This window comes from Phocoena phocoena, chromosome 9 (assembly GCF_963924675.1).
Source record: "Phocoena phocoena chromosome 9, mPhoPho1.1, whole genome shotgun sequence".
Taxonomy (NCBI): Eukaryota; Metazoa; Chordata; class Mammalia; order Artiodactyla; family Phocoenidae; genus Phocoena; species Phocoena phocoena.
This window is the reverse complement of record NC_089227.1, coordinates 102,257,699-102,329,787: the sequence shown is the minus strand read 5'-3', so window position 1 is coordinate 102,329,787 and position 72,089 is coordinate 102,257,699.

Sequence of the window (72,089 nt, the reverse complement as noted above, 5' to 3'; positions counted from 1 at the left end):
AGGAGGCTCCCACCCCGAGGGAGCAAGGGAATCGGTCCCGCACTGACTCTTGGGCGAGGAGTTGAGAAGGAGACAGTCCATACCACAAACAGCATGGAAACCACATAGCACTTGGGTCCTCCCTGCCCTCTGAGGTCTGATTACGACAAGCTCCAACCTCCCCGTCTTTCCCGGAGGAAGCCCACAATCCTCACCAAGATTTCTTCGGACACCCAGGGAGGGTAAATGCACCCCTGCTGGCCATCTCCCCTTCCTACTCCTGTCTCTTTGCCCATCCACTCACTGCGATGCAAACGTGTGTCGGATCAGGTGTGAGATTCGGCATCTTCCTCAACCCTATGCTCCACACACACACAAAAGACAATACTCTTACAAGGCAACGGCTGTCTCCAAAAGGTGGCTTAAAATTGGAGGAGGGAGGGGTCATGGCAGGAAGTGACATACATCCTTCAATCACGTATCGGGCGATGCTGCAGGGTCTTTTCCCCACCTCATCACTAGGATTTTTTCCTGTAGCTTCTACTTTCACCCTGTGCTCACCATCTGTCTTTCCAGCTCTTCTCTCACACCGTCCCTTCTCTCTTGTTCTCATCTCTCTTTCCTTCTCAGAGGCAAATGCAAATGGTCCCCACTTTCCACTCAGCATGGCGTAACCAGCTCTGTGTTGCCTGGGTTCTCAGCGTCTTAGTTTCCGTGTTAAAGCAACTTTTCAAATTATGTTTTTGAAAGAAAGGTCATTCCCTTGCTAAGAAAAGGTCTGGTGGCAACTGTAATTATAATTGATTATGTTTGTTTCCATACAAAGACCATAAGTGGAATTAGCAGCATCATGAAGGCTCCTTCTACAACCATGCTTCAAGTTCACGCTCTTCCTACTCACTTGGTAAGAACAGCAACAGGAACTCCAGTGGCTCCAGCTTTCCTCCCACTGACAGGTCCCTTGCCTGAAATCTGACCTGGACTTAATGACGTACTAGATTGACAGAACACGGCCAATGCCATCCTGGGACTTCCAAGGCTAAACCAGCAGGAGCCTTGCAGCTTCAGCCTGAGACTCCAGGAAGACGGCATCAGGGAGCCCTCAGCCACCAGGGGTGCAGACCTGAGGCCGCTGTGCTCCGGAAATCGTACGAGCCCACCTTCCAGCCACCCCTGCCCAGGCACCAGATCTCTGAGAGAAGATACTTAGGATCCTACAGACCAGCACTACCAAGGGGCCTGAGGTACATGGAGCCTAAGAGTTGCCCAGCCAAGCCCTGTCTGAAATACACACCCCCCAAAATTATACATTTTTAAAAAGTTGGTTGAAACCACTATGTATGAGACATAGAAAACAAACTTATGGTTACCAAAGGGGAAAGGGGGATGAGGGATAAATAAGGAGTTTGGTATTAACATATACACACTACTATATATAAAATAGATAAGCAAAAAGGACCTACTGTATAGCACAGGGAACTCTACTCAATATTCTGGAATAACCTAAATGGGAAAAGAATTTTGAAAAAGAATAGATATATGTATAAGTGGAGCACTTTGCTGTACACCTGAAACTAACAAAACATTGTAAATCAATTACATTTCAATTAAAAAAAAATTTTAATCCACTATGTATGGAGATAGTGTGTTACGGAGCCACAAATAAATGGAATAGAGAAGCCTGCAGTCCATGACCTGGTCGGAGGAGGAGAAGGAAGCTGAAATACGGGTAGCATTTTACAGATGCACGTGCAAAGTCGAATTGCCCCGGTTAAAGAATGAGGCATGGAACTTCCCTCGTGGTCCAGTGGCTAAGACTTGCCTTCCAGTGCAGGGGGGTGTGGGTTCGATGCCTGGCTGGGGAGCTAAGATCCTACATGCCTCAGAGCCAAAAACACAAAATATAAAACAGAAGCAATATGGTAACAAATTCAATAAAGACTTTAAAAACGGCCCACATCAAAAAAAAAAAATCTTTAAAAAAAATGAGGCAGCACGACCTCAACGTTTCCCATCTTTACGTGAAGGTTTGAAGGCTGCAGAGGAATCTGGAAGCAGTCTCTGGGCCTCTCTCGATTGGAGGTGCTGCTGAGAAACAGGGTGGCACAAAGGCTTCTTCTCAGGCCACACTGCCGGGGAGGGGCTGGGCTCTGGGGTCAGGTGGCACCCACAAATGCCTTCGGAGTCCCAGCTCTGACCCCTCTGGGAGCACGGGTGGTGACCCAGTCAGAGGAGACGGCGGGGAGCTCACTGGTGCCTAAGTGACTCCTCCAACCCGAAGATCACACACTCCCTCTGTGACTCCCCCGCCTCAGCCACGTTAAATGGAGACGATGGCAACAGCTCAACGATCTACCTCACAGGGCTGTTGGGAGGCTCGTGGGTGATCCACAAAGAATAACAGCAGGAAAGATTCACGAAGCGTGGACTCTTCCCCGTGCGAGCAGGTGCAATGCAGTTGAGTGTCATCTCTGTTGGTGATGGGGTAGGGCTGGGAGTGGTACCCCCACGTGTTAGCTCTTACGCAAGTCCCCGTGGTCCTCTGTTGGGGAAATGATGCCATTTCCCGGCAGCTGTCTCTCTTCCTCTTTGCCTGGAGCCTTCCTATGTGGCCTAGTCATCTTTCGTGTGCAGCATGTGCTCCTCGCTGAGAGGGCTCAGTGCTCTTTCCATTCTGCACTCCCAACCGTGGGGGCACGCGTCACGTGCCTGCTTAGATGGTTAGCCGTGGACTTTTTTTTTCCAGCATTACCTCTGCACCTCTCCCTTCCTGAAAGCCTCGTCTTCCGTCGCCTGCCCCTTCCCCCAGACATTTCTAGATCTTCCTATGCTCTATTCACTTTTGCGCTTGCCCTCTGTGCAACGTGATGGTTCTAGGATCCATGCGTGGGCTGGAAGTTACCTCTACAGTGAGAAGTTGAGCTCACTGAGGTCAGAGAATATTTAAACTCTCCTGCAGTATTCAGAGGCTTGACCACCGTGGAGAAAAGTGGGCACTAAATGAATACGTGCTGATATACCTCGGACAATAAATGAAAGCCATGGAAGCAGTGGAAAAATGGAAGGGAAGGCACTGGATCAGAACTGAGAAGACCTGGTCCAACTCAGACTCCACTACCTGACAATTTCAGGCTGATCACTTCATGTTCTCAGACACCACGATCAAAGTGGGAGGTGTAGACTTTGTGATCTACAAGGGCCCCAGGTCACTGGTGAGCTTCCCTATCTATTATTTTTTGTTTTATTTTGTTTTTCCTTTTTTTTTAAATTGTATTGAAGTATAGTTGATTCACAATGTTGTGTTAATTTCTGCTGTACATCAAAGTGACTCAGTTATACATATATAGACCTTTTTTTTAATATTCTTTTCCATTACGTTTTAATCATAGGATATTGAATATAGTTCCCTGTGCTATAAGTAGGACCTTGTCGTTTATCCATTCTCCATATAATAGTTTGCATGTGCTAACCCCAAACTCCCAATCCTTCCCTCCCTTCTCCTCGGCAACCACAAGTCTGTTCCCTATGTCTGTGAGTCTGTTTGTTTCGTAGATATGTTTATTCTCTCCTTTCTTTCTACCTCTTTCTCCCCTTACTTCTCTCCTTCTGTCTCCTTCCTTGTGCCTCTGTGCTGTGCCACATTCAGCAGTAGAAGTTCTCACACTAATTGTCTATGGAGAAGCTCTACTATGTTTTGATCTGAAGGAAGAAATTAAAAACCTGTGGACAGAATTCACAATATAAACAAACCCTGCATCTTGACGAGACAGGAGAGCTGGTGTATGCGTGTGTACAGTTTGTGTGAGTGTGTGTGTGTGTGCGTGTAAAATGTCATGGAGCTTCATCTGGAACCTGAGGGTGTCAGGTCAGCTGCCCACCCAGGGTGTGATCAGCAAGAGATGCAAAGATGGACAATCCATGCGTTCTATGGACACACAGGCATGGGATTTCCCACGATCACCCAGACACCATAATGAAAGTGGTCCCTGCAGGAACCAAAACACATAAAGGCTCCCTGGACTCTTCTGTGAGTTCCCTGAATTGAATATAGCATTACCCATTAAGACTGAAATGGTAACAGGAGAAAACAATAAGCTCAGAAGAACTAATTTTTGGTTATTATTTGTAAGCTATTAGTAAATCAATTCAAACACCATCCTCAGAATGTAGAGACAGCTACACTATACAAGTATTTCTTCCTGATACATTTCTTTATTGACCACGTTCCCTGAAGAGGGAATTTGAAAAACAATGCAACTGCTTTGCACGCTCCTTTGTCTTGTAATTAACATCTCTGGAGGAAGAATGATTGGCTACTGAAGCTAGTTACACCTTGTGTGTTAAAAATGTAGACTGGTGTTGAAAATTAACTTAAAAAAAAAAAAAAGAGGGGCTTCCCTGGTGGCGCAGTGGTTGGGAGTCCGCCTGCCGATGCGGGGGATACGGGTTCGTGCCCCGGTCCGGGAGGATCCCACATGCCGCGGAGCGGCTGGGCCCGTGAGCCATGGCCGCTGAGCCCGCTCGTCCGGAGCCTGTGCTCCACAACGGGAGAGGCCACAACAGGGAGAGGCCCGCGTGCCACCAAAAAAAAAAAAAAAGAAAGAAAGAAAATGGCAGAGGCAGATAAATATTTGATAGAGGTGGGAGGGAATGAAGAAAGTCTGGCTTTAGACAGGATATTGGTTTTCCTCTGATAAACATCACATTACTCACAAAATTAAATTAAAAAAGTGATAAGAACCTCTTAATAAGATGGGGCATGCGAGGTGTGTAGCCAGAATGCAGTAGAGCTGTTAACAAATGGCGGCAGCCATTTTTCTTCGCAAATTATTAATACTGAATATTCGCATTCTACATGACAAACATGAGGGAGGTTTGCATTATTCATCTGTGTTAGAAATTTTTGAAATTGTTTTCTCTATTGATGGCATTTGTTTTGCATTTTGCTGTATTCTCCCCCCCCCCCCCTCCACACTTGCTTTAATGGCTCGATGTGAAGCCCTGAAGATATGGGGGACAGTGATACCTGAGAAGTTGCAAAACAGTGGCGGAGATGCAATTATGAACCCTTTCTTATCACCAAAGCCACCATCCTAATGCAGAACAAACAGGCAGAGTTGGAAGGGGTGTGCTCTGTGCCTGTCCTGCAGGAGAGGAGCCACAGGCGACATGCATTCTTCTCATGCAAATGTCTCCGCCTGCTTTTTTTTTTTTTTTTTTTGCGGTACGCGGGCCTCTCACTGGTGTGGCCTCTCCCGTTGCGGAGCACAGGCTCCGGACACGCAGGCTCAGCGGCCACGGCTCACGGGCCCAGCCGCTCCGCGGCATGTGGGATCTTCGCGGACCGGGGCACGAACCCGTGTCCCCTGCATTGGCAGGCGGACTCTCAACCACTGCGCCACCAGGGAAGCCCTCAGCCTGCTTTTAATAACTGTAGCTTCACCTTGATTTCCTCTGAGCATAAACAGCAACAAATACCTCTTGTAACATCACAGTCACCCTGTGCCCTTCGTCTGGGAACTGCCTGGAAGGTCCTCCTCGAGGGCCGGTTATGTAATGTCATGGCCTCCACTCTCCTGAAAAGCCCAAATGAGCCTGGTTGTGAGCTCAAAAAACTGGGGAACTGTTCTTTCTTCCCCAAGCACAGGGATGGTTGCCTCTTCCTAGACCCCACAAAGAGCTGGCTTCTGCCCATTCAGGAAGAAAATAAAGCTGGAACTTTGAGAGTCGTCACAGAGCGAAGGAAAGGCTGCCCAATGGGCAAACAATGGCCTGGAACTTTCGATTATTATTCCCTTTCAGTGCCCTTCTCCCATTTCTTACCCCAGCAGCCAGTGACCCTCCCTTATGGAATTTTATTTTTTTAAATAACGTATAGTTGATTTACAATGCTACGTTAATTTCTGCTGTACAGCAAAGTGATTCAGTTATACACATATTTATATATATACACACACATTCTTTTTTTTTAACGTGTTTATTGGACTATAATTGCTTTACAACGGTGTATTAGTTTCTGCTGTATAACAAAGTGAACAGCTATACGTATACATATATCCCCATATCCCCTTCCTCTTGCGTCTCCCTCCCACCCTCCCTATCCCACCCCTCTAAGTGGACACAAAGCACCGAGCTGATCTCCCTGTGCTATGCGGCTGCTTCCCACTAGCTATCTATTTTACATTTGGTAACGTATATATGTCCATGCCACTCTCTCACTTCGTCTCAGCTTACCCTTCCCTCTCCCGCGTCTTCATGTCCGTTCTCTATGTCTGCGTCTTTATTCCTGTCTTACCCCTAGGTTCTTCAGAACCTTTTTTTTTTTAGATTCCATATATACGTGTTAGCATATGGTATTTGTTTTTCTCTTTCTGACTTACTTCACTCTGTATGACAGACTCTAGTCCATCCACCTCACCATTTAAAGCTTGTGTTTCCTTATTTATTTTCATTTTGGATGATCTGTCCATTGGTGAAAGTGGGGAGTTGAAGTCCCCTACTATGAATGTGTTACTGTCGATTTCCCCTTTTATGGCTGTTAGCATTTGCCTTATGTATTGAGGTGCTCCTATGTTGGGTGCATAAATATTTACAATTGCTATATCTTCTTCTTGGATTGATCCCTTGATCATTATGTAGTGTCCTTCTTTGTCTCTTGTAATAGTCTTTGTTTTAAAGTCTATTTTGTCTGATATGAGAACTGCTACTCCAGCTTTCTTTTGATTTCCATTTGCATGGAAAATCTTTTTCCATCCCCTCACTTTCAGTCCGTATGTGTCCCTAGGGCTGCAGTGGGTCTCTTGTAGACAGCATATATACAGGTCTTGTTTTTGTGTCCGTTCAGCCAGTCTATGTCTTTTGGTTGGAGTATTTAATCCATGTACATTTAAGGTAATTATCGATATGTATGTTCCTATTCCCATTTTCTTAATTGTTTTGGGTTTGTTATTGTAGGTCTTTTCCTTCTCTTGTGTTTCCTGCCTAGAGAAGTTCCTTTAGCATTTGTTGTCAAGCTGGTTTTGTGGTGCTGAATCCTCTTAGCTTTTGCTTGTCTGTAAAGGTTTTAATTTCTCCGTCAAATCTGAATGAGATCCTTGCTGGGTAGAGTAATCTTGGTTGTAGGTTTTTCCCTTTCATCACTTTAAATACGTCCTGCCACTCCCTTCTGGCTTGCAGAGTTTCTGCTGAAAGGTCAGCTGTTAACCTTATGGGGATTCCCTTGTATGTTATTTGTTGTTTTTCCCTTGCTGCTTTTAATATTTTTTCTTTGTATTTAATTTTTGATAGTTTGATTAATATGTGTCTTGGCATGTTTGTCCTTGGATTTATCCTGTGTGGGACTCTCTGTGCTTCCTGGACTTGACTATTTCCTTTCCCATATTAGGGAAGTTTTCGACTATAATCTCTTCAAGTATTTTCTCAGTCCCTTTCTTTTTCTCTTCTTCTGGGTCCTATAATTCGACTGTTAGTGTGTTTAATGTTGTCCCAGAGGTCTCTGAGACTGTCCTCAATTCTTTTCATTCTTTTTTTTTTATTCTGCTCTGTGGTAGTAATTTCCACTATTTTATCTTCCAGGTCACTAATCCGGTTTTCTGCCTCAGTTATTCTGCTATTGATTGCTTCTAGGGAATTTATAATTTCATTTATCATGTTGTTCATCATTGTTTGTTTGCTCTTTAGTTCTTCTAGTTCTGTGTTAACTGTTTCTTGCATTTTGTCTATTCTATTTCCAAGATTTTGGATCATCTTTACTATCATTATTCTGAATTCTTTTTCAGGTAGACTGCCTATTTCCTCTTCATTTGTTTGGTCTGGTGGGTTTTTATCTTTTTATCTTGCTCCTTCATCTGCTGTGTGTTTTTCTGTCTTCTCATTTTGCTTAACTTACTGTGTTTGGGGTCTCCTTTTTGCAGACTGCAGGTTCGTAGTTCCTGTTGTTTTTGGTGTCTGCCCCCAGTGGCTAAGGTTGGTTCAGTGAGTGGTGTAGGCTTCCTGGTGGAGGGGACTGGTTCCCTGTTCTGGTGGATGAGGCTGGATCTTGTCTTTCTGGTGGGCAGGTCCACATCTGGTGGTGTGTTCTGGGGTGTCTGTGAACTTATTATGATTTTAGGCAGCCTCTCTGCTAATGGGTGGGGTTGTGTTCCTGTCTTGCTAGTTGTTTGGCATGGGGTGTCCAGCACTGTAGCTTGCTGGTCATTGAGTGGAGCTGGGTCTTAGCGTTGAGATGGAGATCTCTGGGAGAGTTTTCGCCATGTGATATCATGTGGGGCTGGGAGGTCTCTGGTTGACCAGTGTCCTGAACTCGGCTCTCGCACCTCAGAGGCTCAGGTCTGACACCTGGCTGGAGCACCAAGACCCTGTCAGCCACATGGCTCAGAAGAAAAGGGAGGGAAAAAAAAAAAAGGAGAAAAAAATAAAATTAAATTAAAAAGTTAATAAAATAAAAAATTATTATTAAAAATAAAAAAGAAAGAAAGAAGAGAGCAACCAAACCAAAACATCAATCCACCAATGGTAACAAGCACTAAAAAAGTAAAAACAAACAAACAAAAAAATGGACAGACATAACCCTAGGACAAATGGTAAAAGCAACACCATATAAACAGAATCACACAAAGAAGCACACGTATACACACTCACGAAAAGAGAAAAAGGAAAAAATATATATATAAAAAAAAGGAAGAGAGCAACCAAATCAATAAACAAATCTATCAATAATAATAAGCTCTAAAAAGGAAACTAAGATAAACATAAAACCAGAAAGAGATTAGATGCAGAAAGCTAACCCCAAGTGTACAGTTGCTCCCAAAGTCCACAGCCTCAGTTTTGGGATGATTCGTTGTCTACGCAGGTATGCCACAGATGCAGGTACATCAAGTTGACCGTGGAGATTTAATCCGCTGCTCCTGAGGCTGCCGGGAGAAATTTCCCTTTGTCTTCTTTGTTCGCACAGCTCCTGGGGTTCAGCTTTGGATTTGGCCCTGCCTCTGCATGTAGGTCGCCTGAAGGCGTCTGTTCCCCACCCAGACAGGAGGGGGTTAAAGTAGCAGCTGATTAGGGGGCTCTGGCTCACTCAGGACATGGGGGAGGGAGGGGTACGGAATGCGGGGTGAGCCTGTGGCAGCAGAGGCCGGCATGACGTTTCGTTGCGCCAGCCTGATGCGCGCCGTGTGTTCTCCCGGGGACACTGTCCCTGGATCACGGGACCCTGGCAGGGACGGGCTGCACAGGCTCCCGGGAGGGGAGGTGTGGGTAGTGACCTGTGCTTGCACACTGGCTTCTTGGTGGCGGCAGCAGCAGTCTTAGCATTTCATGTCCGTCGCTGTTGTCCGCACTGATAGCCGTGGCTCGCGCCTGTCTCTGGAGCTCGTTTAGGCAGTGCTCTGAATCCCCTGTCCTCACGCACCCCAAAACAATGGTCTCTTGTCTCTTAGCCAGGTGCAGACTTTTCCGCGGACTCCCTCCCAGCTAGCTGTGGTGCACTAACCCCCTTCAGGCTGTGTTCATGCAACCAACCCCAGTCCTCTTCCTGGGATCTGACCTCCGACACTCCCAGGCCCCACCAGCCCTGGCGGGGGAGCAGACAAGATCTCAGGCTGGTGAGTCAGCACCGATCCTCTGTGCGGGAACCTCTCCGCTTTGCCCTCTGCACCCCTGTTGCTGCGCTCTCCTCCGTGGCTCCGAAGCTCCCCGCTACCCCCGCTCACCCCCGTCTCCACCAGTGAAGGCGCTTCCCAGTGTGTGGAAACTTTTCCTCCTTCACAGTTCTCTCCCAGAGGGGCAGGTCCCATCCTTATCCTTTTGTCTCTGTTTTTCCTTTTTTCTTTTGCCCTACCCAGGTACGTGGGGAGATTCTTGCCTTTTGGGAGGTCTAAGGTCTCCTGCCAGCGTTCAGTAGGTGTTCTGCCGGAGTTGTTCCACATGTAGATGTATTTTTGATGTATTTGTGGGGAGGAAGGTGATCTCCATGTCTTATTCCTTCATAATCCTGAAGGTCCCCCTCTACATTCCTTTTTCGTATTCTTTTCCATGATGGTTTATCACAGGATACTGAATATAGTTCCCTGTGCTCTACAGTAGCACCTTGTTGTTTATCCATTCTCTATATAATAGTTTACATCCACTAATCCCAAACTCCCAATCCATCCCTCCCCCAGCCCTCTCTCCCTTGGCAATCACAAGTCTGTCCTCTATGTCTACAAGTCTGTTTCTGTTTCATAGATAGGTTCATTTGTATCATATTTTAGATTCCACAGATAAGTGATATCATATGATATTTGTCTTTCTCTGTCTGACTTACTTCACTCAGTATGACAATCTCTAGGTCCACCCATGTTGCTGCAAGCGGCATTATTTCATTCTTTTTATGGCTGAGTAGTATTCCATTGTATATATGTACCACATCTTCTTTATCCATTTGTCTGTTGATGGACATTCACTTTTTTTGTTTGCGGTACACAGGCCTCTCACTGTTGTGGCCTCTCCCGCTGCAGAGCACAGGCTCCAGACGCGCAGGCTCAGCGGCCATGGCTCATGAGCCTAGCAGCTCTGCGGCATGTGGGATCTTCCCGGACCGGGACACGAACCCATGTCCCCTGCATCGGCAGGTGGACTCTCAACCACTACGCCACCAGGGAAGCCCGACATTCACTTTTAATCACTGAGCATCTAGCTTGAGCCGGGCAGCGTTGGGCTCTGTGGTACTACAATGGATGGACGACATGGGTATTCATGATCAATGCCAAAAGGAAGTGATCTCTAGCAGGATGGGGCAGCCAGATAGGGAATATCTCAGTGGTGGCACCTTGATGGGTACAGGAGTGGTGCCCGCTCTGGCCACCACCTACAACACCGGCCGCCCAGCTGCTCCTGTGGGTGTAAGAATGCCAGTGCCTTGAAGATCAGGTGTGTCTGACCACAGTCTATTCACATGAATTCTTCCTTGTTCTACACACAGTCAAAGAAAACTTTCCAAGTGGCTATTTCAGTGTAACATAAACAAAAATCGAACATTTATGTGGTGCTTTATGATTCTCTTTGTATCTGTCAAGGTCTTAGGTCAGCTGATCTCCTCACTAACCCTATGAAGGAGACCCGGAAGGTATCAGAGTACCTAGCAGAGAATCAAATGGGAGCTCAGGGTCACCCCAGGGAATGTGAACGTTTTGGCTAGGTTTCAAGACTCCCAGCTCTGAACTCAGACGTCTTATGCACACCAGTTACGTGGCGTCGGTGAGAAAAACCCACTTTTAAAACTGAATGTTTCAATTTTTATAATTTCTACCTATTGATTTCATAAATATTTATTGAGCACATCAGAAACAAAACAAAGAAAAAACTTTAATAGGGAAAGTGTTATAGAATAATCTATAATTATTTTCCTGTTTAATGTCTAACGGTGATACGTGCGTAGGAGAAAATAAAATAGAATTTGGAAACGGTGTGACTGAGGGGTGGGGGAAAGATTTTAGGTAGAGTGGATGGTGAAAGCCTCTCTGAGGAGGTGATGTTCAGGTTGACTTGAACGATGAAGAGGACACAGCCACACAACTATCTGTGACAGAGGAAACGGCAGAGATAAGGGCTCTAATGCAGAAAGAACTTGGCATATTTGAGGAAGAGACAGTGGACCCATACGTCCAGAGCATGGGGAGTGCAGAGAAGAGGGGTCTTACGAGGCCAGGGAAACAGGATGTGTGCGCCTTGGATCTTGGTAAGGAGCTTCAGGTTATGATGTGCAGGAGGGTGAGCTGATCTGATGATCCTTTTTGCAGGATCACTCTGGCTTCCTCATGCAGAATGGCTTATAGGAGGGAAGAAAGTGAGCAGGGGGATCTTCTGGGAGGGACTTCAGTGATCCAGGCAAGAGATGATGGTGGCTAGGACTCATATGGTGGCAATGGGGGTGGAGTATAATGAATTGATTGGAGATAGATTCTGAATTTAGGATTGATGGGAGATGCCGAATGGGTGAGAACGGCCATGAGAAAAAAGAGGAATGAATTATAGCTTGAAGGTTTTTGATCTGAGCAACTGGGTGATTATTGGTACCCCTTACTGAGATGGGAAACTATGGTAAAGGAACAATTTTGGTAAGCTACGGGGATGAGGGGTCATATTTTGACTGAGTGAGGATTCTACGTGGACTGCTCAGATAGGCATCTTGAAAACTGAGTTTGGAGATCAAATGTGAGGTCAAGGCTAGAGACGGAAAATTGGAAATCATGACCATATACATAGTACCTAAGGCCATGGACTTGGATGAGCTCATCCAGAAGTTAGATATATCAGAAAAGAGAAGACAGACCAGACTTGGGCTCTAATGTATTTCAACATTAAGAGGTCAAGCTGAGGAGATGGAACCAATCAAGGAAATCAAAAAGGAGCAGCCACTGCCGTAAAAGTGAAAATCCCAAGAGAGTGTTTCAAGATGGAAGTCAGCTATGTCAGACATTGCTGAAACGGAAAATAAAACACAGAAGAGATGTTGAGGGCAGAGGAGACTGTGGGTCTCCAGAAACCCTGGAACATGCAGGGTTTGAGAAGATTAACCAATACTCAGGGGCCTCTTTCTTTCTCGTTCCATTGAGGCAAGTTGTCAATGGGGAAACAGTTTCTCCAAAATTTCATTTAGTAGAGTTCAAATGTCTGAATGAAAAGCTGCCCCATTCCAAAAGCATATTCTGAGCCCCTTAATGGACGTGTTTAATAAATATCCATTGTTATCATGCAGGTGTCCTTAGATGATGAACTTGGTGGTTGACCTCTGACGGGATCATTAGGGAGCACTGCATCCTAGTACTTTCGGGACCAGGATCGTTGCTTCATTACCCTTTGGAGACACATGAGAAATTTGAAGGGAGGTTTCATTTTCAGTTTATTGAGAGATGTACAGTAAGAGGAAGTGAGGAACTGGAAAATGGCAGCAGAATCACTAGTTTTATGATAAGAACAATGAGGGAGTGAACTAATGACCAAGCCAGCTTCAATCATTAACACCTTACTGGAATTAGATTATTAGTTCTAGAACCTGAGGGTGAGATGCACAGGCCAGAGTGAGCCTGAGAAAAATGATGGTGAGGGATCGGAGAGTTGAAGGCAACTTGATGGCAAGGGAGAGCTCAGAAAAGGACAGAGTGGATGGCCGTACATCTCTCTTCCCTCGTTGTTTGACTCAGATCAGATTATGACTTCCAGTGTTTAAAACCAAAGGACAGCGGAGTTATTTCAAGGGGACTTGGGAAAGAGCTTATATCCTGTCCTTTTTATAGTCCTAGTAAATTTTCTAAATGAATAGACGTATGGGGAAGCAGAGCAAATGACATGCCAATCAAGACAGGAAACTGAAATAAGAATATAGACTAGTGGTTCAGAAACGAGCAGATAAAGACAATAGGCTGCGCTCTGAATTATTTCCCTGTGTGATCCTAGTACACACACAGGCTGACCTCTAAGCTTCTGCACCTATAAAATGAGAAGTTTACAACATTTTTCTGAACATGACCATCTCATTTAGTAGAATGGTGTGAAGTTAACTCAAAATAGCTATCGCGGGGCTTCCCTGGTGGCGCAGTAGTTGAGAGTCCACCTGCCGATGCAGGGGACGCGGGTTCGTGCCCCGGTCCGGGAGGATCCCATGTGCCGCGGAGCGGCTGGGCCCGTGAGCCATGGCCGCTGAGCCTGCGCGTCCGGAGCCTGTGCTCCGCAGCGGGAGAGGCCACAACAGTGAGAGGCCCGCGTACCGCAAAAAAAACACCCCAAAACCAAAATAGCTATCGCTTGTTTAACTATATTTGGTTTTACCTAATTTTTAACTTCTAAAAAAACATAAAGACCTAAAATTGTTTAAATGCACCTGAGATTTCTCTAAGGAATACACAGGGCACTAAAAGTTTTGTTAATCTTATTATTTCTCTTGAACTTCTCCCCATAAGAGAATTTAAACATTGCAAACCACTTAAATATATCTAAAACAGGATGATCAAAAATAAGGTGGACGAGGGCTTCCCTGGTGGTGCAGTGGTTGAGAGTCCGCCTGCCGATGCAGGGGACGTGGGTTCGTGCCCCGGTCCGGGAAGATCCCACATGCCGCGGAGCGGCTGCGCCCGTGAGCCGTGGCCGCTGAGACTGCGCGTCTGGAGCCTGTGCTCCGCAACGGGAGAGGCCACAGCAGTGAGAGGCCCGCGTACCGCAAAATAAATAAATAAATAAATAAGGTGGACGAGACCTATGGTTCAGGTCATGATGGAGCAATGAGTCATCAGACTTACCCTCCCACTATAAGCAATTAATAACACTGGACAGAACACATAAAACAAATTCAGGTACTGGATTACAGGTAGTGCAGGGCCACGACCCTTGAAAGCAGGGCCAGCACAAAGCAAGCTCCTTGTCCGCACCGGCTGTCCGTTCAGGGTGACGTTCAACCTACAGCACAGAGGGGTGGAGACCACGGGGGGCAGTGGCCTCACTGGGGGAGGAAATAGGAATCATAGCTTGAATCTGCCGAAGCAGCTGACACACGGGGGCGTCACCAGTCTCTGATGTAGACCTGCTCTGACCAGCCGGGAAACCAACTGCCTGAACAAAACTCAAACTCTAAAGAAATTTTTAAAATTCAGATTCTCAACAACACAGAATCCACAACGTGTGCTACATTAAACTAAAAGTTATCAGACATCCAGGGAACCGGGAAACTAACCCATAACCCGGGGGAAATAATTCCACAGGAATAGACTGAGGGACGACGGATGGAATAACAGCACAAGAACTTTGTGACAGTTGTTATAAACTGTTCAATAATTAAAAAAAAAAAGATCTACATAATACTCGCACCTTTTTAATTGGGCTATTTCCCTTTTTATTATGGATTACAGTCTTTATGTGTTCTAGGTACAAATCTCTTGTCACGTACAGGATGTGCGAAAATTTTCTCCCATTCTGTGAACTGTTTTTCCACTTCCTTGATGGTGTTCACTGACGCACAAAACAGTTAATTTTGATAAAGTCCAATTCACCTATTTTTTCTTTGTTAGTGCTTTTGGTTTCACATCTCAGAAACAATTGCTTAATCCAAGGTCACATTTAATGATATTTTTAGAGGTGATTTTTTTTTCTTTTCAGATATTATATATTATATTTTCTGTTCAGTTTTAGAATTTCTATGTGGCTCAATTTTAGATGATACCTATGCTTGTTTCCTAAGAGTTTTTAAGTTTTACCTCTCACATTTAGTCTTCGATCATTAATTTCTTTGGAAGGAAATTTTCTGCCTAAAAAAGAAGACAACAAAAAGTCACTCTCATAGGATGAGAAGAAAACAAAGAAATTGACTCTCTGGTTAGACCAGCCCAGGTGCTAAAGCTAGCTCTGACACTCTTTTCTCTGTGACCCCAGGAAGGTTCCTTAACATTTCTGAGCCTGAGTTTTACCAACTGTAAAATGGAGATGATAACATCTGTGTTGTCTGTAGCTGTTTTTGCCACTATTATAATCCTTTCCATCATGTTGTACAGTTTCATCCGAAGAACGTGAAGGTGGGAATCACTGTTCATGGGTTGTAAGACCAGGTTTCCAACTTACTAGTTCTGGGACATAGGAGCGTTTGCCTCTCTGAACCTCAGTTTCCTCATCTGTGAAACGGAGCATGAGTAAGATCAGGTCCTTCCTGATGTGACTCCACGTTGCTGTCACTAACCTTTCTGTTACTAATCTAAAGAATGCACTTGGCAAACGGTTAGATTCACCCTTAGGGAATTACATGTCGTTTAAAAACCTGCTTTTTTGTTTGATGGACTTGGCTACCAGCACCAACCTCTGCTTCCAGATATTTGCCTTAAGTGAGAGAGAATACGTTGGGTAGAAATAATAATATATAAAATCCCTTTCTCTTCCCTTGGACACTATTTTCATAGAGAAAAGACAAATACAATTTGTATCATTTCTGAGTTTTTGAAGTTCACGAACTGGGATTTATTTTGCAGGTCTCACAGCCCACTTAAAAAAGATTCACTTCTTGCCTCTCTGTTGAGATCCGCTTAGACTTCAGCTGCCTACCGTGCCACGGAAGGATCCAAAGACACAGCTCAGAGCGTGGGTCCAAAACACTGTAAATCACGCAGTGGGGGCTCCTGATGGAAACACCAGCCACACAGAGGCGAGTTCTTATTAGCAGCGGGATATAAGACTCCATGCGTTCATTTTTCATTGCCGGAAAGAAGGGCAGTCATGGGCCCACCATGACTCTGCCTCCCAAGTGGAAATTCTGTGATGCAGTTTGCAAGCCCTGGGGACCTGCACTGGATCAAGGGAGGTATCTGTCAGGTCCTTCTTCTCTGGGCGGCTGGAGAGGCTGCCTGTGGCCCGAGGGAAGACGATCACATCCACCAGCAAGGCGACGTGAGGGGACACAGAGGTGCTACAGGAAGGGTCCTCTGTGCCCAGCAGCCATCCCCGATGCACAGTGGGGAATGGTCTCCACGCTGTTCTGTCCACGTGACTCCACTCTGCTGTCGCTGACGTGCCACTTCCAGCTCTGACTCTTTCTGACCGGGATGGGAGCCAGATGCACCAGCATAAATAAATGTACAAAATCAAATACAATTCTTCAAGGGTCGTGTGCCGGGAACCAAATGGACTCGAGCACGAGTCTGGTGTGGAGGCTTGTTCTGAGCACAACTTCAATCCAATCACGCAGTCCGGCTTTTATAAAATTTCCAAACTCTGGGCCACTTCAACGACTTCAAGCTCCATCTCTGGAAGCCGAGCACCCTTCATTCATCACTGATGAAAATAAAAGTCCATTTTAAAAAATGAATTGAAGACAGAATCCATTCCGCGGTTCCATCCGTAGTTGCTACCTGGATCAATAACATAGAAAAATAGACACTGAGAACAAAACCTAATCCTGCCTTTCATTTTCTGGTTTGAAATAAAACAGGATATTGATATGCAAGTAGAGAGGCTCGTTAATTCATGAGAAATCGTTCGAGGCAGTAGAGATCATGGTGAATAAATGATTCTGGTTGAATTGATGAGTTTGGCTGTGACCACCGTTATCCCAGGATCACTGAGTAGTAGCCTCCACTGTGGGTTCTGCCTGATGTGAGTTTTCTGACCTCCGCTGCTGCACTAGGCTGGGGCCTCTGAGTTTCCGTTGTGACTGTCTATAAATCACCTTCCTGATCACTCAGATGAAAGCAGAATGTGTGTGTTTGCTGAGATGGATTTGCTGCCTTCTGTTTCTGAAAGGTGTATGAAGCAACCCCAGACCCTGGAGGAGGAGTTAAGCTGTATTCTTTATTAGGAGGCTTTAGGCTGAAGGCGAGAGTCCGGCGCTGCTCAGCCAAGGTGGGCTGCCCTCCTCAGAGGCCGGCGGTCCCAGGGCAGGAAGAGTCAAATGCTAAACAACCTTAGAAGAATAAGGAGCTGATCCTCTTCCTCTACCATGAGTCCCTCCTAGCCGGGCAGGGCAGCAGTGGAGATGCATCTAGTCCCAGGTATGTCTACCTCGTTACTTTGCGAGCTCAGGCACATGAGATGTCAATTTCCTCATGTAAGACACATAAGCTGGAATGCAAGGGCTCAGTGACAAAGTTCTAGTTTTCTCCAAGTGCCTGAGACCATGGTTTAAGGGTCTTCATGCTCGGGCTTTGCAATTTAGCTACTTCCTTAAATCTTTTCATGGTCGAGGGGGTCAATTCTGGGGTGAAAAGTGGCAACCAACTCTGGGGTGGGGCGGAATCTCTACTTCATGCTGAGGGGGCTCAGGGCCCAGCAAAGCAGGAAAGACCCGCAGTGCCTTTGCCCATCTGAAGGAATGAATGAGCTGGCATGGAACTACCGATAGTGAACTTGGGCTGGGAGGAGAGAGGAGACCATTATGATGGATGCAGAGTGGCCAGACCCCTGCTGTTCACCTCAGCAGGACACCAGCTGGGCGGGGCTCTGGGTCCCTCCCACGGAGCCAGGGCTAAGGGTCCGGGATGACTCACGTGGGGCCTGGAAGCCCGCTGAATCCTCCTAGAGCCTGTGTAGCTGCTGGCTATACCCTATTTGTCTTCCAAAGAGGATAAGCTGACAGTTGGAAGCCCCGGGCTGGCGGGTCAGGCCGGAGCTGCTGAGATGCCCTCAGACCATATGCCATTGACAGGTGGCGGCTCCCTGAGCACTCTGGGGGCTCTCGGCTCCCAGAGGAACTATAGCTTCAGCTGGACTTGAACAAATATGACCACTGGGGACGGGCAGACAAAGTGAGGAGAAATGCAACCTAGTAAGACCACCTCTTCTCAGGCCATCGGCTTCCAAGAAAGTTCTTGCTTGGAAAAACACCTGGTGTCTATCAAACGGAAATCAACACTGGAGGGTACTTTCTCTGGGAGAAGGTTGACACGCAGAAGTCCTCTGTGTGCTATAAATAATATTCCTAATTACTGCACGTCCGGTTGCTGCTAACCTGGGAAAGATGGAATCTTCTGTGAGGTTTTTAGAGAGAAGCCCCTCAGGAGAGGTATGAACAGATTTCAGGAAGTAGAAAAATTCCATATGGTAACAGGAAAATGTTCCAGAAACTTTTACTTAAGTTTTTTTTCTTTTTTTTTTTCCTCCTCCAGTCAACGAAGACTTGCTTCAGCCTGATTCCACAGACCATGTGGTAACACAGCTCAGAACGCATGATGGGAAATAGCGCTACGACGGGAGCCGGGAGTCGCTTTGTTCTAGCCCCACGAGCTACGGGCAGCGGGTGTGGTCCGGCCAAACCAGCCTGGACTTAGAGGTGGGAGATGAATGTGAATCGTCTGCCTCCCCACTCCCTCAGGGGGTGTTCACTGAGGTTTCCTGCATCTCAGACTTTTCATCCTTAAAACGTGGGGGGAGATAACTACCACAATGTCAGTGGTAACACAGGCTTAACCTAAAGAAGATTCTCACTACTTAGATTTCACTGTCTTAGGGTCATCAAGTAGTGGTAGAAGCTATGCCATATGTTCACCAAACTGGGTTATTTCTCCCGGACACACAGAAACACTACATTTTCCAGAATCCCTCGTGTCCAGGTGGGTTGCACACCTCAGTTCTGGCCAACGGAATGTGGGCCCAGGACATGGCCATCACTGCTAAGCTGGCCATAAACACGGCCAGGCTCTATCTTCTGCCCACACAGCTGGGGGTGAAGGACCCGGAGACTGGGAGACCACAGAGGAGGGGAAACAGCCTGGACAGAAAGATGGAAAGGCCCTGAGACCCTCCTCAGATGGGGGGTCCAGGGAGCCACCTGCGGGCAGTTAACCTGCTGTAAGAAATATACGTTCCCCGGTTAAGCCACTGAGATTCAGGAAGCGTTGGCTACGAACAGAGCTGTAATTACCCTGAGCAACGCGTGAACTAATTACGTGACCTCAGACACATCTTACCCTCCAGGTGCTGGTTTCCTCACCTATAAAATGGGTATAAGGACATCTCTCCAATTCTCTCTCTCAGGGTAAAAACAAGAGCATCAATCAGAGGCTATTATCCCTGGCTGCTCATCTGAGGATTTCTTTTTTAATTGAGGTAGACTTGATGTACAATACTATGTATGTTCCAGGTGTACAACATAGTAATTCACAATTTTAAAGGTTATATTCCATTTATAATTATTATAAAATATTGGCTATATTCCCTATGGTGTACAATATATCCTTGTAGCTTACTTATTTTATATATAGTAGTTTTTACCTGTTAACCCCCTATCCCTTTCTTGGCCCTCCCCACTTCCTTCTCCCCACTGGTAACAACTAGTTTGTTCTTTATATCTGTGAGTCTATTTCTTTTCTGTTAGTCACTAGTTTGTTGTATTTTTTTAGATTCCACATATAAGTGACATAATACAGTATTTGTCTTTCTCTGTCTGATTCATTTCACTAAGCCTAATGCCCTCTAAGTCCATCTATGTTGTTGCAAATGGCAGAATATCATTCTTTTTTATGGGTGAGTAGTATTCCATTGTGTGTGTGTGTGTGTGTGTGTGTGTATACATACACCACATCTTCTTTATCCACTTATATGTTGATGGACACTTAGGTTGCTTCCATATCTTGGCAACTGTACAACATTGGGGTGCACGTATCTTTTTGAATTAGTGTTTTCTTTTTTTTTCAGATATATACCCAAGAGTGAAATTGCTGGGTCATATGATAGCTCTATTTTTAGTTTTTTGAGAAATCACCATACTGTTTTCCACAGTGGCTGCACCAATTTACACTCCCACCAACAGTGTAAGAGGGTTCCAGTTTCTCCACAGCCTTGCCAACATTTGTTATTTGTGTCCTTTTTGATGATAGTCATTCTGACAGGTGTGAGGTGATATCTCATTGTGTTTTTTTGTTGTTGTTTGGTTTTTTTTTTTTTTTTTTTGCGGTACGCGGGCCTCTCACTGTTGTGGCCTCTCCCGTTGCGGAGCACAGGCTCCGGACGCGCAGGCTCAGCGGCCATGGCTCACGGGCCCAGCCGCTCCGCGGCATGTGGGATCTTCCCGGACCGGGGCATGAACCCACGTCCCCTGCATCTGAAGGCAGACTCTCAACCACTGCACCACCAGGGAAGCCCTCATTGTGGCTTTAATTTGCATTTCTCTCATAATTAACGATGTTGAGCATCTTTTCATGTGCCTGTTGGCCACCTGTATGTCTTCTTTGGAAAAATGTCTATTCAGGTCTTCTGTCCATGTTTTAATCAGCGTTTTTTTTTTTTTTGATGTTGAGTTGCACGAGCTGTTTATATATTTAGATATTAACTCTTATAGGTCACATTATTGCAAATATTTTTCCCCATTCGGTAGGCTGTCTTTTCATTTTGTTGATGGTTTCCTTTGCTGTGGAAAAGCTTTTATGTTTAATTAGGTCCCATTTGCTTATTTTTGCTTTTATTTTCTTTGCTTTATGAGACACATCCCCAAAAAATGTTCGTGCAATTTATGTCAAAGAGCGTTCTGCCTATGTTCTCTTCTAGGAGTTTTATGGTTTCAGGTCTTACATTTAGGTCTTTAATCCATTTTGAGTTTATTTTTGTATATGGTGTTTGGAAGCGTTCTAATTTCATTCTTTTGCATGTAGCTGTCCAGCTTAACCAGCACCACTTACTGAAGAGACTGTCTTTTCTCCATTGTATATTCTTGCCTCCTTTGTCGTAGATTAATTGAGCAAAATTGTGTGGGTTTATTTCTGCTCTCTCTATTTGGTTCCATTGAGCCATATGTCTGTTTTTGTGCCAGTACCATGCTGTTTTGAATACTATAGCTTTGTAGCTGAGGAATTTTTTAAAACGTAGACACCTGAGTTTTCCTGGAAGGCCCTTAGAACCCGTCTCCTGGTTGGGACCTCAGTGTGTACAATTTAAATGCTCCTTGTGTGTCTTGGAAGCAAGCAAGTATTGAAAACCACCATCATACAAACGAAATCACTCTAAAAAATGAAACGAATGGATGGCAACTTCTTATACTCAGATGTGAGTGTGGGATTGTTTTACGAGAAGACCAAACATACATCAGTCTGAGCGGAAAGTGAAAAGCTTGGGTGAGTGGGTTCGTGTCACGTGGTCTTCCCTCTGAGTCACCACACAACTCCAGGGGGCGCCACTCATGTTCCCTCCCTGGGAGTTCACACAGAATGGTGCTGTCCAGGCTGTGCTCTGTGACTCATGGGATGACGGAACTCTGTCAGGAGTCACTTCCTAAGCTTCCAGTAGTTTAGGAAGAGCTGAACATCTCAGGGGAGCATCTGAAGTGAGAGTGAAAACCCAGGTCCCTTTTCGGGGGGGAGGGGGAGGATGGAACAGTCAACCACCTAAAAAAGCCGCACTGCTCTACACTTTGGTTTCCCTGCACCAAATATCCAGCCATGCCGACCAGGGTAACTGAAGATCCCTACCGGGGGTGACAATTACTGAGGGCTTCTCATGTACCCAATACCCTGTTAAGAGCTCTTCATGGACTAACTCATTTAATTTTCACTGTAGCCCTACGACGTATGATGTACAGGGCACAACTATGTCCTCCGTTTTCCAGTGAGGGACTGAAGCACAGAGAGGTTAATGAACTTGGGCAACGTCCCACCAGCTGTTAGTGGTGGAACAGGGACTTTAGCTCAGGTCACGTGGCTGCAGAGCCTGCCCCAGAGACGGGATTTTGTAATCCTTGGCTTTGCTGGTAGGAGAGACCATAACTGGTGGAGCTCTTTTTGTGACTTCAAAGGTAGCTGAATGTAGCACTTGAGCACAACTGTGGATATTCAGCAAGAAACCGGAAAGAACCACAGGTAATAGAACCCGGAATAAAACCTATTTCAAATAGCCTCAAGCCATTTAATTCCATTTCTTGCTACAACAAAGGCCATCCTGAGGTCTCCAGATAAGCTGGATTCTGACTCTGACTTGAAAGAATAAAAACCTTGAACTTCAACATCCTGGGGTCTACCCAGCGTCGAGGGAAAACACCTGAGGTGTAAACCCACTGTTGGTTAAGGTTGGTCCTCAACGACGCGTGTGTTATTACAGAACCAAGGAAGGTGCAGGCCCTCCACCCTCCTGCGAGCTGTGTTCCCCATCACTGGGCCTCAAGTGGCCGGACCCCTTGGCACCAGGAACAGGTCCCTGAGATCTGGCTTCCTCCAGCCCTGCAGCTACTCACGTCCACCCAGCGCCAGCCCGGCCTGGGCCCCTGAGCCTCCAGGCCTGCCCACTGCGTAGAGATATGGTGGGTGGGGTGAGCACTGTGTCCATCTAGCACTGGATGACTGCTCCAAGTAAAGGGCCATTGCCGGTCACATTTCCACAGCTGCAGAGAGAGCTTGGCGCCTCTTGGAAAATGCACCGCACCGCTGTTCAACGTGAAGGTCAAGTTGGAGTGGAAGGAACACTTCACCACTTGTGTCCTTTCGTGCTGCCCTCTAGGGAAGAGGCAGGCCACACCTCACCCCAAAAACATCCCTTCTGCAGGTCCGGCCTCCTGGGCAACAGCTGCCCCATCTGGGCTCCCCCCATCCCACCCTGCTGTGGCTCCCTGAGCTTTCTCTCCTGTGTTCCATTCTTCCAGGCTCTTTCTAGCATCTCCCAGCCCTCAAACCGAACTCTTTTTTTTTTTTTTTTTTTTTGCGGTACGCGGGCCTCTCACCGCTGTGGCCTCTCCCGTTGCGGAGCACAGGCTCCAGACGCGCAGGCTCAGCGGCCATGGCTCACGGGCCCAGCCGCTCCGCGGCATGTGGGATCCTCCCGGACCGGGGCACGAACCCGTGTCCCCTGCATCGGCAGGCGGACTCTCAACCACTGCGCCACCAGGGAAGCCCTCAAACCGAATTCCTGATGAGCTATTAATTAATGTTAATGGCTTCATACACTTCCTTCCCAAGCAATGAGTTTTCATTCAAAGATCCGAAGTTGGATCCCCAGCTCTGACCACAGGACCAGCCACTGAATCTTTTGCCTTTTATCTGCTGTGCCCCGGTTAGAACAAGTACAACCAACTAGGGTGAGGCCTCCCTGTGCAAACCCCGGCAGGGTGCTGGGGCCCCTGGACAGAGCTGGCCTCCTTCTCTGGTGGCCCAGGCAGCCGTTCCAGCTGATTCCATAGGGGAGAGCAGAATTCTACTTGAGTCTCATCGAATTAAGTATCTTCTAGGGGTAAGAATTGTGATTAAAGACCTCCAAGAAGCGATGAAAAACAGGCCTCTTCACGTAATCCCAACTTCTTTCAACTGTTTGCCAACATATACACTTGGAGAATAAGAGTTTGTATCATGCCTGATAATGCTTTTTGTAGGTCAGGAAATAAAGTTACTTTTTTCAGGTCTGATTATACCCCCATTTTTGAAAGCAATGAAAACAGAAAAAGGCAGAAGGAAATTATATCTTTTGACATAACAGACCACAATGACCTTCTTTAAAACTGTTCATTGTAATAGAAGACAAATGTGCAGAGAGCCTATATTAAGAGAAGTGCACTGTATTCAGGCATTAGTTCCATACGTGTATCCAGTAAGAAGGAGAATTATAACATTTTGAAAAAGTAAAAGATTGTACAAAATTCTCCACATAAACTGCAGTCACTAAGCCCTGGGACGTGGGTGGCGAAATTCCCGGTCATCTTATAGATATGCTCCAGCTCTGAGGGCAATCTCTGTGGCTTCAAACTGTGCACGCAGACATTCTTTTAAAATCGGTTCAAAGTTTGGAGGGCTATTGTCTATCACTGTTTTCTATGCATCAAAAATATAGCCATCACTAAAGCCACAGGAGACTTGCGCTTACAAATTTTTATCTTCTGCATTTGAGCCCAAATCCTGGAAATTCGGCATCAATGTCTCCAAGAACGCTTCACCTTGGAAATACACCTGCACTAACACCAAGAGAAGGCCTGCAGCATTCCTCCACCAAAATGCACATCCCACTTAATGTGGAGACGACACAGTTGGTACACAGTTCCTGACATGATCATCCAGTAAATGTCAGTCCTTCCCCCGCCCCCTTTGGCTCCAGGAACCCAGACGCAGCAGATGCATCTCATCTAGGAGCGACCCGGTAAATGCGGTTGATTCATTAGCGGACGACAGAAAAGAAATCCAAGAATCAAACATCTATACCAATTCAGGAATCTAAAACTCAGCAAGTCTACAAAAAGCAAGACTGAAAGCGAGGGTCAAAGTCGGTCATGACAATCCACCCGTGTCCCTCCTACAGCCTCCCTCGTGGCCACCTGGGCATCTTCAGGGTCTGGAAAGGTCACTCATGCCTCAGTGGGATCTCAAGTGGGAAACTCACTCACAGCCTCGATTCTTCACCCCTAGTTTATCCACAGTCCAGGTACATTGCAGGTCCTTCTGCCAAAGGGATGGAACATGCTTCTCTATCCCTTGGCTATGAACTTGTTCAGAGCAAGAGAATGAGGGGGACGTGACGGTGCACCTGTCTGGGTCTGCACCGTAAGAGAACTTGCCTGGGTCCACCTGCTTTCCTGCATGTCTGCCGTGGCCACACAAACACCATGCCTCTCAGTCCAGGAGGAAGAGAAAAAGACTCACTTGGAGCAGGGCTGCCTCAGCTAGACCGGGTCAAGAGATAACAGCACCTCATCAGCAGGCGGCAGCCCGCCCAGGAGCTGACAGCCAACGAACCACAGCAAGATCACACTCAGCCAGACGCGTGATTCTTTTTTCTCTTGTTATCTCATTTTATTTACCTTTTAGAACTCTTCCAAATATTAGAGCAAAGAAATCAATATCAATTTTCACCTGTCACGTTCCACACTTCAATTATTAATGAATGTCAAAAATTTTTTTTTACATCTTTATTGGAGTATAATTGCTTTACAATGGTGTGTTAGTTTCTGCTTTATAACAAAGTGAATCAGTTATACATATACATATGTTCCCATATCTCTTCCCTCTTGCATCTCCCTCCCTCCCACCCTCCCTATCCCACCCCTCCAGGCGGTCACAAAGCACCAAGCCAATATCCCTGTGCTATGCGGCTGCTTCCCAATAGCTATCTACCTTACGTTTGGTAGTGTATATATGTCCATGCCTCTCTCTCGCTTTGTCACAGCTCACCCTTCCCCCTCCCCACATCCTCAAGTCCGTTCTCTAGTAGGTCTGTGTCTTTATTCCTGTCTTACCCCTAGGTTCTTCATGACATTTTTTTTCTTAAATTCCATATATATGTGTTAGCATACGGTATTTGTCTTTCTCTTTCTGACTTACTTCACTCTGTATGACAGACTCTAGGTCCATCCACCTCATTACAAATAGCTCAATTTCATTTCCTTTTATGGCTGAGTAATATTCCACTGTATATATGTGCCACATCTTCTTTATCCATTCATCCGATGATGGACACTTAGCAACTCAATGACCGGTGTGTTTAGCCCACTGAGTTTGGGGTGCTGACGTAGCAATATCTCACTCATACATCTAGCAAAAGCACCCCCCGGCAAAACCACAGGGTTCTGTGTCAGGAAAGTGTCAGACAAGCTCTGCTTTTACAGAATGGCTACTGACTGTAAGCAAGGCCAAACTAATGGGAGACTGACTTTGCTCTTACAGCTTTCTTCATTGTTCAAAACTTACAGCCCCGAAGTATCCACACAGGTTTAATTTTTTTCTTTCCATCTTGTTATCTGGGACACACGCATTACTAAAGATTTGTAAGCTCCAAGTTGTGCATTTTGGATGCTCTCCCACAGCCATTAGACTGAGGGCTTCTGTGGTTCATCCACACCCAGGAAGACACTTGCTCTTGGGGTAGAATTGAGCAAAGCAGTACATGTAAAAGCAGCAGCAACATGAACTCTCCCCGGATATAGTTATGACCTAACCGTCTGGAGGCCTCAAAAACGAACAAAAGCCCTTTTCTTCTTTCTTGAAAACCTGTCTGAAAAGTCATACTTCATTCTTTTTTACCTCTTTTCCTATTTTTCCTTCCCCTCCAAATGTCCTGTTTTACCCTGAACTCAAGGCTCTGAAATGCCATGATGGAAGCTACGCTGACCTTTGGCAGAACAGAAGGACACAGTGACAGACTCAGGCAGAACCAGGACGTGAGCAGGGGTAGAGTTCCTAGCCCTGGTCCTTCTCCCTTTGGACGTTTGCTACTGGATCCCTCAGGCAAACCCACCTCCTGGTTCTTTACTTTGGGCCCAGGCCCACCTTCTGCTACCTGCTGGTGCCCTCAAACTCTGAGGCAGAGATGATGATTTGAGACACAGGTGGTACCCCTCCTCCTTCACACACTCAGGACAAACTCTTCTCTACCTCCAATGGATAAATCCTCAGAATCCTTCTCAACACTGTTCCCACCAAGTGCAGTTTTCAGTACATGAGCCAACTCTATTCATCCAGATCTATCCATACCCCATCTCCTGTTTCAGCTCATGAAACCTTTAGAGGGCATCCAATAGTTTCAAGATACCTATTATATCCTAGGTAGTGTGCAAGAAACTAGACATACAATAATAAATGAGACATAGCCAAGACCTCCAGGAAGTCTTGTGTTTTAGAAAGCTTTTAGCCTTGAGGCATAGGGCTGAGCCATGCAGACCTTTCTGGCACTGCTGCAGGTCTATAAAAAAAATATTTGGGGGCAAGTTTTGCTTTCAGTGATCCATAAATTCTGTTACAATGGCAGCTACTTATTACGCTTAGGAGTAAGCTGGTGAGAGTATGAAAAAGCAGACAAGACTTATTCTTCCCAGAATATATAAACAGCCATGACATGGGAAGTCTGAACACCTGTATTGCTAAATATGACTATTCACCCAGGCTCCACGATATCCATTTACCTTGCTTCTGCTTTGAAGGACAGATAAACGTTATAGCTAAACTGCATTTTTGAACTTCAAGTGTTTTTTTTTTTTAACCTCTAAATATAGTAAAAAAAAGAAAAAAAGTGTGTATAACTGTAACTTTGAAAACATACACCTCGGAAACAAAATACAATACAAACGTGTAGATATTAAGTACCAAAGAGTAGCATAGCCGACAAAATCTGTGGGGTTTCAGAGAAATCTGAGGGCTCCAGTGGTGACACCTGCAAAGCTTGGCCGGTACGGAGCAGTCCAAGCTGCTCTCTGGGAAGTGGGACATCCACTGGGGAAGTAAAAGAAAATCATATGACATGGAAGCAACCTAAATGTGCCTGGACAGATGAATGGATAAAGAAGATGTGGTACATATATACAACGGAATATTGCTCAGCCATGAAAAAGAATGAGATAATGCCATTTGCAGCAACAATGGTTGGACCTAGAGATTATCATACTAAGTGAAGTAAGCCAGACAGAGAAAGACAAATACCATATGATATCACTTATATGTGGAATAAATAGACCCACAGACATAGAAAAGAAACTTACGGTCACCAAAGGAGAAAGTGGGGGAGGGATAAATTAGGAGTTCGGGATTAACATATACACACTATAGATATAAAATAGATAACAGAAAGGACCTACTGTATAGCACAGGGAACTATACTCAATATTTTCTATTAACCTATAAGGGGAAAAAATCTGAAAAAAGAATATATATATATATATATATATATGTATTCTGTATATATAAAACAGTCACTTTGCTGTACATCTGAAACTAACACAACACTGTAATCAACTACACTTCAATTTTTTAAAAAAGGAAATCATATGGATTCCCTTCCCTCATTTCATCTTAAAATTTTAAATACAGGATTTTGCTTATTAATGGGCTCTAATAACATTTCGAGTGGAGACCAATCTGTAGGAACTTGTAACTGTATCTTCATCACCAGAAAGAAGAGAATGAAGCAGTGTCAGAAGTGGTGAAGGCGAAGGCCTTGGAGGTCATCTAGCTCAACGAGTGCCAAATACCCTTTATCCTCTGCCTTCCGTGGAGCCCTTGGGTACAGACAGATGCTCAGGGGCTGGCGAAGCAGAGGAGGATGGACCTTCAGATCTCTGTCTACACCTCTATCTGTACCTCCAGAGCTGGCTCCCTCGGATCGTTCTATATACTGCACTTCCCGAAAGGTTTTGTTTGAAGGAAGACCTAAATAATGAACATCACTGAGTCACATCCCCTCCACAGAATTTCAGCAAAGTGTAGTTACGACTATAATTGATGGATTTCTGATTAATGAAGACCTTGAGGCCCAAGCCGTGTTGGGAAACATCTCCAAGCAGGGTCATGAGTTTTCTCACCATCTTGACAGCCTGGGGCCTCTAAGATGAAGAGGGCGTGGTTTCAGAGCTCCCAGGATGATAAATTTGCAGGATACCTGATGCTAGGCTGTGTCTCAGGGCTGGGCTGATCTTTGAGGGATGTGGGAGGCAAAAGGAAGGCAGAGCTGGAAGGGGGAGGGCAGATTTCTCAGGCATCCTGGGAAGACAATGGTCACCAACAAAGGTGGCCTTCAGGAAAGCTGCCCCCTCCCTGCAATCTGCCTGTGCTATCCTTTCTCCACATCTCTTTACTCCCAGGACTGGGCCTGAGGTCACAGACAGCACGAGTAGAGTATGGCTGTTGGGATCAGTGCCCGGGCTCCTGGCTAGACAGCTGGCCTACCAGCTGTGCGACTTGTGACAAGTCACTCAGTTTCCCTCCTGTGAAAGGGACATGGCAGTAGTATCTGGTCACAGAGTGGTTTGCACTGAATCAATTACGACATGCAGAAGATTTTAAGTACCCAGGATATGTTAACTCAGTATTTTTCTTTTATCCCAAACCCTTCTTTTGAAAGATGAAAATACTGAAGCCAAAACAGCTTCCCGAGGTCAGGAAACTCAGCTCTTCTGATGGAAAGACCAGAACCTGGTCATCGAGCCTTCCTGGTGCAAAGCCAGAGGCCAGGTCCCAGGCCATGGGTGCGCAGGAAGGGCGTCCTTTCCCTGCTTGAGAGCACAGAGGCCCTGGGTAGGGCTGTCAGCCAGAACATCTCTGCATGAGCAATGCCAATCAGTCACTGAGTCCTCCTCCTATCAGCAGACAAGGAACCAAAGCCTTTCGAGATGCCCATGGTTCACCATCGGCACAAAGCTAACGAGGAATCAGAACTGATTGCTGGTACCTGAGCCAAGTTTCACGGCCTTTGGGGAAATCGCATTCCAGCATCTTGAAGTGGAAATGTCGAAACAGTTTGTGCCAGTGAAACAATGCCCTTTAGTAATTTTCCCCACTGGCTCTGACAATCCTAAAATATATTTGTGTTCAAAGGAAACATTATCACACCCAGAACCTATTCACACACCCATCCATTTAAGGCATAAACGCTAAATGCGACACACTGTAGACATTACACTGCAAAGCTACTGAGGCTTTACTTTCCCAACTATTTGAATATTAACATTCCACCTCTGAGGAGTTTCTTTAAGAATATCATTTAATCTTGTTTCTCCAGCCAAACTGAAATTACAGAATGAGATGAAGTAGGATAGAAATTGACTATAAAAATGGCCCCTTTAAGGAGCTGATTGCCCTTGACTGCGACTCTATTTCCATCACAGGGAGCACACAGGAAATGTTCACTGAAAGAATCAACAGGTTTAAACAGTAATTGCTACATGGAGTCAGAGAAGCAGGAAGTCAGGGAGCGCCCATGAGTTCAAGCCAGGCTTTGTGGATTTGGTGGGAAAAGGCAGAGTGAATGAATGAGATACTAGAAACAAGTATCCTGGCGGAGTTAGCAGCGTCCTATCTGTCAGTTTTCTGTACCAACGGCACTTGGCGCAGGTGATGGCAGGGAGTTAATTACAACTAAAGGCTGTGCACTCGGTGAGCTGCAGCCCGAGGTAAGTGGTCCCATTACTCCCCTTATGATCCTAAAGCATTGATACTGTTGGAGAAGGTTACTGCACAAGCACAAACGATGCAGCTGAGAAAACCTGACTCACAGTGCCTGGTTCTCCTTCAAGGGGAAGGCTGGGCTGCTCCTGTCGCATTTGGAAGGCATTATGGGTTCCCACCATAGCTTAGCCAGGGCTTCATGGAAATTGAATCAATCATCGACCAAGTTTAGTGACCTGGGAGTCTCATGAGACTTCCTTGGCTCCCTCTCCAGCAGCTTCCTACAGTTTCTAAATGAATGAACAAAAGAGAGCTTTCATCAACGCAGAGGCATAATGGACTGTCTATGGATGGGATTCCACGTGTTCAAAAAATATTTACTAAGCACTTGATAAAGGCTGGGGTACAATGGAAAGCTACATCTTCTTGGAGCAAACAGTCCCAGAAAAAGGATGGGCAATTCTACAAACACCAAATGTTATGAAAGGTTTAATAGGAAAATGTGAGTCACTGGGGACATTTAACTAATAGGGAAATGAGCTTGAGAGTATCTTTAAAACTATAAATACCATTAAGAAGAGGAACACAATCACTTCCTATCTCACTGCAAGTGAGTGAGTTTATTACTTGGTTTTCTATAATGTTCTCTGTCAGACCCACAACCACAATCCCTCTGACATTCTCCTGGGATATTAAGATCTAGAATAAGGTTGTAGAAGCAGACATCCCAAAATTTCTGAGTCTCCTGTACCAGGGCATTAATTGCATTGAGGGATTTGGGGTATTTCCCCTGACATATGCTTTTAACAGCCTAAGGACAGGATATGAATCAGCACATCATCCAGCTATATAAAATGATGACTATGGTCCCTGAGAAATCAGAGCAAATATTTACTATATCACTGCACCCTTACAGTATGAAATCAGATATAGAATATTTGATCAAACGTCCGGGAACTTATCTTTCAGCTAGTTTCTTACACGCTTCGTTAAATGTTTGGGCAGATTCTCTGCATAGTCAACGTTTGACATTTTTTCTCTCTTTTTTCTCCTCCTAACTAGAGATACGTCTTTGTGAAGCTGAACTTGGACATGTAACCTCTCCTTGGTCTCACTTTGCTTAAGTGTAAAGTAAAGGATGCTAGACTAGATGATGCTGACATTCCTTCCAACTCTCATATCCTATGACCCGAAGGCAGGGGAGAACTCTGCCGGAACATGACAAGGGATGCTGCTATCTTCCCTGGCGTACCCTCACGGCTCTGGCCCTTTCCCCACTCAGTTCTCTCTCACGTTCCTTTATCAGAAGGGTCTTCCATGACCTGTCTTTCTGAAATAGACTTTCCCCATCGCTCCCTATCCCGTCTTTATTTTTCTCCTTAGCACTTGTCACTACTTGACAAGTGCTTCTTTCATTCTGTCTTCTCACATTAAAATGCAAGTGATATGAACGCAGAACGTTGCCTGATTGGTACCCAGGTACATCCCCAGCCTCTGAACAGCGCTACACGTGTGAGCGCTTGGTGAGCACTTGCTGAATGCTTGATAAATGCATTTGCCTGAGCTGACTGTCACCTGCCTTAATTTTGGTAGCACCTAAAGTAAGAGAAATGCTGTATTCAAATGAGCACAAAACAGGCATGTGTGAGAGCGTGTGTGTGCGTTCATACTAAGAGGGCATAAGACGGCCTCTATTTTAGGTGAGCAAGCAGGGAGCGTGGAAACAAGCCTTCAGCGGTGGCCCGGTGAATGCCTGGCTTAGAGCGATAACGTACGCATTAACATGCGTTGAACAAAACTGACTTGTAAATGGCATGTTATTCACTCACTCACCAGATAAACAGAGATAATGGGAAATGGATATTGAAATATAGAACACAGTAGCAAGGTTCCCAGCTTGGTCTCAGCCCTGGGGAGTTCGGGTCAGCATATCTGGAGTGGACACCTGGGCAGGAGAGCCAGACAGGGAGCAGCAATCCCAAATCCAGCTCAGTGGGGACAGGGGCAAAGTGAAGGTGACTGCCCAGAATGGGAGTTTCCATACACCCTGCAGCTGCTCCATCCCATGGTAAGGTCTTCTCTGGTTCAACCTCAGGAAACCAAACCATGATTTCCATCACAAGAGCTGCTGGACCTCACTGCCATGTGGGTTGCAATGTAATATACAAGACATGTACGACTTGGGCATCCTGAAGGAGTCATCAGTGCAGTTGAAAGGACAGCCTGGTATGATTATAGGCACCAGAGAGAGAGGTGTGTAAATATCTTTAATTCAAAGGGAATAGTGTCTTCCCCAAAATTACCCTGTCATTTATTTCTGTGACTCTGTCATGGTTGAAGGCACTTTCACTCTGTAGGGAATTCCATAAGGGATTCAAATTTTACGAAACATGCAGACACGATCAGTTTCCTTACTTTTAGGACAGCTAGTTTTTTGGAATCCAAACCTCTTTTCATCCATCCTGAGTATCTGTTTTATTTATTATTCTTGGCATCGAATTATTTTTCATTGTTTGCAGGTTGTTTGCAAAAATTATCCATTGGGGAGATTAAAAAAACGTTAAAACCTAAAAGTTATTCAAAAGGCTTAGAAGGAAATTAACCCAAGATGACTACCATGGGAACGAGTTTGCAGGGAAAACACACATTCTAGCGTGTATTTCTCTGTTCGGTATTTTGCCCCACAAACAATTTATGATACACTGTAGTTATAAAACATTTATACACGAGATGATGGGCTTATGTCCTTGAATCATGAGTGGCTGATGCCAAACGCGGGGGAACTGAGGAGGGCTATGTCTGTCCGGACGGGGATGGACAGAGGTTTTCCCGAGAAATAGCCTGTGAGATTAAGCCTTGAAGGATAAGTAAGAAAGTTCATGTTTTCTCTACCTCTACATCTTTTTAAGACAGAAGGAATCGTTTAGCTAATGGAAATATTTTAAAATAATAATTTTTTAAAATATCCAACCACAGAACACTATTTGTTTTTATCTTACATAATTTCTCTCTTCAAACCATACCAAATGAAATGAAAATCAGACATTTGCTACTTTTCCATCTGGCCTTAGTTTCTCCTATCTTCATGCTATGGAGTCACAGCCAGAGGACCTCTTGAACGTTGGTGCAATGGCCTCCAATGCCTAACTGGGCCTGCTCTATGTACTACCAAAGACAACAAAACCAAGGGCATACTGGGTGACAGGAAACGAGCTAGCTACTGGCTTTACAACAGCACGTGACACAACCACAGCCCTTGAGGAATATCACCTACTTAGACACACATGCCTGGAGACCTTTGTCAAAGGTCCCTCTTACTGTTAAGTAAATGACATAGCTAATGAACGCCACAGAGGTTTGGAAAGACAGTGATCAACGTGGCCTGTGTCCCTCAAAGAAGGCTTCTTGGAGGAAATAATGCTTCATCGGGATCTTGAAGGTAAAGAGGACTACACCTTTCATCTGGTGATTTAATTCCCTCTTAGAATTACCTTTCCTGATCACATTGAATTGCCAATATATGCTGACAGCACATTTTAAGGACGGCTGTATGAAATTTCTTTTTGAGAGACGTGATCAAGCACGTCATCCACTAAATCCCTGTACCACATTGCATCTGCCCTCATTCCTTCTGATGAAAGGCTGGAGAGACTTCACCCTTGGGTCTCACTAGCAGGTGATGCCTGGCAGGTGGCTGGTTTGCTTCCACCAGGTGAGCTCTGCGGAAGCTCCATCCCTGCTCTCCCATCCTTGCCGGGGCTGCTGGGAAGTTGAGGGCTCCATCCATGCCTTACATCCCGCAACTGCCCTGAAACAGATGGCTGTCTTCTGATCCCTATGTTCTCTTCAGGAGCATTTCTGCCGCTATTTCCTTACAAATTTAAAGGACGCTGTATTTTCGAAGCTTCTGAAAATCTCATACGGAAAAGGCAGATTCAAAGTAAACCAGAGAGATCTCATGCTGGATCACATTTCACCTGAGGGATGCCAGATACCTGCTTAGGGCAAATGAAAAGCCTCTAAGCATCTTCTAAAATCAATTAACTGGAACTTCTCTGTAGGCACACTTTGTAAGCAGGACGATTTTATGTCGTCATGGGCACTACAAGAAGTAAAACTTAATTCATACCTGAAGTCAGTAAGAGTTTTGACTTGTATTTCAATTAGGAAAAAAAAATTACTTCCTAACATGAAATTAGAATTTTAGAAGAGAGCTTTTAATACAAAGAAATGAAACACCAGCAAAATGAGATTATGGGCAATTTCTAACAGATGTTTGGGGATCACTAAAGACGCAACCAAATCACTCAAGCTCTGCGTTTCCAAGTCTAAATCTATGGTCACTCTTGATCAGATGGATGGTCCTCTCTAGATTCCAATAAACAGGGTGCAAAAGTTATCTAAGATATGCCTAAAATAGCTAACGATAAATTTACTATTGGATCCAAAAATGATTGAAAAATTAGCCCCAAGGTAACTTCCACCCAGCGCACTCACACACCCCACTCCCCTTGAATATCACAGCTGAAGTCTTCCTGAAAATTGATGGGGATGGCTCCATGGGTAGACAGAGAAGTTGATATTATGTGGCGTGACTTGAGAGAAGGACCGCCTTCCTAAAAACGGCACTCACACTTTGTATTCCCTCGTTGTAACTTTGTTCCTTTCGTCTCTTTAGAGAGGAGGCAGCATGATGTAATGAAACACAGTGAACTAGGGGTTAGTGACACGGTCTGAATTAGAATTCGTATCACTTGACTAAGAGAGGTCATTTACCCTCACCTGTAGAAGGAAAGAGTTGAAACATCTTCCAGGTCTAACACTGTAGAGCATAAATCGATAACGTTGGATCACTGACAAAACAGCTGTGATAGAAGTTTCTTCAGTTATCCCTTGAAAAAAATCAGTATGGAGGTTCCTCAAAAAACTAAAAATAGAGTTGTCATATGATCCAGCAATCCCACTCCTGGGCATATATCTGGATAAGACTACAATTCAAAAAGACGCACGCACCCCAAAGTTCATAGCAGCACTATTCACAATAGCCAAGACATGGAAACAACCTAAATGGCCATTGATAGATGAATGGATAAAGGAGATGTGTTACATATATACAGTGGAATACGAGCCATAAAAAAGAATGAAATAATGCCATCTGCAGCCCTACACAAGGAAGGGTAGAAGAATGCAATGGATGAATGAGATTATTGAGGTGATCTGACTCAGAGGCCACACACACAATTTTCTTCCATCCTCAGTTGTCCCATCGCCTGTACGCTCTCGAGGATGAAGTGAGGCGTACGGGGAGGGTGTTGGGTGGGTGGAAAAGAGGAGCATGCCCTCGTGTACACACACACTCTGCAAAGTTAACAACTTCGAGTTTAGACGGTAACCAGGTGTGGTTTGCTGTGATTTGCTGCTAAGGCTGATACATCGCAGAAGTATAAGTCAGGAACAGAGCTTTAAGAATCTAGGATGCAGAATCTCCTAAGGCACTGTGGGCTCTGGGCCGATCAATCCCACACGGTATTTCTGATTCAGGTGAAATAAAGTTTCAATAAATATCTGTGTCAGCCTTGAAGAAGTCAAAGAAAGACAGCCTAAAGGTGTGTCTGGAAGATGACAGGTGCAATCCTGGTGCTGGATCCGTTGCTTCAGCAAACATTCGTTCGTCTGTTCATTGAATCAACACCTTTGAACCCCCTGCCGTGTATACATGCATGAAATGAAAGAGAGAGAAAGAAGACAGGGAAGGAGATGGACAGAGGGTGTGATGCTGGAGCTCTAGGGCTGGGAGGTTAATAAAACCTTCTGGAACTCGAGTGGGTGGAGTCAGTGTGTCCTGCACAGACTGCTGTCTGATAGGCAGTGAATGACTCGGTGGGGCTGTGTCCTCAAAACAGGTTCCATGGGCACTGAATGAGCACTTACAGGCTTGGGTGAAATAATGATGTAAAGTTAGGTGCAGCTAGAGCCCAGAGGCTCTAAGTAAATGTACATTAGTCTAACCCAGGAAAGAAGACTCTAAATATCACGGCTGTGGAAAACCAAATCTCCTTTTTTTTAAAAAAAAAATTAACATTCGTGTTAACTGCAAATGAACTAATTTTTATTATTAGAATAGGTACTAAAAACTTACAGAGGAAATTTTGTAGCTTTCCTTGAATGTTTACTTTGCTCCGAAAATGTAAACTATTGAATTCAGGAAAACACAAGTAGGAACTGGAAGTTTTCCTTTTTAAGAGATAAAAAGACACCAAAAAGATCACTCTAACATAAACACAGGTATTTTAAAATAGTTGATTCCCAAACGGAAAAGGCAGATAAGGGTCATCACAATGCTCTCCTCTAAAAGCAGTGAGTTTAATCTTTTCCCCCAAAATCCACATGTGCTCTTTTCTTCCCTACCCCTCTCCCCCCACTGCTTGTCTGCTCCGGGTGCCTGCGGGTTGGCAGCAGGCTTCTCTTCTAGACGTCGCGGTTTGCAAGCACCCATATCCTTCCTCAGCCTTCCAGAGAATCCTTTTACCTGTCACTATAATGACTGTCGCACATTCTTTGTGGGCTTTGCATCCTGACATTTTGTACCCAAAACCATTCTCGACACTTACAACCCAGAGGGGACATAAAATTTGAATCCGCTTTCAGCAAACAACGGGAAAATCCTAAAATGGGACCCAGATACTATCTTTCCAAAGCCCAGTAAACCTGGAAGTCTTTCCTTCCTCCTGTTTGCTTCAGTGAGCTTTAAAATTATGTGTTAAAGAAGAACTGGTAATTATGTGAGGTGATGGAGGTCTTAACCCTACTGTGGCAATCATTTGGCAATATATATTTGCGTATCTAAGCATCACATTACACTCCTTAAACTGACACCATGTTACATGTCAATTATATCTCAATAAAGCTGGAAAAAAGAAAAAAAAAAGGATTTCCCCTCAAAAATAAATAAATAAAATAAAGTTACGTGTTAAATGTAGACAGGTTGCCCACTCTTCTCTAAGGCTCTGACCCTGTAATTCTAGGGCAAAACCTAGAGACAGTCACTGGATCCTGTCCCTGACCTGTGGCAACAACGCCATCCTTCAAAGCAATGGGAATTGTCCTGTCTTTGACCTTGAGCCTGGACTACTCCCGGAGAGGATACTCAGAGGCAGGTGAGGAATGCAGCCTATTCTTGAAAGTCACCCCACGTTTCCCAAGCGATAAGAACTGGTACTAAACGCAAACAAACAAACATCATGCCAGTCTGAGCCCTCTCCCCCCTGCACAGTCCCACACCGAACGCCTCGCGTTTCTCCAGCTGCATGTTGGAAGTGACTGCAAGTCTCTGGGCAAAGGGAGCAGGAGAAGAAATGTCCTTTTCAGAGTTTAAATTGTTCTCCTCTTAGCTCTGGTGACTTCTCTGGGAAGGATCCCTCAGGGGTACAGGGGTCAGCCACGCAGCCAGGGACAAGACTCTTGGGCTGGTGCAGCTGGCCGGGTGCTGGGCGGGGCTGTCAGGGAGGGAGTGGGCAGTGGGCGGGGTCATTTATGGGCAGGGCCATCCGTGGGCGGGGCTGTAGGGGCGGGCACTGGGAGGGGCCCCAGCCGGCCGGCCCCTCCTCCTGAGCCCCGGGCAAGGTGAAGACCAGGCTGACCAGGGCCTGCTCCTGGAAGGAGCCCCTCCATCCCACTGCCTCAAATGCCCCACTGGCCCTGCACGTGCGCGCGCACACACACACACGCTCACATGAGCTTTCACACCTACGCACTCTCACACAGGTACGCACATTGACACTTACACACTCACACACTTATAAACACACACACTCACGCACACACACTCACACAGCGCTGGGCACCAGAGCACCCCGTCATGCCACCGCTCAACGCCCCTTCGCGCCCCACCTCGTCCGCTGTGAGCCTCTGGCTGTCGGTCTCTGTGACAGGGAAGGGAGGGTATACCTCAGGAAACACACACCAATTCCCCCACCAGGGTAAAACGCTGATTTCGTTTTTCTGTGCCAAGAAATCCCTCTTTAATGAATTGAGTGATTCATCTCCCATCACTCTCCACCCCACAGCTTTCCATACGTCACGCTCTCTGCACCTTTCGCTGTCTCCTCACTTTCAAGCCTTGGGAAAGCAATGCAGTCTCCATGGTAATTTGGAGTTCACAGAAACTGCATTTCCGGCATTCATTTATTCCTCCAACTTATCGCTGGAATCTCCATAATTCCTCATTCCTCTGATTTCCCACCCGCCTGAAGAAGCACTCCCACTCCTGGGCACCTGCCCATCCCTGCGAGCAAGTGACCAGACCTGAGCTCCCAGCTCCCCTTCCTGCTGGGCCACCCTGGGCTCCCCCAGCGAGGGCATCCCCTGTGCCCTCCTCAGCGGTCTGGGTGACATTCAAGTTTGGAGACAGGGTGGCTGACGTCAGAATCTAGGAGACAACCAAAAGTGTCAGCCCCAACTCTCCTTCCAAATGAATACAGGTAAAAATTGCCCACCTCTTCCCCTTCACACACACTGCCACAGACAGAGCGCTTACCGGTGCACCGGGAAAGCCAGAGGACACAGTGGTATCCACTGTGTGATGGGCTGCGATCAGGAGGGACGTGGTGGCCACGTCCCTGTCTGCTCACCTTGCTGGCATGCAGACCCCAGGAGCGGCTCCGACGCACCCACTCCGGCACCATCAGCCCTCCTGGCCAGCAAGCGAAGCAAAGGCCGCCAGCTTCTCGTCACCCTCGGCTTGATGCCTCACCCTTCCATGCCCTCCCTCCTCCATCAGGGGAAAAAACACCCACCTGAGATGAAATTCACCGAGAAAAATCCCACCCTCGCTCTCAGGCATTCTCTGGGGACAAGGAGAGGCGTTGCTGAGAGGCTCTGCATGTGCTTTGGCATTGGTTTCCAGGGTTCAGGTCCCCATGCCCCAGTTCGTTCCATCTGGCATCCTGTCTCCCCCTGCCTCTACTTCCCTCCAAGCTCATCCCTGGGACCAAGTCCATACTGGCTGGTGACAGAGCGCCGCCCCGTGGATGCTGCTGCCTGGGTCCTCGTAAATTACAGCAGCTTCCCAGCCGGAGGCGCCTTGGCTCCGAAGGAGGAAACAGTTTTATTTAGGCTGCACTTACACACCTGCAGATCGAACTCTGTATTGAAATCAGACAACAAATCAATGGTACCAAGAGGAGACAGATGAAGAAAGTCCTGCCTGTCGTCCCCAGGCGCAGGGCTTCAGGACTGACTGCCAGCCCTGCGATGACAACTCACCCCTGGAAGGAAGGTCAGTGCTCACATCATGCACTGCTCCACCCAGCAACTGCTCCTGGACCAATTTCACTGTTCTGGGGTCCGGAGAGGAAGCTATCAAGTACAACAGAGATGGAATGTGACTGACATTTAGTTTAGTTTTCTAAGGGCAAAAAAAAAAAAAAAAAAAAAGATGGTCCGGCTTCATTCCTTCTCGTGTCTGTTAATTCTATGTGTTAATTACCAAGAAGTCACTTCTCTGCAGACTGGATTGGCAATCTTTCCTCACCTCTTCCCCCAGGAGGGGGGATAAGCTTCCAAGAGGAGTTTTGTTCTCAGACTACATGAAACACACCTACTTCGGGATGATTTTTTAAATCTGCTCAGTTCACAGAGGGGGACCAATAGCTGGCAACTCATCGTAATGAAAAGGCATCGAACCCACAGTAACTATACCAGGAGTCTCCTTCGGTTGAGCAGTGCATGAATGGAAAGCTTTTTCAAACAATGTTTAGTACAATCTGCCGCTTGCCTTTGAGAGTGTTCCCTTCTAATCATGAAAGAATCAGCAGGGGAGATCCATGAAAACTCAAAGGTATGAAATCTGACATCTTGGTGCCTCACAACTTTTACCAAACGATAAACGACATCTAAACAAATAAAAAATATATGCTCACTTCCTAACTAACTTTGCCTGCCTAAATATTCAACAAACCAAACCGAACCAAACAAAACTTACTCGGGGCCAATGTGACTGGACTGCAGACTTATTTTATAAGCACGTCTTTGTTTTTCTTGACTTTTTCTAAAGCGTCATTCAAATGAAATGATTCGACTTAAACTTTCTGAGCACCCACTTTATGAGCCCAGCCCTGTGTCAGGCAGCATAAAGAGAAACGTGTCACATGAATGCTACTTGCCCCCAAACTTACATACGGCCTGGCCAGTTTGCCTCAGAAGAAGTCAATGGCATTTCTTGCTGAAATTTAAATCATCTACGATAGTTTTAGCATAAACGCCTGCAAAGTCAAGAACGTGAAGGATTTTAAAGGAAAAGTTCACCAGTGATTCTGGCTGAAAGCTGAATTCAGTGTGCCGCTTCTGATTGCACTCAATCCCAGCGTGATTTCTGTGCTTCTCTGCTCCTGGCTCTGGCTGTGACCATCTAATGAGTCCTTTCATGTGTGGACTGAGACATGGGGGTTAACTTCTTTCTATTTGCCTAATCTTTTCTTAAGGGTACTTTTTCAGGTCTGTAAGATCTAAGCAAATGTCTGGCTGGATCACACCTTAATTAAACACGTCAAGTCCAGTTCGGGGCCAGTAGGATGAACAGATGTTGGAGGAAGTTCAGAGGAAGCCATAAAAAATTAGTACGATTACTTATTTCTCTACTTAGACAAGGAGACCAAAGGCACTGAGGAAGACATGATTGCATGCAATCAGTTCAAAGGCAATTATTTTGCATGAAGACGTCTTTAAAGAGTGACAAACCGATACGCAGTTTTCACTTCCAAAGGGGAATGAGAAAGAGAAGAACCGGATTTAGATTTTCAGCCGAAGGGCTGCTGGTCAAACACCAGAAAGTGGAACCAGTGGAACTGGGGACTCTTCTCCCACTTTCTCTCTTTGGAGAGTTTCTAAACAATGTATTTATTGAGTGTTTGTTTTGAAAGAGAAGTTAGTATTTACCTTAATGGTTAATCAGGTGCCTAGAAGTAAGACACGGCTACAGTTTAGATGGCTTTAAGGTTAAGGTCTTTTGTTTTTCTCTTCCTCAAAGATTTTTCCTCAAAGGACAACTATGGACTCGAAATAAAGGATTTTCATACTCAGATACTTGCAGTAATGTACATTGTTCTAGAATCCCAATTTCACCAACATCAGAGCAACATGAAAAGTTCATTTTTCCATCCACCCCAATTCCCAAATTGTCAAATGCCATGTCTAAGAAACTACTTATTCCCTGAAATGTTGTATTGTCTCTTTACTCTCTGTTATCCTGCTCAATTATTCCATCTCTACTGGAATACGGAATGTCCAGTTTCCCCACTGGATTTAGTGAATCAAAATCATCTCTTGAGTGCAAAAGTAAATTTAAAAAACAGCATGACACAACCCCAGCGCTCCCTTCCTGTCCTCAGCCCATCTTCAGCCCCAGGATAAAGGGACCCATCATATCCTCCTGGCCTGTAAGAGTGGGGTCTAGACGCTTGTGAGAAGGACACTAATGTCCCCACAAGCATCGGTCACACAATGTAGACGCGTCTCCTGAATCTCTCTCCTCCCCATAATACGGGGAGTGGCAGGAAGTGGGCGTTCAGTAAAGGTCCATAGAATGAACATGAACGAGAGATCATTTCAAATTGATTAAAATCTTCCCATCGCTCTGAATGTGCACAGATCAAGTGTTCATTCCTCACAGCCACCAGGACTGATGCCAGAGAGGAGCCTCAGAGATGAACCACTCAAACTTTTTTTTTTTAATTGAACTACAGTTGATTTACAATGTTGTGTTAGTTTCAGGTGTACAGCAAAGTGATTCAAATATATATATATATAGGGCTTCCCTGGTGGCGCAGTGGTTGAGAGCCCACCTGCCGATGCAGGGGACGCGGGTTCGTGCCCCGGTCCGGGAGGATCCCACATGCCGCGGAGCGGCTGGGCCCGTGAGCCATGGCCGCTGAGCCTGTGCGTCCGGAGCCTGTGCTCCGCAACGGGAGAGGCCACAACAGTGAGAAGCCCGCGTACCGCAAACAAAAACAAAAACAAATAAACAAAATATATATATACACACACACACATATATTCTTTTTCATATTCTTCTCCATTGTAGGTTATTACAAGATATTGAATATAGTTCCCTGTGCTCTACAGTAGGTCCTTGTTGTTTATTTTATATACAGTGGTGTGTATCTGTTAATCCCAACCTCCTAGTTAATCCCTCCCACCGCTTTCCCCTTTGGTAACCAGAAGTTTGTTTTCTATGTCTGTGAATCTGTTTCTGTTTCGTAAATAAGTTCATTTGTATCAGTTACCACTCAAACTTCCTCAATGCCTATCACAACTTTGCTCTTCAGGGTAGAGTGTCACAGAAGCCAAAAATAAAATCAGAACTCAGAGCTACATCTAAAAAGCTTACATTAAGAGAGCTTGAACTTTTTTAAAAAAGTCCTCATGGGGAGATTCATGGAAGAACAAGATATAAACAGTGAATGCATCGGCGCTCTGTACTTTCGTCCATCGGTCCCTTTCCTAAATCAGGATGCAGACGCAAACGTCAATGGAATGAGAGTCGGTTTTCCCATACTGTTCATTTTGCTGCAGTAGAAAGACGAGGAAGATGATCCCCTACAGCTGCGCCTGCTCGCAGGCAGCCTCTGCACAAGCAGTTCAGAATGCTACTCGGGGCTCCAGGCTGGCAAGGGCAGCAGTGACATATGCTGGGGACACCTCCCTCTCCATCCCCCCACCTGCCTTGATTTTTGGTTTGACTTCTGCTCATATTACCTAGATATGTTGTTCTAGAAAGAGTGTTTCCTAAGATCTCCTTGGAAAATGCAGAAGGAAGCACCCTGTTAGAAAGATTTCTTGAATTCTTAAATTACTCTATAGATCAGATAATAACAACAGACATAAGAAGATAACGGCTCTGACCCAAGAATTAGGAGACCCAGTTTTTAACCCTGATATAACCGCAAATTTGCTGTGCAAAATGATATTCAGAGAGATCTAATGTCTTGGCCAAAACTGTAGCCGTAAACTGTGTGTGGGCGCAAAAGATGGGTAAGAAATGATGCTGGAAAAGCAGAGATGAACAAGTGACAGCACTTACCTCAAGGAGCTGATAACCTAGGGATGGATGCACACAGGAGCTATGACAGTACAGGTGATATAACAGGACAGTCCGGACCGTGGCTGAGATGCTGGCTTTCATCCCTATAACAAGTCTGCACGTTCTCAGCCCAGGACCACATTTCCCAGCACCCCTTGCACGAATGTGTGACTGTGGTTCAGCCTGTGATGAGAGCATCGTGGTGCCGTCTGAGGATGTGGTGCTACCACTTAAGCTTAGCGCACGAGGAGGATGGGGGCAGAGAGGAAAAAGAAAGGAAACTGGAAGATTTCTGAATTTAAGGCGCATTGGTGTCATGAAAAAGGAAAAAAAAAAAAACAGAAGCCGCCAAGACTGGGTAGGAGTGCGGTGGAAGTGAAAGGCTGGGAAAGGCTCGGGTCAGGGGTCCCGGCTCACAGGCTGATGGCCCTTCCATCTCTGTGTGATGCTATGAGCACGCCCTGCCTCACCCGACACTGCACTTCTAAGTCCAGCAGTAAAGCCCCCATGGCTGCCTTTGTGCTGTGTCCCCCTCCTGCCCTTATGTATCATGTTCTGAGTCTCCGTCATCATTTATTTCCAGGCAGCTAAGCTTTTGAAAATGTTGACAATGTTTTTGCATTTTCCGTGAACATCGTTTCTCCTCACTGGGTTAAATATCAGATCTTTTACTTTCACTACACAATTATTTCTAAGATATATTTCGATTGAATTTGAAGTTCTCGCTGTTTTTAATGAATTGCATTTTCCATTATCAGTGTTTCAGAGTACGAGTGCACTTTTACCAAAGTATCTGCATGATTACTTCTGCATCCCTGAAGGGATAATAAGACTTAGATGCCACAGGAAACCTAGCTTTCAACCACGGTCTGCTGTTGGCAAAGTGGAATGAACTGGTCTTTGATGTTACTGTTGGTAAGATCAGGTTTCGTCATTACTGTGTTTTAGAAAAATGTCTCCCAAAGGATGCAAACAGCTGGCTCAGATACCTTCATATTTCGCACTTGAGAACCTGTAGGCCCTAAATGTCGTTCCTCTCCTGCACTCTCTTCCTTAACCTCAGGATCTGGGCTTCTCTTTCCTTTGAAAGACTGACACTGGGTCCAAGGACCTACTGTATAGCACAGGGAACTCTGCTCAGGACTTTGTAATAACCTATAAGGGAAGGGAATCTGAAGAAGAAAAAAATCTATTTATACGTATATGTATAACTGAATCACTTTGCTGTACACCTGAGACTAACATGATATTGTAAATCAACTGTACTTCAATTAAAAAAAAACAGATTGACTCCGGTCTTGACTTGTTCACGTTTGGGGCTCACCTGCCGCCAGGGCTCCCACTCCAAGTCCAAGCACCTTCCAACATCTTGCACGTTGTAGGCCGAAATAATAAATAACAAAACCAAGAATAACAGTCATGGAAATTTACTGAAAAGTTTCTGTGTGCTGGGTACTCATAGCTTGTCAAGTATTAACTCACTTAATTCTCATAACATCTCAGTGAAGTAGATTGTATTATTTCCCCACTTTATAGATGAAAAGACTGAGGCTAAGAAAGGCTGTGTTCATTGCCCCAGATCACACAGCTGGTGAGTGGTAGAGCCATTATTTGACGTCAGACATTTTGACTTCTAAGCCTCCACTATTCATTTCTTTTTTTTTTTTGCAGTACGCGGGCCTCTCACTGTTGTGGCCTCTCCCGTTGCGGAGCACAGCCTCTGGACGCGCAGGCTCAGCGGCCATGGCTCACGGACCCAGCCGCTCCGTTGCATGTGGGATCTTCCCGGACCGGGGCACGAACCCGCGTCCCCTGCATCGGCAGGTGGACTCTCAACCACTGCGCCACCAGGGAAGCCCTCCACTATTCATTTCTATGCTTATACTGCTTTCATCATTCTTACAGGATATGCAGTAGAGATTTCAAGAATGCTATTATCTTGACTTCTACGGCTTGTTTTCACCATTTTCATGTTGAGACAAAATTGTAAGAAAACTCTTATTTTAACCAAGGCCTTAAGAGGAAGCTTTAGGTAGGACTTGCTTTGTCAAGTAAAGAAATAGAACTATAGTCACAGAATTGTTTAGAAAATGTACCATATTTCCTCTTTCAGTTCAAGCTGCCTTAATTCCCTGCAGGCCCATAACAAGAAGACATTCCTCTGAAACTTGCAAGGTCTCTGGGTAAAATGAACCCGATTTTCCTGAAAGATAACCTTTTAGTAAAATTTCTCTACTAGAGACTTTTAAAAGTCTCGAGAGGCTAAAGTTCCCAGGCACTTTGTGGGGCTTTTTTGGTCCTATTTCCAATGATCTAGCCTCAAAACGTGTGCGTAAGGGTGGTCTCATGGATGACCCCTTTCATAAGTGAATTCTCCTCTAAATCTAAGAATCCTTGTGTTCCCACAGTGGCTCTTTCTTCTGCTACATTTTCTTCACTTGGATGTGTGCCCAGATTCTCCAGTTCTAACATGTTTCCTGTTTTGGACCGTGGACCTGGGTTGGTGCCTGGGGGTGACCCCATGCTTCCTCTGGGTCTGGCACATAGGAGGTATTAAGCGTCTGTTCAAATGTCTTAGCCCAAATGTGAGTCTGCACGTGGACACGGTCCAGGGGCCAGTACATTAGAAAGGATCGGCTTCACCTCCAACAATAAAGAGATTCTGCAGTGGTAGCTTAGTGGAGTCCTGCCAGGGGCTGGGCACCTGCACTCAGCTTGTTCCCTCTACTGAACCCCAAGTACACAGCCCACGCTTTGCTTCAGACGGCTGTCTCTCGGACCTCAGGGTCCTTGACGTCAAGCGTCAACCAAATGCCCCCAAAATGAGACTAGATGTAAAGCAAAGGACATAATATTCAAGCACTTTACCACCGACCCTCAGGGCAGAGAACTGGAATAAGTGAGCCCTGGGGACAAGAGGAAAGAGTTACAAGAAAGGAGTACCTTCTTGCTTCAGTGTATCTGAACACTCTCGGGTGTGTGTGCATGTGTGTGTGTGCGTGCGTGTGTGTGTTTGTGTGTGAGTGTGTCCTCAGGTCCCCTCTGCTTCTTCCACATTTCACACACTCCCATATATTTCTGATTCTGAACCAGGAAATGTGTTGTAGACTCTGAAAGCTGAGGGGCTCTTAGAAACCATCTCAGCTTTCTCCTTTATTGGGATGATGTGGGGATCACCAAGGAGGAAACGGTGAGTTAAAATATCTCCTTCTCTAGGAACTGAATCTTTAAGAACACTAAGCCCTACGGTCCTGCTTTCACCTGAGCAAACCAGGGAGTGTGCACCACAACGCAACGTGAACACACCTGCCATCAGCTACGGCCTTGAACTAACCCCGTTATGAGAAAGCCTATTGTGAAAGGTGCCATGACTTACCTGCAACACCTGCGAAGCTGTGGCCTTTCACTATGGTCCAATCGAGGCCTGGCATTTGGCCCGGGACAGAAAAAGCCCAGGGATTGCTCGAAGGTGGGCAGACTTACGGTCTGAAGGCTGATCAAGCTCCAGGGTGCCCGATCCCTTCCAGACTACCGGACCAGCACAGGCAAGGCCACCTTCTGAGGACTTTGTCAGTGACACGCCCACCTGATGGTCGTGTACAGGACTAACGGGGCGGGATGAGCCCCAGTGGGAATGAAACTGTCAAAGTCACCGAAACGAAGATATGCCAGCTTTGCCTGAGAAGCCTCGTCTCTAGAAACAAATGTAGACCGAGGCCAGCCTCAAAGCTCATGAGTAATAAGTGAACATGGCCCCAAACTCAAGCTACTCTTTTTCATGTAGACAATAAATGCTCCGCGGCCGAAGCTCTGCCATGAACCACCGGGAAGAATTCTCAGAAAAGGTGAACAACCACGGCCATTCCAGCTGGAACAGTAAGAGAAGAGACTGGACCACCTACCACTATACACGTACACACACATGCACATACATACACAGACACCTACACGCAACCACAGCATATCCACCATCCCTGAGACCTGTCTGGGTGACCCGTCAGAAGCCAAGGGCCCATCTCTCCCCTTCCCCTGGAGCCATCATGATGACAAGTGCCAGACTTCCCACCAGACTTCCAGCTCTATTGCCTGGTCCAGGACTAGGGATGGATTCACAGGATTTATTTCATCTTTCAGTTGACTTAAGTGCTCTGTAATATAATGGGAAGCAGAAAATGCATGGGAGCTGCACAGAAGTTTCTTCCCAATTGTGTTCATGGGACTTTCACAGAGTTCATTTTAGATTACGCCTACTTGGCTAAATTTTACTGAATGTTTAGAAAGGATTGCTTGATGCAGGTCAGAGCACTGGCTTAATCCTTCTAAGATTTTCATGAGCTGTAAGTATTTCCAGCCACGCCACAAAATCCCACAGCAGAACCTGATTCTGCACGTGAAGGAGAAAAGCCAAGGGGATTCGGTCCTATAGAAAGATTGAGGGAATAAAATGCAAATAACTGTAAAGTAGAAAACCCTACCCATGTTATTGTCCATGGTTTTTCTTTACAGCATCATCATTAAAAAAAATCTGAAACTTGTACAAGGCCTAATTTCTGAAGGCACCATTACATCTATCCCACTTTTGCTATAATTCACAGTACTTTATTTTTTTTTAATTAATTAATTTATTTTTTTTTGCGGTACGCGGACCTCTCACTGTTGTGGCTTCTCCCGTTGCGAAGCACAGGCTCCGGACGCGCAGGCTCGGCGGCCATGGCCCACTGGCCCAGACGCTCCGCGGCACGTGGGATCTTCCCGGACCGGGGCACGAACCCGCGTCCCCTGCATCGGCAGGCGGACTCTCAACCACTGCGCCACCAGGGAAGCCCCACAGTACTTTATTAAAGAACATACAACATACTGAATAGATTTGTAGTTTCCCCCCTTTTATCAATTCCTAAATGCTTTCACTTGGTGTATTTTATTTAAGCCTCACTAAGTCTTGAAAGATAACAGAAGTAGACCATTTTCCACAGGGGAATACTACAACAGTACAGAGGATAAGAGACGTTAAATGTCCCGATCAAATCCGTACATGAGGCCAGTTGCAATTTACAAAGTAGCAAGCGCGTGCCTTAATATTCCAGCGTAAGATCACAGGGCACTGCTCTACCATCCTCACCATATCCAGCACATATTCAGAGAAACTTTCCAACTACTATTGTACCACAGAGGGAGGTCAATGCCTTCTGCCCCTCAACTCCGCAGAATAATTCCAGCAATCTGAAGGTACGAGGAGTCATGTATTCCCACATCGTGCCGCCTACATTACAGACAGACCTCAGACCTCAGAGAAATTGCAGGTTGGGTTCCAAACCACAGCAATAAGGTAAATATTGCAATAAATTGAGTCTCACAAAATTTTGGTTTCCTGGTGCATAAAAAAGTTATGTTTCCACTATACTGTAGTCAATTATGTGTACAGTGGCCTTATGTCTAAAAAAATGTGCCTACCTTCATTAACAATACTTTATTGTAAAAACAATGCTAGCCATCATCTGACCCTTTGGCGAGTCGTAACTTTTTGCAGTGGTAACATCAAAGATCACTGATCACTTTCCACTTATACAAGGTACCTAGAAGAGTCACATCATAGAGTCAGAAAGTACGTTGGTCTATGTCAGGGGCCGGGGGGTGGGGGGGTGGGGAGGGGGAGTGGGGAGTTAGTGTTTCACGGGGACAGAGTTTCAGTTTAGGAAGGTGAGAAATTCGGGAGGTGGACGATGGGGCGAGTCACACAACAACCTGACTGTGCCTAGTGCCGCTGAACGGTGCTGTTACACAGGGTTACAGTAGTGTGTTTTACATGATGTGACTTTACCACAATAAAAAAAATTAAGAGAGAAGATAACTGATCACAGATCACCATAACAAATGTAATAAGCATGAAAAAGTTTGAAATATTGTGAGAATTACCAAAAGGTGGCACAGAGACGCAAGGTGAGCAAATGCTATTGGAAAAATGGTGCTGATAGAATCGCTCCAGGAAGGGTTGCCACAAACGTTCGATTTGTGTCTGCAAAGTGCCATAAAACGAGGTGTGCCTGACCTTCAGTTCATACGGACTTGCACCTGGGAAGCCTATGCACAGCCGTCTTGGTTATCTCCTACAAGAAAGGTCAGAATCACCTTAATGGGGTCAGCACAGTGGTTCTCACACTAGTTGTACCTTAGATTCACTGGAGTAGCCTTTATAAAATACTGACACCCAGGCCCCACATGCAGGTCTGGGGTAGGACAGGCCATCTGTATCTTTCTAGATCCTCCCTAGGCCAATCTAATACATTATGAAGAACAACGAATGCCAGAGTAGTTTTCTCGTGTTGGACACGTGTCTTGTCATTGCTGATCTTTACTTCTCTTAGAGAAAATCTATTTCTGGAAGTTTCTGTCTCATTCAAGCTTCCTACTTGAAATCACAGACCCAAGATCAAATTCAGACTTTAAGGATGTCACGAGCAAACTTATAGACTTCTGCTTCTGGCCATATGGAAAAACAGGGAACGGATTTACTCTCCTTCCTACAACTATAAAATTGGAAAAACACAAGAAGTAATGTGTTTTGTAGACTTTAGACAATAGGCAGTAGAAGAGAGTAATCCCTGAAAGATGTGAAACAAACAGATGAACTAACAAACGCCCCAGATCACAGCCTGGAGAAAGTTCCCAGGCCTTAACATAAGAAGGCAGACTGACATGACACCTGGCAGTCTCATGAGTTGAAGACACAGAGTCTAGAGCTCAAGGAGGCCAATGGAGCTGGAATTTTTGGAGCAGAGGACGGTAAAGGAAAGAGCTTCACAGTCAGACCTGCAGCTGTGTCCCCTGGAGCCTTTCACTGAGTATTTATCTGCATACAGGTGTGACTGTGAACTGAACAAAAAAATCCCGTGTCAAAATATGTGCAGTGCAGGTAAACGAGTGCCAAGAGGGAGGTTATGGCAACTTCCATAATCTGGGAACTTCCATAGCCTGATAAAAAGCACCTAAGAAAAAGCCACAGGTAACATTATACTTAACAGTTAAAGGCTGAACACTTCCCCCAACTAAGATCAAGAACCAAGCAAGGATTTCATCTCTCACACTTTTATTCACCATTGCACTGGCAGTCCCAGCCAATGTAATAAGGCAGGAAAAAGAAATGAAAGCTATACAAATTGGAAAGTAGTAAGTCAAACTGGCTTTGTTTGTACATGATATGATCACCTATGTAGAAAATCCTAAAGAAAAAAAAAATCTATGGAAAAGCTACTAAAATTAATGAGTCAGTTTATCAAGGTTGTTTGACAAAAGGTCAGTGTACAAAAATAAATTATATTTCTATACAATAACAGTGAACATTGGAGTTGAAATTGAATTTTAAAACTTAAAAAACATTTAAAATATTATTAAAAATATAAATGAAGGAGTGAACTTTAAAAATGTGTAATACTTTTAAACTGAAAGGTATAAAACGCAGTAGAGAGGAATTTGAAAAGACTTAAATTTGTGGAGAGATGAACATGCATATATATTAGTAGACTCAACATTACTGACATGTCAATTCTCCCAAAACTGATCGACAGAGTCAATGCAATCCCAATCAATACCCAGATGGATTTTCTATACAAACTGACAAGCTCATTTTAAAATTTATATTGAAATGCAAAAAACCTAGAATAGCCAAAACAATGTTAAAGCGGAAGAAAATCCTACGACTTAAACTAACTGATTTTAAGACTTTTTACTAAAGCTACCGTAATCAAGATTGTGCAATAATGGTGTAAAGGAAGTCAAATAGACCAAGAGAAGAGAAGAAAGAGTCCAGAAATAGACCCATATACATATAGCTAATTGATTTTCAACAAAGGTGCAAGTAAAGGCAACTCAATGGGGAAACGATCTTCATTTCAATATACTGCGTTAAAACAACGCAGTATACACACACACACACACACACAAGATCCTACAACGTTATTTCACACCACTTACAAAGTTTAACATGAAATGGATTACAGAACTAAATGTAAGAAAACAATAAAATATCCAGGAACAGACATAGGAAAACAATTTACTGCCCTTGGATGAGACAACAGTTTCTCAAATAGGACATGAAAAGCAAAATCATAAAAGAAAAAATTTGATTAATTAGACTTCATCAAAATTAAAAGACTTTACTCTTCAAAAGACACTACTAAGACTGTTAAGAAAATTAAACCAAGCCACATGCTGGAAGAAACGATTTACAAAATAGTTATTTAACAATACATATTTAGAAATTCAATAACATGAAGGCAAACAGCCTAATAATAAATTAGCAAAGGCTCTGCACCGCCCCTTTGTCAAAGAAGTTACAGATGGCAAACAAATTCACAAAACCATTACCCACCGTATGCCAGTTTCTTACAAAGTTAAACATGTACTTATTGGATGACCAGCAGTTCTACTCCTAGATATTTTCCCAAAAGAAACGAAAACTTATGTTCACAAAATTACCTGTACATGAACGTTTATATCTTTATTCAAAATAGCTCCAAGCAGGAAGGAACCCAAATGCCCTTCAACTGTTGAGAGGATAAACAAAGAGAGCTATGTCCACGCAAAAGAATTCTACATAATAATAAAAAGGAAGTAACTACAGAGAGATTCTACAATACTGCTGAATCTCAGAAGCTTTTTACTAAGAGAAAAAGCTTAGACACAAAGGGACACATACTCCATGATTCCATTCACATGAGATTCTAGAAAAGACCTACCTGTTGTGATTGAAAGCAAACCTGTGATTTCCAAGGGCCAGGGGTGGGGAAAGGAATTGACTGTGAGGGAGGGGAAGGGAACTGCTTTTGGTGATAAAGTATTTTATATCGTGATTACGATGATGTTTACGTGACCCGATACATTTTTCAAAACTCATCACATCACACTTGAAAACTGGGAAGTTTTAACAAATGCAGATTTTGCCTCAATAAAGACAGCCCAAACAAGTGGATGAAAGAAAAAGAAAAAGAAAAGAGTGTGAACTTACTGTGCAACGAACGGAAAATATTTCACCATCATCACTACAGCGCCCCAGTTAGGGTGTTTTTCTATCAAAGTTGGGGAGGATAATGTAATTTAATGAGTTGATCTCTGGAGTACTATGCATCAGTTAGAATCAAAGTTCAAGAAGCGACACTAATAAGAGCTCAAAAGCAAAGAAATGAAGGAAAAATAATAACCCGAATGAGCACTATGGCACAGTATCACTTACTGAACTTTGTACCCCATCACCCTGACGTAGCAAAGCTGGTGGAAAGAAGCTACTGCTCCATCAAAGCAATGAGAACAGCAGCAAAAACAGCCCAGACCTGCCTCTTTAGAACTCTGGAAATTAACTAACGGCATGCAACACCCAAGGAGTGTTGATTCAAGGAGAACGGCTGAACCTCAGCAAGGACAGAGGGTTTCGAGTCATTCTGACTTGTCCTATTTCCATACCCCTCTCCGGGTGGGCAGGTTAAACACAGTTACCAGATCACACAGCGACCCCACTCCTGGGTGAACATCCCAGAGAAAGGAAAACCTGTGTCCGCACAAAGCCTGTACACAGGTGCTCAGGGCAGCGTTATTCCTAAGAGCCACAAAGTGGAAAGAGGCCAAATGTCCACAGTTGATGCATGGATGCATGGCATTTCCATGCCCTGGGATATTATTATCAATCAGTCATAAAAAGGAATGAAGCTCCAACACATAGTACAGCACAGAGGAACCCAGAGAACACTATTCCAGATGAAAGAAACCAGTCACAAAGACCACACACTGCATGATTCCGTTTATAGGAAACGTCCAGAACGAGCAAATGTTAGGTGGCCAGGGGCAGGCGCAGCAGGGAACGGTGAATGAATACTAACATATAGAAGGTTTCTTCCTTGAGATGATAAAATATTCTAAACTTAGACCAGGGTGTAGGTTGCACAACTCTGAATACACTAAAAACCAGTTTAATTTTGTACACTTTAAAAATAACAATTTTGTGGCTTGTGAATTACACATCAATAAAAAAATTCATCATTAAAAAAATCACCCCAAGAGGGAAGAGATATGGGAACATACGTATATGTATAACTGATTCACTTTGTTATAAAGCAGAAACTAACACACCATTGTAAAGCAATTATACTCCAATAAAGATGTTTAAAAAAAAATCATCCCCAGGGCTTCCCTGGTGGTCCAGGGGTTAAGAATCCACCTTCCAGTGCAGGGAACGCGGGTTCAATCACTGGTCGGGGAACTAAGATCCCACGTGCTGCAGGGCAACTAAGCGCATGAGCTGCAACTACTGAGCCCACGAGCTCTGGATCCCCCATGCCACAACTACAGAGCCCACGCGCCCCGGAGCCCGCGAGCTGCAACCAGAGACAGAAAACCCGCATGCCACAAGTAGAGAGAAGCCCTCGCACCACCATGAAAGATCCCGCATGCCTCAACGAAGATCCCGTGTGCCACAACTAAGACCCGACGCAGCCAAAAAAAAAAAAGGAGCCCCATAAGTTCAACGGTATATATTTTTTACAATGACCTATTTAAAGAAAAGGACATACAGCAAAAACATTAGAATGAATGCTTTGGGGAAGGTCAAAAGGAGAATGGGACATGGGGAAAGGGGAACCTTGCCCCACACCTTAATTCTTATGCAGAATTAAGTCAGGATTTTGCACAAGGTGTTTAAAAATTAAAAAGAGAATAAGAAGATTTGCTCTCCAGTGAGCTGCCCTCCCTCGATGCACCCACAGCCCCCGCTGGAGGACAGGACAAGCCTTGTGCTTGGCTGCTGGTGTAGGGAGTGAACAAATGTCTGTAGGTGCTGGGGCAGCCCTTTAGGTCAACAGAGCTGTGGAATACGGGGCAGAGCGCACGACCAGGCCAACTCCTCTATCTGGGATCTCACAAGATTCCTAGAGATCCTTGATCAACGTGGCATTAACAAGACTCTCTGAAGCCCAGGAGTTTGGTTTCAAGGTGTTGAGCTGGTACCAGCAGAGAACCCCAACCAGAAGCTCAACAACTCAGCTGTTTCTGCCACACCTTCTATTTCTGTAACTGAATTAATCATTCCTTCTCTGATTCCTGGTTCCTAAGTTTTAATAGCCCTTGACTTGTGCCCATGTAGAGTCTGTTAGAGAATTAAAACCCTGTCTCATACACACACAATAACAATTCCATAAAACACCACAAAGAAGCATCACAGACGGCCAACAGGCTTGCGGTGGGAAATGCGGGAGGGACTCAGGCCTCTGGGTCAAGCGGCTGGTGTTCCAGCTGAAGGAGCGCTCTGTGTTCAGCCAGTCTGAGGAATGCTCCCAGTGGTACAGCTGAAGAGACGTGCAGTGAAGCCAATCCCCCTGCATCCCCCTGCCCCATCGCTGCAACGGCGTCCAGGTGGTCTCCAGGGGCTCTGCTATAACCCCCACTGCTGGCCTGTTAAGTAGGCACCTTGCTTCAGTGGCTCCTAGTAGCAGCTGGGGTTCAAGGTGCTGGGAAATCTCCTTAAGGGAAACAGAGCTAAATTACGTAACACGTTGTGCTTCTCAGGAAGGATAAGTGCATCAGGTCTGGCACGCTAAACCCTAAGCCACCAGTGTCCTCCAAGCACAGGAGGGCAGGGTTATGCATGTAGATGAATATTCCCCCTTGCCTTTGAGAACTGGATCTCCCGGAAGTCTCCTTCTGACCCAGAGATCACTGACTTTGGGATAAATGAGGTTTTCTTCATTTTGTCTAGAACCTCTTCTAAGAGGAGTTATATTTTACCGAAGTCCCACATCCCTTAAAAAGTCAGCTATGGGGCTTCCCTGGTGGCGCAGTGGTTGAGAGTCCGCCTGCCGATGCAGGGGACACGGGTTCGCGCCCCGGTCCGGGAGGATCCCACATGTCGCGGAGCGGCTGGACCCGTGAGCCACGGCCGCTAAGCCTGCGCGTCCGGAGCCTGTGCTCCACAACGGGAGAGGCCACAGCAGTGAGAGGCCCGCACACCGCCAAAAAAAAAAAACAAGTCAGCTATGAAAAATCGGCTTAATTACTCTCCTTCACTGGAACAGCAGGGCGGGAAGATGCAGAGGCCGATGTGGGTGGACGGAGAGATGAAGGGTGAACGGCAATGGGACAGAGGGAAGAGGGGAGGACAGAGGCAGTGGGGAACGAGGTCCCTCTTGTCCTGTGGAGGGTGCATGGGAGCCTCCAGGGGGATGACTGTTTTCTCTAAAAAATTTTGGAGGAAAACTGACTGCATCATAAACACCAGACCACACACACACACACACACACACACACACACACACACACACACAAATCAATTGTGAATACGGTTGAATATGGTTTATGTCAGAACCCTGGATATATGTGTAGTTTTCAATCTTATCACCTCACAACACAAAAGATTTTCTCCACAAGAAGCTTTTGATCACCACCAGGGAGATGCTTTTATAAGTCTTTGATTCCACTCTCATTCATCTGTCACATCCACTGTCACAAAGGCAAGGGGTTCCTTCCCAAAGCCTCTCTCACAGCTCCCTCTTCTTTAAAGCCTGATCCAACCCCAAGGGTCTGAAAATTTATCAATTGGTCTGGTATGATTTTCCTCCATGGAGAATGGAACCCTCAGCAAGTTTATATCATCAAAAAAATAAGTAAGTTAATTAACACCAGCTCAACAGGAAAGCAGGTAATCCTTTGTACCAAAACAAGCACGTTTCCAAATGAACAGCGCCGCTGTAGGTTCTACTATCGCCCAGAGTAATACAAACATTCTATCAAGGGTGCATTGGCTTAGTTTTTCACAGACTGATGAATCGAGGCTATTTCATTTTTGTCCACAGAGGACAAGACTCTGGAGCCAGGGCTTCACTCTTAGCGCCTGTGTCTTGTGCACTAAAGCAGGCCCACGACAGTTAACGAGGGGAAACTACAGAAATACCCAAATATTTAAGCGCCGAGAGGTGTAGACACAGAGACACCGCAACACTGCCAAGATTCCAAACTGGCGCTAGTTGTAATGTGCGAGCTAATGGGAGCACTGTTAGGTATATGCCTCAGCTGATTTTACAAAAGAAATATTATGAGATGCCCTGGATAAAGGCCACGGGTGCAGATTAAGAAAACCCTGGCTGACCAACGCAACACTGTATCATACAAGGAAACAAAGAGAGTAGAAATCTTTATTAACACTCTTGTCCGAATTAACCCAAAGGCTAACTCCTTCCCCCAAACACAAACACAGAGAAAAGAAGAATGAGGAGGGTATGAGGGCAAAGCCAGCTTTCACACAGCCCGCTCCGGCCAGACACCTCTCAGAAACGACACCTGTGAACAAGGAAGGAGCCACCAATGTTGGAGATGCAAGTCCACCTGGTCCACTGTTCTTGGAGCTCAGGTGACAACTAAGGTCCCCAAAGTCTACTGGGAGCGGGTGCACACTCAGGTATGGGGGCCCAGGCCCTGGAGCCTGACAGGAAACACAGGCATCTGGTGAGCATAGGTCATGGAGCCTCGTGTGCCCGGTGGGTATTTGTGCTGCTGGGTGACCTCAGACCATGTTACCGCTAGAAAATGTCCTATTTTCAGAAATGCCAATAATGGAGGAGTATAACAGACATTTTCCAGAAAAACTCGTAACATTTTAACACCTCCAGACCACATGAATTCTTGTTAGTAAATCTGGAAATCAGAACACATTCACAAATAGTAAATTCTCCTCAGTAGACTGAGTTGCAAGGGCTCAGGGAGAGGCCTGGTCCCTTCTGGGGTTTAAATGAGGATCTAGGAAGGAGCAAGGGGGCCCCGTCTCTCTGAAAGTGGCCTCTGAAGCAGGAGGCTTTCTCCAGCTCAGACCCTGAAACCCAGGAGGGAAGCCGGGCTGCCGCCCCGTCTTTCACTCTGGTGCTTCCTTGCTCTTGCCACAAACTTAGTGTGTTCTTTTCTCCCCCACCCTTCTCACCTTCTCTCTTACCCTCACATCCCTTTTGCTCTCATTCCCCATTTTACAATATGGCATACTCGTTACAACAGCTACAGCTCTCGTGAGGATATTTTCTTAGCCTAGAAGCCTTCAATAAGTATGATAAAAAAAAAAAAATATATATATATATATATATATATATATATATGGTGCAAACCCTTTAAAGGAAACAAATGAAGGAACAGTTCATTCACTCTGGGTAGGAGGGCCTAAAGTCTCCAAAATAAAGAGCACCTTGAAACTGGGTCTTGAAGGATGAGTAGGAGTTTGTTAAGTACAGAAATGAAGGAAGAGCCTCCCAAGAGGAAAGCACATGCACAAAGGCATGGACATGAGAAATTTCATGTGAAATTCAAGAAATTGCTGGTTGTGTTCTGTTGCTTAAAGGTTGAGCACTTATGGGTTGAGAAGGTGGTGTTTCAGGATGATTCTTAGGCTTCTAGATTGTCCCTTTTGGGTGTATGAGGGCAGCATTAACCAAGACAGGAAGTATAGGAAGGCGGGAAAGTTTCCAGGTGCAGATGATGTGTTTCCCTTGTACATGCTGAGCATGAGATGGCCATGGAGCTACCAGTTCTAAATGTTCGTTAGGAGTTTCTCAAGTAGAAATCGAGTTCGCGTGAGGGGCTGGTACTGAACATACGGCATGACGGCTGTGGTATATGAGGCCAAAGGAGCAGATGAAGCCACAGTGACTACATGACATTAGATAATTAACAAGACTGAGGCCAGGAAGGCCAGGAAGCCAGTGTTTAAAGGTCAGGAACACACAGAAGCAAAAAGGAGAGAACTGAAATAGTTTGCAGAAAAGGCGAGAGCTTGTCTTATCACAGGAACAAAGGCAGAACCAAACTTCAAAGAGGAACAAGGTCACTGGTATCAAATTCTGTAGAAATATACCAAACAGGGTAAGGATTTAAAGTAAACCATTGGAGTACAAAAATAAAATAAAATAAAAACCTATTGCACAGAGCTCCCCTTCAAAACTATCGTGGGGAAGGTGTTTATCCTCAGGGCACTCACTGCCCGTTTCAGATTTTGCCTTTCAAAATCAGTCATCCGCTGTGGATCTTTTAAATAAAGGTTTGTGAAAACCCATCTGAGCTGCCTTTAAACTGCCTCCAGAATGCCAGGACAGCAGCTTTCCCGGAGACACAGCGCTACATGTATTCTCTCCTCCCCAGCTACACACGCCTCTCCTGTACAACTGGCGCTTCTACAGGAAACTCATCAGCCGCCTCGAGGTCTGACGCGGGGTGGTGGCCCTGTCCTCTGGGCAGGTAGTGGACAGACTCCAACAACAGCGAGCATCATTCCTTTGGAAAAGGAACACTCCTTAATCCTCGAGCCATGCTGGAGGAGCCACAGCCTCGCAGAGCTACAGGTAAAACCAGCCCTGGTTGGCAACTGGTGAGGAAAAGGGAAAATCATCACCTTCCGACCTCTCCTGAGAGGATAAGCAGATGAGATGAGGTTTAAACACAGCTTTCGGATCCCTGATGCAGATGTAGCCAGGTAAGTTGAGTTGGTACCTGAGGACAAGGGGCTTGGATAAACGCCAGGGATCCTTGCTCTTGGCAGCCGTGGGACACCTGCTTCTTTCACCTTCCTGCAGAATCTTTTTATTCTGAGACTCCTTAAAAAGAGCTCTGAGCAATTTTCAAAGACCCACCATCATTAAAGGGGTGTTAGAAATCATCACATCTATGCAAACTCAAAGCACAGCAGGATTTTCCAGCCACCTGCCCACCTGGGAGGGTGAAGAGCAGAAGACTCCCAACACCTGAACTTCCAGGACGCTTGAGAACCCTTTGGAAAGCATCCATGAAAGGCTGGACTTTCCCCTGAAGGGATGCCAGTGGAAAACGTGTGCATGTCTGCAGGCAATGATGCACCCTCAGATCACCTAACGACCTGGTAGATATCCACTTGGGACCCCTAGCTGGTAGCTCAGAGTCTGCAGAGAGGACGTATTCCTTCCCTAGAGATGAAAACTCAATCTGCTCAGAGTGAGCTGGGCTGCTGTGTTTTGCTTAAAGTACCAACAAATGATTCATAGGTTCAGTGAGGAAAAGATTGCATTTTTTTTCCTTGTGACAAAATAAAGTTCAATATTTGCTCACCCTGTTCAATTTCCACTTTCCCTTACATCAACCATCACCGATCTTTTACAATAATGTAAAGAGCAAATGCCCGTGGCGTTTGCCCACAACAATCTTTCCTGACCCAGATGGTGTGTGACTACAAAGAAAGTGGCCGATTTGTTTTGACAAACTAAATTGATTCCAATGATAAGATTACGTGTACACCAGAAGCCAGCCCAGCTGCTAGAGCTCGATCACAAACTTCATTGGCCAGACTTGTCTCCAAATGGCTTTTGACTGTCTACGAAAAAAAACCCAACAAACATCTATCCTCAAGGGATCAACGGCTGCCCCCAATTTCTGAAGAGATTCAAAAGAAATTGTCACAGAATTCCAAAGAAGAGAGACAAATTTGTTCATACATTGACCAAAATATGCCGTATGCCAAGGGAGCAGCATTCATGTTGATCATCATTTACAGTAAACTTGACAGAAAAAAGTCAGTTTCATTACTATGTCTCTGTGGACTATATAGAGGAGTATATATATGGACTCAAAAAAATACTGGAAAAAAATCACAAATGCTAATGTGTCTTTCCAGATTCTACCTTAACACACTAGGCGCTTTACATTTTTATTCTATCAGAAAAATGTTATTACTCAGCTGTAAAAAAAAAAACAGAATGAAATAATGCCATTGGCAGCAACATGGATGGACCTAGAGATTGTCATACTGAGCGGAGTAAGTCAGACAGAGGAAGACAAATACCACATGACATCACTTAGATGTGGAATCTGAAATAAAAAGGAGAGACAAACGAACTTAGTTACAAAACACAAATAGATCAGGCTTCCCTGGTGGCGCAGTGGTTGAGAGTCCGCCTGCCGATGCGGGGGACACGGGTTCGTGCCCCAGTCCGGGAAGATCCCACATGCCGTGGAGCGGCTGGGCCCATGAGCCATGGCCACTGAGCCTGCACGTCTGGAGCCTGTGCTCCGCAACGGGAGAGGCCACAACAGTGAGAGGCCCGTGTACCGCAAAAAACAAAAACAAAAACAAAACAAACAAAGAAAAAACCACAAATAGATCCACAGACACAGAAAACAAACTTACGGCTACCAAAGGGGAAAGGTAGGGGAGAGACAGATTAGGAGTTTGGGATGAACACATACGCACTCCTATATATAAAACAGATAAATAACAAGGACCTACTGTGTAGCACAGGGAACTATACTCAATATTTTGTAATAACCTATAATGGAAAAGAATCTGAAAAAAAATATATAAATATATACATATGAATCACTGTGCTGTACACCCAAAACTACCACAACATTGTAAATCAACTAGACTTCATTTAAATAAAAGGTGAAGGAAAATATGCATTTTCATACACTGTTGGGGGGACTATAAGTTGCTGCCACCACTTGGGAATATGCTTGTCATTTTCAATTTCAGTTTAAAATATAGGTAACTTATATCCCAGCCGTTGCATTTCTCAGTATCTATGCAGGAGGAACACCAACATGAAAGCAGAAGGGGAATATAGCAAGGTGATGATTGTAGCCTCCCTGCTCAAAGCAAAAATGTGAAAGCCACCTGCATGCCTGTCAATAGGGGAACAGCTTCTTTAGCTGCAGTATACAGTCGCTGTACAATATTATATGTTACAGAGGTACAGTATGGTGACTCACAACTGTGAAAGGTTACACTCCATTTATAGTTATTATAAAGTATTGGCTATATTCCCTGTGCTGTACGATACATCCTTGTAGCTTGTTATACACGTAGGAGTTTGCACCTCTTAATAGGGGAACAGTTTTAGAGGCTACAGGATCTCTGCACCATAGATCACTCTGCAGGGGTTTGCGTGGATGAGAGGCATATGTTCAAATCTAAGTCAACAAACGGGTGTTAGCAAGTCCTGTTGTTGGGTGATGCATTAAGGTGAGAAAAAAAACCTCAGCATAATGTTATTTATGCTAAAAAACTACAAAGTTATATCTATATATCTAAGTACCCTAATGTGTATATACACATATATGAACATGTATGTGTATTTATGTATATATAGGTATACATTTTATACTTTATATATAAATACTTATTTAAATATATTGATATTACTTAATATTAATATGTATTTCAATATTCTATTAATATTATATATAGTATATAAAGATTAGACATTTACATAGCAAAGTAATGACAGCAATTCCTTCTAGGAATTCCCAGGGGAAAGGCTGTGGAGATGATGAAAGAGGACCTGAGCCTTGTGTTCAATTTGTTAATATCTTATCAGGATAATGCATTAGTATATTTCCTGCATACTTAAACTAAAACTACAGTACCTATGAGGAGCTCACAATAAGATTATACAAACAACTCCTTTTGTTTCACACATCTGATGCCCACTCCTAGGAAAAGGTATTGAGAGAAACCAAAGCAGAATAGAGTCCAAAGATAAAAGAGGAATTCTATTTTAAAATTTGAAATATTAATTTGTCATTTTATCAAATTTGTCAATTTAAAGTATATGTAACTTACATGTGTCTACTGTCCATGAATCCACCCTTACACACGCACACACACACACACACACACACACTCCAGCAAGGGGTCTTAGGGACACAAGCCACCTCAAAGGGGGTCCAGTCTATTCCTGTGAGATTTGGGTCCCTCAACAAGCTTCTCACCAAGCACTCCTGTAACTCAACCAACACCAAGGATGCCAGGGAGTTGACTGAGCACACACAGTACTGTGAGGCCATAAACATATCCTAACAAACAAGATAGGAGAATGGTAAAGAAAAAAAAAAGAAAAAGAAAGTAAAGGAATAAACATCCCACTGCATAGTAATTATACCAAGAAGTATGATTTGTACTGGAAGTTGGCATAAATCTCATTGCAATCAACTCTCCTGACTCCAAAACAGAGTCGAAAATGAACTCTATTTAATTCTTTCAGAGTGGGAATTAATTAGGAGAAAAAGTTAACAATTTGGCTTTCCACTTGAAGTGTCTGTAGGGAATGTGTTTTTTTGTCTCAACAAATTCTACCCTTTTCCTCAGGAGGCTGCAGTAAAAAAAAAAAAAAAAAAAAAGGCAACAAGTTGAGTCCCCCTGAAAATATAACAACGGAGGAGATCCTACACCCCACACCAGCTGAGCAAGTGGGGTCCCCCCCGACTCATGGGCCCCAGGACACCTGGGTTCATGGAGGCCCGTTAGCAGCACGCATGCTCTGTGCCAGGAACAAAGGGCTGTGGATCTGAGGATCCAAACAAAAGTCCAGCAGCATCAAAACAGCCCCCGGCAGAATGGAGGGGAGGGCAAGCTCTTGGCTTGCCTTTGAAGCGTGCCATCGTTAATTTCTGCCGCCAAATGCCTTTCATTAGAGGATCTCTGAAGTCATCAGCAGGTGAGCACGTGTATTCCCTGGACAGCTCTCTGCCAGGCAGGTAAATATTATCACAGGCAGAGGGAGTGGGTGAGCGCCTACAGAGCAGGTTGCCTTCCAGGTGCTTGGGAAGCAGTTTTTTGTTTGTTTTTGTTTTTAATTTGTCCATGTTCACAGGTGCGGAGCGGAGGCCCTGGAGAACAGAGTGTCTCCCTCTACACAGCCCAGGAAGGGAGCCAGATGTGAGGGGCGAGGTGCCCCGGGCTTTCAGGGGGCAGCACCCAGAGAGCTGATTTCAGCTATAGTATCTGTCCCTGCTGTCCGGCACCCCCAGAGACGGGGCTGCATGAGGGGAGGACAGAGAGCCTCATGTATGTCCACGTGGGAGGGAGAACGGTGACTTGCCAAGGGTGCAAGCCCCCTCCCACCATCCTGTGGTTTACAAAGAAGTCAGGCTCACCCAGCCAGGAAGAGCTGAGGTTGAGGGACTCCTACAGAGAAGAGGCTGGTGCTACAGGGGATATATGGATGGATGAGGGAGCAAAGGAAAATATATGCAATCCAGAGTGGTAGCTCCCTCCCCAAATCCACCCTGCAGCTATAACTGAACTGTAGTTGAGCGCACTCCCAGCTTCCCTCACAGCTGGGTGCGGCCATGGACTGAGTTCTCACAGGTGAAACATAAGCAGAGGTGACGCCGGGTCTTGATGGAGGCTCCTCCGTATTCTCTCCCCTTTCCCATGAGCTGGAGCATTGATGTGCCCTGTGATCCAGCTTTGGCCATACCCAAGGTGAAGGTGGAGCAAGAAATGGAAAGGAACCAGAGTTCCCAAGTGATTGCATGGATCGGAAGTGCCCAGAGAAATAAATTTTTTATGTTTCGATAAAAAAATAAAATAAAGTAAAGTAAAATAAAATAAAATGAAATCAGACTCAAAAGAAACAGATGTACCCAGCGCTATGCCAAACCCTGGGGCCCTGGCCAAAACTGCAGGTCTTGGGCAAGGTGAATCTCCCCTTCTTTTTCTGCTCGCCCACCTCATCTCCATTTCCCAGCCTGCCTTGCAGCTGGGCCTGGTCACATGACTGAGTCCTGCACAGCAGAAGGGGATACGTGCGGGCACCGTGACTACCTCCACATGGAGTCCTCCCTGCTCTTCACCTGGCCAGGGGCTGGAATAAAGCAGTCCCTTAGAGAATATCAGAAGAGGTACAGTGCAGATGGCCGAGCCCACTTAGAGGTACCTGCTCCCATCCCACTAGCTGATTACACTGGCATCAAGTAGACGTTTACTGTGTCTGATTCTTTATCACGCGGTCTATTTGCTACAGCAGTTCACCTGCCCTAAGCTCCGTGAATCCCAGAGTTATTCACCAAAGAGCATGTGAACTTGTTGAGGAAGGAGATGAACACACACTTCTTCACGTGAAAGAGGAATGAGAAACAGAAAGGTGGTTCTGAATTTTTTATGTCCAAACATCCGAAAACACAGAGTGGAAAGTAGGACGAACGACCCACTGGATTAAAGCTGAATTAGGGATTTTCACAACATGGGATAAACCACAGCATTTCCCCCACTCAGGCCTCATTCTCTTCCCCTGTAAACTGGGGGTTTGCACCCTGTGAACGAGGAAGTCCATCCAGCTCTACGCTCCAAGATGTCTGTGTTCAGGTGGGAAGTGGGTTGACGTGAATTGTTTCAGAAGCTCTGAGAGGCAGGGTCTGGCTCTGGAGGGTCTTCAGAATGGCTGGAGATGCTCGTCCATCCACACAACAGGCGCCCCGACTCTAGACTGATCCAGTGGATAGTCGGTGGCACTTGGAGTGACCTGGTAGGACCCATCAGTGCAACAGGCATGGTAAGTCCTTCAAATTCTCCTACACTTGTCTCTCAAATCCTCCTACAATTGTCTCTCAAATTCTACCCTTATTGTCTGATACCTCAGAACCCTGAGGACCATGCCATTGGCTGGATTATTTCGCTGGGCCTCCATCTGTTGCTTGAACTACTGTCCCTCTGACTGAACCTCACTGGTGATGTTACCGAACTCGGGTCCGGCTGCTCATCGCTCGAAAGCCAATACTCGAGAGGCGAGTGTTGGTAGAAAGGAAAGGTGGTTTTATTCAGGAGGCCAGCAATCTGGGGAGAGGGTGCACTGATGTCCAAAAGCAAACTCCCCCCTGTCCATCAGGGAACAAGGGCTTTTAAAGGAGAGTTTCAGGGGTGTATAGGCAGAGACAGGGGGCTACATGCAAAATCAGCACAGGCAGCCCTGACAGGCATCTTGCAGTTGGTCCTGGGTGGTCTGACCAGTGACACCTTGATTTTTCTAAGTACACTTAATCTTCAGTTCCAGGGTCAGTTTTTTTCCATTTCTTTGAAGCCAGTTCTTGGGACTGTGGCAGCTTATGTCATGGCTACAGTCTGGTCACCGTGTAGTTAACTTCTTCTGCCTGGTGGGGCTTTCGGTATCTACAAAACAGCTCAAAAGATATGGCTCAGAATATTATCTATAGCCCTCAGGAGGAACTAAAGGTCCTTGACTTTGTTTAATGACTCAACTATTATTATTTGGTCTTGTTTGACTCTTTCCTTTGCTTCTGCATTTTCTAATCTCTCTGATTAAATTTATTCTTTGGCTAAAGTTTACTACAGACAAAAGGCAGACAGAGGGCATTGCGGGTGTTGTGTGTGTGTGTGTGTGTGTGTGTGTGTGTGTGTGTGTGTGTGCAGGCCAGGAAGGCTCCACAGGGTCCTGCTCTGTTTTAGTGACGGGAAGTCATCTCCTCGGAAGGTCATCCATTCCATTTAGGAACAATGTAAGGAAGAACGTACAAAGAGACTTATCCAAAGTCTGCCTTCTTATGACTTCTCTATTAGCCAGAATTTAGAACTAAGATCATATCTGGGTTTTGTTTGCTTTATTTCTTTTTTAATACTGGGAAAATCCTCAAAGCTTTCACACTGACGGCAGTTTTTAAGGTGTTGGTTAGAACAGACTCCAGGTAATGAGCACAGCAGGCAGGCATACTGCTGCACGATGGGGCTGCTTCTAGAAGCAGGGACAGATAAGCACGCGTGCAAGATCACTGACAAGTGTTGCAGTGGCCGGTAACCCCTGCGTGCTGAGGCTGGGCTTGGCTGAGGTGTAGAGGAAAGCTGCCTACCACGATTGGGCTGCCTTTCTAAAATCTGCCCAGTGACACGCCGAAAGGGTGCAATTCTCGAAAAAGACAGAGGGCTATGGCTCCCCCCATAGCAGCTTACATTTGGTCCATCCTTTGAAAACTGCTAAAGAAAATGCCCAGCCGAGCAGCCTGTATTCCTGAGTCAGACAGGCTGGCCCAGCTGGTCCCCGTGGGGAAGCCATTGGAGACTGTGGCCGCCCTCTCTCTGCCATGGCCTTGCCGCCATGTCAGATCCATCGTGGGGTCTTCTGTGCCCTGTGAGCTGACAGCTGTTTTCATGCTCATCTGGCTCTCGACCCTGAGTGCTGTTTTCTCAGACTTTCTAGGACAAACACCTCCAGGTCTTTGCAGCCTTCCTCAAAGAGCACCGCTGCCCATCCTCTCCATCCTTCCTCTCCATCCTTCCTCTCCATCCTTCCTCTCCATCCATCCTCTCCATCCTTCCTCTCTATCCTTCCTCTCCATCCTTCCTCTCCATCCATCCTCTCCATCCATCCTCTCCATCCTTCCTCTCCATCCTTCCTCTTCATCCTTCCTCTCCATCCTTCCTCTCCATCCTTCCTCTCCATCCCTCCTCTCCATCCTTCCTCTCCATCCATCCTCTCCATCCTTCCTCTCCATCCTTCCCTAAGTCCTTCTCTGGGGCAGCCCAGCAACCACCCCTGGCCCCGAACTGTGGTTCTGCACTAAGCAACCAGCAGCTGGAGTCTGAGCACTGGACAAGATCAGGGAGCCCCTGCCCAGGTGTATCTGCCACCTTCCTAGGATCACAATCCACGGAGTCCTGGCAGGATGGAAAGAAGGGCGGACTCTGTCATTCACACAATCACCACTTCCTCCTTCTTTACATTATCCTCAGATTTAATAACTGTACCTGAGAGAGCTTATTGGTTAAGAACGTAGGCTCTGAAATCATAACTCTTCTCTTCCATTTACTCTGTGTGACCTTTCCCAAGTTACTTAGCATCGCCTGTGCCTCATTTTCTCAGCTCTAAAATAATAACAACATAATAAAAGGACCCACCCTAACAATTATTAGGAGATTATATAACCCAATGCATGTAAAGTACTAAATAGGCCACAGTAAGCATTCATATGTATCCGTGGTGATGAGATGATGAAGAGGACTTTTTCCTCCAAGAAGGTTGTACTTCTCCATCAAAGCCATTTATGCAGTCGTTCAGTAGGACAGGATGAAGAACAGAGTCTACAGAAATGCACTGGGGCTTTCTGTCCAGGCTGATGTGAATCCACACCCCACTGTCTTATTTTCCAGCACGTTTTTCTCCATCTTATTCATCATGACGCCATGGAGGAATGATGTCACACTTAGGTATCCTGCAGGCTGAAGAAGGCTTCCAGGCCAAATAAAGTTTAATTTTTTTAAAGTTAATTGCCAACGCTGTAAAATTTTTAATTTTTAAAAAATTATTTATTTATTTATTTATTGCGGTACGCGGGCCTCTCACTGTTGTGGCCTCTCCCGTTGCGGAACACAGGCTCCGGACGCGCAGGCTCAGCGGCCATGGCTCACGGGCTTAGCCGCTCCGGGGCATGTGGGATCTTCCTGCCCCGGTGTCCCCCGCATCGGCAGGCGGACTCTCAACCGCTGCGCCACCAGGGAAGCCCTAAATTTTATATAATAACCCATGTTTACAGCTTATCTTAAAAAACTAGGAGCTCTGGTCACTGGGGGGTCCCCATTCCCACACTGTGACAATTGGCTAGAACGTCCTAGGTAAGGCTGGGTCTCCAGGCCAACTCGGCCCAGCTGCACCCCTACCACCCATCACTTCTGCCTCCTTGGGCTCAATTTTCTCACCTGCCTGACCACAGTGGGTATCGAGTTTTCAGCCTTTGTTTGAAATCATTTCCATGATGCATGAACCAGATCAACCCTCTTGAACAATTATGACTATCTGAACTACGAGGAGAATCTCACAGGCCTCAAATTTGAAATATGAAAATTAGCAGATGGACGGGGAGACACACACACTCACTTATTCGAAACTTAAATTTCATGAGCCTTTGCAATTTGATCTTCAAGGAAATTCTTTAGGATTGAACATATTTGGTCATAGTTTTGCTATGCAGTTTAGGTATCTCTTGACGAAAGAAACACACATCATTGTAGTAGTGATGGTTGTATTTTACAGACACACATCACTAATCTTGTGTGGCCACTTGGCTAGACTAAGGTGCCAGGTCGTTCAGTCCAACACTAGTCTAGATGTTTCCATGAAGGGATTCTGTAGACGTGATTAACACCTACGATCAGTTGACTTTAAGTAGAGTATTCTCCAGAATGTGGGTGGTCCTCACCCAATCAGCTGAAGGCCTTAAGAGCAAAAACTCATGTTTCCAGGGGAAGAAGAAATTCTGCCTCAAGACTGGAATGTGGAAATCATTCCTGAGTTTCCAGCCCGCCGACTTGATGTGCAGATTTCAGACCTGCCAGTCCCGCGATTGTGTGACCCAACTCCTTAAAATAAATCTCTTTTCAGGAAAGAATTTCCTTTCCTGAAAACCGAATTGCAAGACAAACAAAAATTAAATTCCTAATCTCTTTATGTATGTGTACACACGCGCGCGCACACACACACACACACGCACACACGCACGCACACATATCCTTTCAGTGGAGTTTCTCTGGAGAACCCTGACTGATTGAACAGCATAAAAAATTCTCAAATCCCAGAGTTTTGTCCAGGTGACCAGGCAACCACTCCTTTTCCAGCTCCATCATTTCACAGAGGAGGAAACTGGGACACTGAAAAGCCACACGGTTGCCCAAAAGATGCAGTAAGTGAGCAGAGGTGGTCGGTGACAATCTCTCGAACCACAAGAACCCCTGAATGAGCTTCAGTGAAAACACACAGTATTTTGAGGGTAAATACAGAAGAGATCAGACATTTTTTACTTAGGTGAAAAAAAAATGCCAGGAGGTCCACATCACTACTCTCGTTCTGTCTCTAACCAGCTGTGTGACCTTAGGAAATTACCCCAAACCCCTCATCTTCCGTCTCCTTATCTGTAAAGGGGCAGTGATAACACAAACCCTTATTTAATGCTTGTGGTTTTGAGGATGAAATAAAATATAGACTTAAGGGCACTCGACATTTAAAGGAAGATAAAAAGTGTTCTGAGAAGTGGGTGAGACTACCAAATAAAAAAAGATAATGATAGTATTCATATTTATTTTCAGTGCTCCTTCAAGGACTCTCGTCTCAACTATCTCATTTCACTGCTGCAGGCTGGAGATAAATATGGGCTTTTGTCTCTCCCCACCTCGCCCGCTACATTATAAGATTATAGAAGAGAACATGAAAATTCTTCTATGGAAAGATCCACAAAAATAATCTTCTCCTGTATTAAGACACACTTGACTATGCAAAGATTTAGAGCTTTCTATGGTGAGCCTTTCTAAACTGTATCTTACTGACTTCTGTACTTGACAAGACCTTGAAAGATGGTGTGGTCTACTCATTTTAAGCATTTGCCATAAATTGTTATAACTGAACGCTTGGTTTCCTCTCAAGTTCTCCTGGTGAAGGATGTGATTTATCTTGCCCTAGAGATTTAGCTGAGACTTATAAACTATTAATAAAATAAGTCTGGAGTATATTAAAGAAATAAAGATGCCCGTCAAGAGGTCCTTTCTTCACCAGGAGGAATAGGGATGCCCATCCTAAGACGTACACATAAACCTTGGTTCCCCACCTCTCAGTCCTTCTGGGGGTGAGCACATCTGTAATAAACTCAGAGCATAGTCTGTATCTGGCAAAACCAAACCGCCCTTCTTGACTGAATCCTCTCAAGGAAAAAAATTAATTAAACACTTTGATTTCCATATACTTGAGAGGATTAAAATCTGGATTTGAATCTCAACAAATGTCACCCAATGATATACCAATTATCCATATTGCATGGAAACAGTTGCCCGAATTTAATCACCTGCAAAGTGGGGATGACAGTGTATCTATTTTACAGTATGGCTGCCAGTTACTCAGGACTAGTAGCTACAAAGAAACAACACAAATGGTAGAAAATTTAGTGTCACATTAATTGAGCACTTACTATGTTAAACATTAAAAACGCTATTCTCAATACAAAGAACAATAGGCAGTAGGTCTTGCATTTAGGAGGTATAGAGTCCAAAACAATGCACAAAGACAAGTGTCTCGAAAGTACAGAACTGTCCAACTGGGCAGTGAGGTAAATGTAGTAAGGTTTTCTTGATTGCGTTGTTTCCGAGGGGAAAACACACAAGTGAATGTTTCTTATGTTTGGTGATAGAAGTGGTAGGGGGATGTCACCCCAAAATAAGGTAAAACAAAATAAGTCTCTCACCAACCGGGCTGTAAATGCCTCCGTGGTCAGGCTGGTCAATTACTTGTACATTGTTTAATTATAGCACATCCTGAGTGATGATCGCCAGGGAAGGAAAGGATTTGGACAAAGCAAGGCAATTCCCTGCAGCCTGGGTCTGTCAGTCAAAATACCGAGGGGTGGGCGGCACATTAGGAAACCTTAGGAGATGAGCCACATTCTGTGGACAAAACAACCTGGTAAAGAAAACAGCTGCTCCCCTGGGATTCACCGCTCTTCCTCGCCATGTTCTCTATCTCCACCCCGCCCACCCGATTCCTCTCAAAGCTCTTCAATCCATTAGCATCTCACCTTCAAATAGGAATATGTTCAGATCCTTCTTGATGAAAAAGAAAAAAACAACAACTCCCTTTCTTCCCCTGGCTTTATGACTAGTACATTGGAGCTGCAATTAGTAGCTAGATGGATAGGTGGAGTGTTCAACAATCATGATCTCAGCTTGTTTTCTTTTTCTTTTTTTTTTTGCCTCCGATTCACCCTGCAACCCAAGGTCCTCCATCCTTCTGTCCTCACTGGTCCTCGGACCAGCTCTAGACGTACGATGGGCCACTTCTTTGGTCTTTCTTTGACCTTTGGCATTTTGAATGTTCCCATCTCCCCTTTTTCCCCCCACTGCTGCTTCCTGTTTATCTGCTCACCCCCTAACGCTGGCTGTGTCCTAGGTCCCATCGCACAGGGGCATGTTCCTTCCCATGCTTCATCAGAAGTCACATGTGTGCCTGCAGCCCAGCCCAGACCATCTTTCAAAAAGTTGGAGAGCTTCAGCTTACTATAGGAGGAATTTTCTACCTTCCGCACAAGGATGTCTGTTTCCCCCCTAGAGTTACACAGAAGGAACTGAATTCTTCTTCCAGCTGATTAGAGGGGAAAAAAATAACGTTTATATAAGGTACCTACATAGTTTGGGGTGTTAAAGTCCAAGGCTTAACTTACAAAAAGCGAATTCTCTACCTTTTAGGTGAGTGGGGGAAATCAACTGCTCATTTTTTAGAAGAAACACAAACCAGTGTCATGACTCCCCTTGGCAGATTCCACCCTTCTCTGCTTTCTATCTGCAAACGTCCCCAGTAAGATGCAGGCTCTCACATGAGGGATGAAAAACTAGCCCAGGGGGTCTCAGAAGCATCTCTCTGAAGCGCACCATGTGAGCCTTTGACTGAGTTCTAAGAGCAGCATTCCCAAGCTGAGAAGGGTGATCTGAGCTACAGTTAAATGAGGTTGGTCCCCTTGGGTCTGTTACAGCAGACCGTTTGGGAAATGAGGCATGGAGTCTGTGCCTTGGGGCATTATTAGCACAGCCCCTGCCTCAGAGTAAAGGGTCCCGTGCCGTTATACAGTAGCTCCCCTTACCCGAGATGTCAGTTACCCACGTCAACCTTAGCCTGAAAATATTAAATGGAAAATATCAGAAATAAACATCATAACTGCTAAACATGTGCTGTTCTGAGTAACGTGATGAAATCTCTCCATCTTCCAAGACGTGAATCATCCCTTTGCCCAGCGTGTTCCACCCCTTAATCACTTAGTAGCCGTCTGGGTTACCAGATCAACTAGGGGGTATCGCAGGGCTTGGGTTCAAGTGACCCTCATTTGACTTAATAACGCCCCCAAAGCGCAAGAGGAGTGATGCTGGCGATCTGACTGTGCCATGGAGAAGTGCTTCCTTTAAGTGAAAAGGTGAAAGTTCTTGAAGGAAATAAAAACTGTATGCCGAGGTTGCT